General features: G+C 39.1%; 1 protein-coding gene, 1 long non-coding RNA gene and 1 pseudogene across 10 annotated transcripts; 1 reads left to right on the top strand and 2 right to left on the bottom strand.

Moving 5' to 3' along the window:
• Window positions 1-9,092: 9,092 nt before the first annotated feature.
• On the top strand, window positions 9,093-26,811 carry LOC113583848 (uncharacterized). Of its 8 annotated transcripts, XR_014123003.1 has the most exons (9): window positions 9,093-9,370; window positions 18,926-19,004; window positions 19,270-21,103; window positions 21,460-23,186; window positions 23,291-23,699; window positions 23,809-23,945; window positions 24,563-24,698; window positions 25,254-25,365; window positions 25,659-26,811. It is a non-coding gene; the product is annotated as an uncharacterized LOC113583848 (long non-coding RNA). The 8 variants fall into 8 exon arrangements; XR_014123001.1 differs by lacking the exon at window positions 23,809-23,945 and having other exon boundaries at window positions 9,097-9,370; window positions 21,531-23,186; window positions 24,558-24,698; XR_014123000.1 differs by lacking the exon at window positions 23,809-23,945 and having other exon boundaries at window positions 9,097-9,370; window positions 21,460-23,170; window positions 24,558-24,698.
• A 1,505-nt stretch (window positions 26,812-28,316) lies between these two features.
• LOC145657610 (immunoglobulin kappa constant pseudogene) lies at window positions 28,317-30,540 on the bottom strand (annotated as a pseudogene). Its single transcript, XR_014123490.1, has 3 exons — window positions 30,536-30,540; window positions 29,808-29,842; window positions 28,317-28,771 (listed from the first exon to the last, which is right to left on the bottom strand). The product of XR_014123490.1 is annotated as an immunoglobulin kappa constant pseudogene (transcript).
• Window positions 30,541-31,722: 1,182 nt separating this feature from the next.
• Window positions 31,723-59,186, bottom strand: LOC113583835 (uncharacterized). The gene is made up of 25 exons (XM_081711750.1): window positions 59,165-59,186; window positions 57,032-57,177; window positions 56,773-56,925; window positions 56,403-56,540; window positions 54,826-54,977; window positions 53,970-54,073; window positions 53,600-53,792; window positions 50,993-51,124; window positions 50,426-50,569; window positions 48,743-48,881; window positions 48,499-48,652; window positions 48,162-48,298; window positions 44,959-45,070; window positions 43,025-43,088; window positions 41,629-41,835; window positions 40,022-40,167; window positions 39,611-39,729; window positions 39,387-39,511; window positions 38,844-38,941; window positions 36,143-36,279; window positions 35,213-35,337; window positions 34,945-35,090; window positions 33,713-33,815; window positions 33,399-33,541; window positions 31,723-32,503 (listed from the first exon to the last, which is right to left on the bottom strand). The coding sequence occupies exons 2-25, from the start codon at window positions 57,165-57,167 to the stop codon at window positions 32,383-32,385; spliced, it is 3,228 nt and encodes a 1,075-aa protein (XP_081567876.1). The 5' UTR covers window positions 57,168-57,177; window positions 59,165-59,186; the 3' UTR covers window positions 31,723-32,382.
• Between the last annotated feature and the right edge of the window lie 10,654 nt (window positions 59,187-69,840).

Here is a 69,840-nt window from a genome sequence, read left to right as displayed (position 1 = left end):
GGACCAGATTGGGGTTGAGTGACATCAGGTATCCAGCCATCTTCAGCCATATCATTGCTCACATTGTATAGATCACGTGTGCGATACAGTAGGACTAGTGACAAGTTTGGGTTTTCTAGCTGGTCGTTTTTGTCTTAGTCTTTGGACCACTAATAGCGACTGGTGAATAGTCCTTGTCCATATCTGAACCAGATTGGGGTTGACTGACGTTGGGTATCCAGCCATCCTCAGCCAAAGGAAGTACCAAATCCTGAACGTCTGAATCTACCGGAACTAGTATTATTACTGGGATGGCCTCATTCTCTACACTATTTGCCCGCCTAGAGTTGTAAGAGACCAAATCTGTCAACACGGTTAAGTTGTTGTCCATCAATTGCAGCTGTGCAGACAGTCCCTCTGATGCATCCAAGCGTGTTAGTACTGCTTCTACCGAAGCGGACAATAAACCAGATCCATAGGCGTCAAATCTAGAACAACAATCTGCAGTTAAACACCTGCCCGGGGTGAGCTTGAGGAATATACTGATCGCTCTTCAGTCCCGTGCACTGCTTGTGGAACCACTGGTCACAGTGGTCACAATGCATGCCCCCTGATGTAACTAGGTAACTGTGATGTAACTAACTCGAGACATCCTGGCCTACTACACTTAATTAGGGTGCCAAATGAGGCTGCCTTCGATCAGTAATTATTGCTTCAGACTGCTTTGTAAACAAGGAATTGCCTCACTGGCTCTGAAAAGATCACCCTCTTTGGTTGCAATGACCCCTTGTAGCCTAGCTGCAGATTTGGGGTATTGTGAGATATGGAGTTTGAGGGTTACGGGTCTTGCTCAGCTGTGCAACGGTAGCATCTTGGTGGTGGTGCGGCTTGAACTGGCAACCTTGAGTAACTTGATTACTAGTCAAGGACCTTAACCACTGAGCTACCACTGTCTTTTTAATTAATAAATTAATTAATGAAGGTACACTTATGCAGTGCCTTTCTTATAACGAATAATATGATATTACTGCTATATTATACAGGATTGTATAATGAATAATACTATATTACTGCTGTATTATATAGGATTGTATAATGAATAATACTATATTACTGCTATATTATGTAGTATTATACACTGCCTGGCCAAAAAAGGTCACCACTTGGATTTAACTAAGCAAATAGGTAAGAGCTTCCCATTGGATAATTACTGCATGGGTGATTGTTTCAGCTGGCAACAAGTTATTTAATCCTAACTGATGCAGTGAGCAGCTTCTCATTTGTTAAACAACCATGTGGAAAGACACATCCTGTGGTCATGGAAAAGATGTTAATCTGTTTCAGAAGGGTCAAATTATTGGTATGCATCAAGCAGAGACATCTAAGGAGATTGAAGAAACTACTAAAATTGGGTTAAGAACTGTCCAACACATTATTAAAAAGTGGAAGGACAATGCGGAAACATCATCTTCGAGGAAGGAATGTGGTCGGAAAAGAATCTTGAATGATCGTGATCGGTGATCACTTAAACGTGTGGTGAAATCAAATCGTAGAAAAACAATAGTAGAACTCAGGGATATGTTTAATAGTGAAAGTAAGAGCATTTCCACACGCACAATGCAAAGGGAACTCAAGGGATTGGGACTAAACAGCTCTATAGCCTTAAGAAAACCACTTGTCAGTGAGGCTAACCTGCAAAAACGGCTTTAATTTGCTAGGGAGCATAAAGATTGGACTCTGGAGCAATGGAAGAAGGTCAAGTGGTCTGATGAGTCCAGATTTACCCTGTTCCAGAGTGATGGGCCCATCAGGGTAAGAAGAGAGGCGGCTGAAGTGATGTACCCGTCATGCTTAGTGCCTACCGTATAAGCCTGTGGGGGCAGTGCTATGATCTGGGGTTGCTGCAGTTGGTCAGGTGTAGGTTCAGCAACATTATGTACCCAAAGAATGAGGTCAGCTGACTACCTGAATATACTGAACGACCAGGTTATTCCATCAATGGAAACAATGCCACAGCGAATGCATGCCATAATCAAAGCTAAAGGCGGTCCAATGAAATATTAGTGTGTGTGACTTTTTTTTTTGGCCAGGCAGTGTATAATGAAAAATACTCATATAAGGATGTAAAAGTTATACACAATGCAGTGACATTTTAAATGCAGTTGCTTTCAGGAAAAGTTACCTACTGACAACTTGCATGTCTAACATAGAAACCAAGACAGGAAATGAAACCTCTTAAACCCACAGAGAACAAATACTACTGCACAGTGAACCAATTTCTGAGAAAAGCTTTCACAAAAACAAAAACATCCTGTTATAGCTGAAATCTGAAGTAAAGCGTTTGTAATCTAAAATGCAAAACATATTTTGCAAATCAACCATATAAAAGACACAGATGGAGACAACTGTCCCACAATGCAGTTCTGGGGTTTGAACCAGAAATTGACTGGTTGTTAATATGGGTGCTGAAACATCAAATCATGTTTCACCTACTGTCATAAACCAAAATTCAAAGTCCTGCTGTTCGTGTTTGGCCCAGGGACACAATACACCAAAATCCAGACACACATAACTTCAAACTGCAGTCTGATGGCACTCCTGAACTGCACGTGACCAGTCTGCTTTAGTTTCACAGAAAAAAAGACCCACATCCTTAGTCCTGACCCCAGTGATTATAAGGCTGGGTCTGGTGAGCTGGCTGTCTGCAGTCAGCGCCAGGCGGCTATCGTCTCTGTTAGAGTCTACAGGGAGGATTTTTCAAGTCTGCACTTCCTCTGCAGATATCAGAAGCGTCAGCTCATTTGAATGCAGATGATACCAGGCAACCTCGTACTTGCCTGTCGTGTTGCAGGTCAGTGTGACATTTTCTTTCAGTCTAACAGTGAGTGTCAAGGAGGAGGATGATGGTCTTATTCAGAGCAACTTACAAAAGTGGCATTTGTCATTTACACTTGTTTTAAACACATAGATATTTAATAAATAAATAAATATATGAAGATTCCAAAATGGAGATAACAATACTTCATCCATCATCTGTGCAAGCATACAGTGGTGTGAAAAAGTGTTTGCCCCCTTCCTGATATCTTATTTTTTTGCATGTTTGTCACACTTAAATGTTTCATATCATCAGACAAATTTAAATATTAGACAAAAATAACACAAATAAACACAAAATGCAGTTTTTAAATGAAAGTTTTTATTATTAAGGGAAAAAAAATCCAAAGCTACATGGCTCTGTGTGAAAAAGTGATCGCCCCCTAAACCTAATAACTGGTTGGGCCACCACTAGCAGCAACAACTGCAATCAAGTGTTTGCAATAGCTGGCAATGAGTCTTTTACAGCGCTGTGGAGGAATTTTGGCCCACTTATCTTTGCAGAATTGTAATTCGGCCACATTGGAGGGTTTTTGAGCATGAACCGCCCTTTTACGGTCATGCCACAGCATCTCAATCTGATTCAGGTCTAATATTATCTAATGTTTAAATTTGATTGATGAGCTGAAACATTTAAGTGTGACAAACATGCAAACAAATAAGATATCAGGAAGGGGGCAAACACTTTTTCACACCACTGTATATATACATACACTGTATGGAATTTATTTTTCAAATGTTATAGAAATCTTACATTGAAACTGATATTCATAATATAAACATTAACAAATTAGTAAAACACATACCAGTAGACAAAACTTGTGAATTTCCATACGACAGCATACTGAGTATCAGAAACAATGCCATGTTGTCTAATTGGTTTCTAGTTTTTGAAAAGTTATTTTTTTGATATTATGGATTGTTCAGGGTGAACAGTTCCTCATTCCATATTTATGGACTTATTCTTCTTCATTTAGAAGTGCAGTTCACTTTGAGACGTGTAAGCAAGTCCTGTGATCTACACACAGCCAACGTACTTCCTGAAGCAGTAGTGTGAACGTTTTTATGAACGGCTCTACCTGTGTATGTCAGGGATTCACAGTTGAGGAGCTTTCTTCTTGCGTTAAGGTACATGTAATATAAGTGGTCTGGAGGATATGAAAGTCACTTCAATCTCTGAGAACGTTTCATATTCTACCACTGTCTAACACTACATAACTGTTTCCAAGACAACCACTGCTGTGAGCTAAAGGTGTTAACCAGTTACTGAGAGCAACGTCTAGATTACCAGACACCTTTAACACAGATGCTCATTAGCTGGAGTCAACAGGCTGCTACATGGTGCGAACACTTGTTTGTTCTGGACCTTAACGATTTGCATGTTAACATGTAACGAGATTTATTGAATGATGTCAAAGCCCTAGTAACAAGTAAGATATATACAGGTCAGAACCAGTTAAGGGGAAGATGGCAACCACACATGGTCTCAAACGTGGCTCTTCCAGAACACACATACATAAACATTCAATGCAGCAACTGTTCTTTCCCCTAAGCAAGCAAGCATGCATGCACAGGGCAAAAGTTTTGAGACTAGCAAAAATTTTGGTTTTCATAAAGTTTGCTGTATACACGTGCTGTCATCATTGCATTGCATCAAAAGGGCTTCACAGGCGATGACATTGCTGCTTGTAAGATAGTACCTAAATCAACCATTTATTGAATCACCAAGAACTTCAAGGAGAGAGGTTCAATTGCAGTGAAGAAGGTTCAGGGCACCCAAGAAAGTGTAAAAGAATTTCAAAGAATAAATAGAATAGACAAAGTATTTGGAGGCTTAATGATAATTAAAATAAAGCCAATGTAACATACAATGACAATTGACCAAATAAACACAAAAGGCATAAAAACTTTATTGATCTCAATGGAAATTCTAGTATCACAATACTGTACAAATTGCACAAGAGAAGACATACATTAAATCAGAATAGGGAAAGATTGTAAAAGAGCAGTTTTACTCATCTTTATATATCTAAAGCTTACTATGAATAACAAGAAAAATAATGCAAGATACTGCCTGCAGTGTTCACAGGTTTCTTGCCAAAAAGACAAGCATACCTACTTTATGTAGCTTAAGGCATAAACACTGACAATTTACCGTGCCTTCCGTTATCTCACGGCACCTTGGCGAGCTTTTTTCATATGTCGTGATGCTTTTGAATGCCTGTGTAACGGAGGTTTGCTTGGCTGTCACGTTAGGAAATTGTGAAAAGGTGAGCATTCATGGCTGGACTTTAGGCGTGCACTCATCACAGAGATGCCTATTGTCTCTTAAATGTTGGCAGGTTGTGGTGTTGTTTCACAAGGTTAGCACCAATACTCGACATCTTGTGCAGTACGTTTTTGACAAATGTCCGTTTTCCTGAAATCAAAATACTCCCACAAGATGTTTTTCTTTGGGCCTCATTCGTTTGCTCAGAATTGCTTCCCTGACATCAAGTTGCAGTTCACACATTCATTTTTATTGGGTGGATTTTTCCCTTGTAAAACTTGCAGGCTATTGGCCAATTTACAGCTCCAGCAATTCAAAAATTACATCAATTCCAATTGCAATTTTGATTTTTAAAAATTTTTTAAAGTTACAAATAGTTAAATACTTACAAGTTAAACAGTTAATCGTTCAGCCCTAGCGCAGCGGGCAGTCAGTGACCGTCACTGCTCACTTCCTGGTTCTGGAGGAGTGCAGATCTAGTAGAGCAAGCAGGTTAGCATCAGTGAATTTCCTGCAGACCTGATGATCCACTGTACTATCCTGTTTGGTAACAGAAGTGAACCAGACTGTAATGGCGGTGGTGACAGAGAAGGGCAGTGGAAGCTCAGTGGTTAAGGTAGTAATCAGAAGGTTGCTGGTTCAAGCCCCACCATGTTGCCACTGTTGGGCCCCTGAGCAAGGGTGTCAAGTTGTACGTAGTCATACTTGTAAATCATTTTGGATAAAAACATCAGCTAAATACCATAAATGTAAACTATGATGACTGTGTAGAATTGAACCAGCAGCTCTTGAGGTTGCGGTTTCTTTATGCTGGACCTGATTTTGATGTCCCACCTCTGGTCCATGATGAATGTTGTTTTCGGGAACCTGAAGGACTCCATAGCGATTACAGAGTTGTCAAGTATAGATTTGAGCACAGATCGAGCAGCATGTGATGGGTCAGCAATGATCTTCACTGCTCACTTCCTACTAAGAGTTGTTAGGGGTGTGAGGTTATTTCTGAAGTCCAGTTATCTCCACAGTTTTGCTGAGTTTTACTGCTCCAGAGAACCAGCTGCTCAGCCACTCATCTGTAATCACTTGTTACTGCCTCTGATGAGACCAATGACCGCAATGTCATCTGCAAGGTCATCAGTGATTAAGAGTGATTATTGACTGCCTGGCTAACACCAGAGTTCAAGCCCACTTTTGTCGTCATAGAACTGGTAGACACAGCAACTTTCGAATTATCTAGTGGAATAAGATGGCCAAAAGCAGTGGGGGTGGAATTATTAGAGATCTCCTTCTTGCTCGTGTTGTCTAGATCACATGTGTGCAATATGGTAGGACTAGCGATGAATTTGGGTTTTCTAGCTGGTCTTTTCATCTTAGTCTTTGGACCGCTATTAACAACTGGTAGACAATCCTCGTCCATATCTGGACCAGATTGGGGTTGAGTGACATCAGGTATCCAGCCATCTTCAGCCATATCATTGCTCACATTGTATAGATCACGTGTGCGATACAGTAGGACTAGTGACAAGTTTGGGTTTTCTAGCTGGTCGTTTTTGTCTTAGTCTTTGGACCACTAATAGCGACTGGTGAATAGTCCTTGTCCATATCTGAACCAGATTGGGGTTGACTGACGTTGGGTATCCAGCCATCCTCAGCCAAAGGAAGTACCAAATCCTGAACGTCTGAATCTACCGGAACTAGTATTATTACTGGGATGGCCTCATTCTCTACACTATTTGCCCGCCTAGAGTTGTAAGAGACCAAATCTGTCAACACGGTTAAGTTGTTGTCCATCAATTGCAGCTGTGCAGACAGTCCCTCTGATGCATCCAAGCGTGTTAGTACTGCTTCTACCGAAGCGGACAATAAACCAGATCCATAGGCGTCAAATCTAGAACAACAATCTGCAGTTAAACACCTGCCCGGGGTGAGCTTGAGGAATATACTGATCGCTCTTCAGTCCCGTGCACTGCTTGTGGAACCACTGGTCACAGTGGTCACAATGCATGCCCCCTGATGTAACTAGGTAACTGTGATGTAACTAACTCGAGACATCCTGGCCTACTACACTTAATTAGGGTGCCAAATGAGGCTGCCTTCGATCAGTAATTATTGCTTCAGACTGCTTTGTAAACAAGGAATTGCCTCACTGGCTCTGAAAAGATCACCCTCTTTGGTTGCAATGACCCCTTGTAGCCTAGCTGCAGATTTGGGGTATTGTGAGATATGGAGTTTGAGGGTTACGGGTCTTGCTCAGCTGTGCAACGGTAGCATCTTGGTGGTGGTGCGGCTTGAACTGGCAACCTTGAGTAACTTGATTACTAGTCAAGGACCTTAACCACTGAGCTACCACTGTCTTTTTAATTAATAAATTAATTAATGAAGGTACACTTATGCAGTGCCTTTCTTATAACGAATAATATGATATTACTGCTATATTATACAGGATTGTATAATGAATAATACTATATTACTGCTGTATTATATAGGATTGTATAATGAATAATACTATATTACTGCTATATTATGTAGTATTATACACTGCCTGGCCAAAAAAGGTCACCACTTGGATTTAACTAAGCAAATAGGTAAGAGCTTCCCATTGGATAATTACTGCATGGGTGATTGTTTCAGCTGGCAACAAGTTATTTAATCCTAACTGATGCAGTGAGCAGCTTCTCATTTGTTAAACAACCATGTGGAAAGACACATCCTGTGGTCATGGAAAAGATGTTAATCTGTTTCAGAAGGGTCAGATTATTGGTATGCATCAAGCAGAGACATCTAAGGAGATTGAAGAAACTACTAAAATTGGGTTAAGAACTGTCCAACACATTATTAAAAAGTGGAAGGACAATGCGGAAACATCATCTTCGAGGAAGGAATGTGGTCGGAAAAGAATCTTGAATGATCGTGATCGGTGATCACTTAAACGTGTGGTGAAATCAAATCGTAGAAAAACAATAGTAGAACTCAGGGATATGTTTAATAGTGAAAGTAAGAGCATTTCCACACGCACAATGCAAAGGGAACTCAAGGGATTGGGACTAAACAGCTCTATAGCCTTAAGAAAACCACTTGTCAGTGAGGCTAACCTGCAAAAACGGCTTTAATTTGCTAGGGAGCATAAAGATTGGACTCTGGAGCAATGGAAGAAGGTCAAGTGGTCTGATGAGTCCAGATTTACCCTGTTCCAGAGTGATGGGCCCATCAGGGTAAGAAGAGAGGCGGCTGAAGTGATGTACCCGTCATGCTTAGTGCCTACCGTATAAGCCTGTGGGGGCAGTGCTATGATCTGGGGTTGCTGCAGTTGGTCAGGTGTAGGTTCAGCAACATTATGTACCCAAAGAATGAGGTCAGCTGACTACCTGAATATACTGAACGACCAGGTTATTCCATCAATGGAAACAATGCCACAGCGAATGCATGCCATAATCAAAGCTAAAGGCGGTCCAATGAAATATTAGTGTGTGTGACTTTTTTTTTTGGCCAGGCAGTGTATAATGAAAAATACTCATATAAGGATGTAAAAGTTATACACAATGCAGTGACATTTTAAATGCAGTTGCTTTCAGGAAAAGTTACCTACTGACAACTTGCATGTCTAACATAGAAACCAAGACAGGAAATGAAACCTCTTAAACCCACAGAGAACAAATACTACTGCACAGTGAACCAATTTCTGAGAAAAGCTTTCACAAAAACAAAAACATCCTGTTATAGCTGAAATCTGAAGTAAAGCGTTTGTAATCTAAAATGCAAAACATATTTTGCAAATCAACCATATAAAAGACACAGATGGAGACAACTGTCCCACAATGCAGTTCTGGGGTTTGAACCAGAAATTGACTGGTTGTTAATATGGGTGCTGAAACATCAAATCATGTTTCACCTACTGTCATAAACCAAAATTCAAAGTCCTGCTGTTCGTGTTTGGCCCAGGGACACAATACACCAAAATCCAGACACACATAACTTCAAACTGCAGTCTGATGGCACTCCTGAACTGCACGTGACCAGTCTGCTTTAGTTTCACAGAAAAAAAGACCCACATCCTTAGTCCTGACCCCAGTGATTATAAGGCTGGGTCTGGTGAGCTGGCTGTCTGCAGTCAGCGCCAGGCGGCTATCGTCTCTGTTAGAGTCTACAGGGAGGATTTTTCAAGTCTGCACTTCCTCTGCAGATATCAGAAGCGTCAGCTCATTTGAATGCAGATGATACCAGGCAACCTCGTACTTGCCTGTCGTGTTGCAGGTCAGTGTGACATTTTCTTTCAGTCTAACAGTGAGTGTCAAGGAGGAGGATGATGGTCTTATTCAGAGCGACTTACAAAAGTGGCATTTGTCATTTACACTTGTTTTAAACACATAGATATTTAATAAATAAATAAATATATGAAGATTCCAAAATGGAGATAACAATACTTCATCCATCATCTGTGCAAGCATACAGTGGTGTGAAAAAGTGTTTGCCCCCTTCCTGATATCTTATTTTTTTGCATGTTTGTCACACTTAAATGTTTCATATCATCAGACAAATTTAAATATTAGACAAAAATAACACAAATAAACACAAAATGCAGTTTTTAAATGAAAGTTTTTATTATTAAGGGAAAAAAAATCCAAAGCTACATGGCTCTGTGTGAAAAAGTGATCGCCCCCTAAACCTAATAACTGGTTGGGCCACCACTAGCAGCAACAACTGCAATCAAGTGTTTGCAATAGCTGGCAATGAGTCTTTTACAGCGCTGTGGAGGAATTTTGGCCCACTTATCTTTGCAGAATTGTAATTCGGCCACATTGGAGGGTTTTTGAGCATGAACCGCCCTTTTACGGTCATGCCACAGCATCTCAATCTGATTCAGGTCTAATATTATCTAATATTTAAATTTGATTGATGAGCTGAAACATTTAAGTGTGACAAACATGCAAACAAATAAGATATCAGGAAGGGGGCAAACACTTTTTCACACCACTGTATATATACATACACTGTATGGAATTTATTTTTCAAATGTTATAGAAATCTTACATTGAAACTGATATTCATAATATAAACATTAACAAATTAGTAAAACACATACCAGTAGACAAAACTTGTGAATTTCCATACGACAGCATACTGAGTATCAGAAACAATGCCATGTTGTCTAATTGGTTTCTAGTTTTTGAAAAGTTATTTTTTTGATATTATGGATTGTTCAGGGTGAACAGTTCCTCATTCCATATTTATGGACTTATTCTTCTTCATTTAGAAGTGCAGTTCACTTTGAGACGTGTAAGCAAGTCCTGTGATCTACACACAGCCAACGTACTTCCTGAAGCAGTAGTGTGAACGTTTTTATGAACGGCTCTACCTGTGTATGTCAGGGATTCACAGTTGAGGAGCTTTCTTCTTGCGTTAAGGTACATGTAATATAAGTGGTCTGGAGGATATGAAAGTCACTTCAATCTCTGAGAACGTTTCATATTCTACCACTGTCTAACACTACATAACTGTTTCCAAGACAACCACTGCTGTGAGCTAAAGGTGTTAACCAGTTACTGAGAGCAACGTCTAGATTACCAGACACCTTTAACACAGATGCTCATTAGCTGGAGTCAACAGGCTGCTACATGGTGCGAACACTTGTTTGTTCTGGACCTTAACGATTTGCATGTTAACATGTAACGAGATTTATTGAATGATGTCAAAGCCCTAGTAACAAGTAAGATATATACAGGTACATACATAAATACAACACACATACATAAACATTCAATGCAGCAACTGTTCTTTCCCCTAAGCAAGCAAGCATGCATGCACAGGGCAAAAGTTTTGAGACTAGCAAAAATTTTGGTTTTCATAAAGTTTGCTGTATACACGTGCTGTCATCATTGCATTGCATCAAAAGGGCTTCACAGGCGATGACATTGCTGCTTGTAAGATAGTACCTAAATCAACCATTTATTGAATCACCAAGAACTTCAAGGAGAGAGGTTCAATTGCAGTGAAGAAGGTTCAGGGCACCCAAGAAAGTGTAAAAGAATTTCAAAGAATAAATAGAATAGACAAAGTATTTGGAGGCTTAATGATAATTAAAATAAAGCCAATGTAACATACAATGACAATTGACCAAATAAACACAAAAGGCATAAAAACTTTATTGATCTCAATGGAAATTCTAGTATCACAATACTGTACAAATTGCACAAGAGAAGACATACATTAAATCAGAATAGGGAAAGATTGTAAAAGAGCAGTTTTACTCATCTTTATATATCTAAAGCTTACTATGAATAACAAGAAAAATAATGCAAGATACTGCCTGCAGTGTTCACAGGTTTCTTGCCAAAAAGACAAGCATACCTACTTTATGTAGCTTAAGGCATAAACACTGACAATTTACCGTGCCTTCCGTTATCTCACGGCACCTTGGCGAGCTTTTTTCATATGTCGTGATGCTTTTGAATGCCTGTGTAACGGAGGTTTGCTTGGCTGTCACGTTAGGAAATTGTGAAAAGGTGAGCATTCATGGCTGGACTTTAGGCGTGCACTCATCACAGAGATGCCTATTGTCTCTTAAATGTTGGCAGGTTGTGGTGTTGTTTCACAAGGTTAGCACCAATACTCGACATCTTGTGCAGTACGTTTTTGACAAATGTCCGTTTTCCTGAAATCAAAATACTCCCACAAGATGTTTTTCTTTGGGCCTCATTCGTTTGCTCAGAATTGCTTCCCTGACATCAAGTTGCAGTTCACACATTCATTTTTATTGGGTGGATTTTTCCCTTGTAAAACTTGCAGGCTATTGGCCAATTTACAGCTCCAGCAATTCAAAAATTACATCAATTCCAATTGCAATTTTGATTTTTAAAAAATTTTTAAAGTTACAAATAGTTAAACACTTACAAGTTAAACAGTTAATCGTTCAGCCCTAGCGCAGCGGGCAGTCAGTGACCGTCACTGCTCACTTCCTGGTTCTGGAGGAGTGCAGATCTAGTAGAGCAAGCAGGTTAGCATCAGTGAATTTCCTGCAGACCTGATGATCCACTGTACTATCCTGTTTGGTAACAGAAGTGAACCAGACTGTAATGGCGGTGGTGACAGAGAAGGGCAGTGGAAGCTCAGTGGTTAAGGTAGTAATCAGAAGGTTGCTGGTTCAAGCCCCACCATGTTGCCACTGTTGGGCCCCTGAGCAAGGGTGTCAAGTTGTACGTAGTCATACTTGTAAATCATTTTGGATAAAAACATCAGCTAAATACCATAAATGTAAACTATGATGACTGTGTAGAATTGAACCAGCAGCTCTTGAGGTTGCGGTTTCTTTATGCTGGACCTGATTTTGATGTCCCACCTCTGGTCCATGATGAATGTTGTTTTCGGGAACCTGAAGGACTCCATAGCGATTACAGAGTTGTCAAGTATAGATTTGAGCACAGATCGAGCAGCATGTGATGGGTCAGCAATGATCTTCACTGCTCACTTCCTACTAAGAGTTGTTAGGGGTGTGAGGTTATTTCTGAAGTCCAGTTATCTCCACAGTTTTGCTGAGTTTTACTGCTCCAGAGAACCAGCTGCTCAGCCACTCATCTGTAATCACTTGTTACTGCCTCTGATGAGACCAATGACCGCAATGTCATCTGCAAGGTCATCAGTGATTAAGAGTGATTATTGACTGCCTGGCTAACACCAGAGTTCAAGCCCACTTTTGTCGTCATAGAACTGGTAGACACAGCAACTTTCGAATTATCTAGTGGAATAAGATGGCCAAAAGCAGTGGGGGTGGAATTATTAGAGATCTCCTTCTTGCTCGTGTTGTCTAGATCACATGTGTGCAATATGGTAGGACTAGCGATGAATTTGGGTTTTCTAGCTGGTCTTTTCATCTTAGTCTTTGGACCGCTATTAACAACTGGTAGACAATCCTCGTCCATATCTGGACCAGATTGGGGTTGAGTGACATCAGGTATCCAGCCATCTTCAGCCATATCATTGCTCACATTGTATAGATCACGTGTGCGATACAGTAGGACTAGTGACAAGTTTGGGTTTTCTAGCTGGTCGTTTTTGTCTTAGTCTTTGGACCACTAATAGCGACTGGTGAATAGTCCTTGTCCATATCTGAACCAGATTGGGGTTGACTGACGTTGGGTATCCAGCCATCCTCAGCCAAAGGAAGTACCAAATCCTGAACGTCTGAATCTACCGGAACTAGTATTATTACTGGGATGGCCTCATTCTCTACACTATTTGCCCGCCTAGAGTTGTAAGAGACCAAATCTGTCAACACGGTTAAGTTGTTGTCCATCAATTGCAGCTGTGCAGACAGTCCCTCTGATGCATCCAAGCGTGTTAGTACTGCTTCTACCGAAGCGGACAATAAACCAGATCCATAGGCGTCAAATCTAGAACAACAATCTGCAGTTAAACACCTGCCCGGGGTGAGCTTGAGGAATATACTGATCGCTCTTCAGTCCCGTGCACTGCTTGTGGAACCACTGGTCACAGTGGTCACAATGCATGCCCCCTGATGTAACTAGGTAACTGTGATGTAACTAACTCGAGACATCCTGGCCTACTACACTTAATTAGGGTGCCAAATGAGGCTGCCTTCGATCAGTAGTGGAAGATGGCGCCGGTGAGGTCGGCTGCCGTCACGACTACTCCGTCCACACCTTGCACTTTTTTCACTTTTTTTGCAATTTTTCCGCTCTTTTTTGCTATGTCTGTTCCCTCTAAAAGCCTTCTTTCTACACCACAACGTACATCTCATACAGCAGAGATGCTCTTATTTCTCTTGATCTACATTCACCTCAAGCCGGCTCTAACCCCGGACCCAAGCTGGCCGATAGAGATCCCAAGAGAGAACAAAGGAAGCAATGCGAGGAAAAGGCCTCGAGGGAAGTGAGCCGGCATCAGGAACAGGCTGAGGCCTCGGGCACACCAAACTCCCTTACCCAGCATCCTGCTAGCCAATGTCCAGTCTCTGGACAGCAAGCTTGACAACCTCTGGGCCAGGATAAAGGTCCACAGGGACATTCGGGACTGCAACCTCCTCTGCTTCACCGAGTCATGGCTGAACACAGCGGTACTGAGCCAAGCTATCCAGCCGCCCAAGTTCTTCTCAGTTCATCGCATGGACAAGACGGTGAATTCAGGGAAGTTGAGAGGTGGTGGAGTGTGTGTGATGGTAAACAACAGCTGGTGCAACAATAGCAATGTTGTTACTCTCGTCTGCTCCTGCTCACCCAACCTGGAGCTGCTCACCATCAAGTTTTTTCCCTTCTACCTTCCTTGTGAGTTCACCTCGGTCATTGTCAACACTGTGTACATTCTACCTCAGGCCAACACGGACAGTGCACTGTGTGAATTTCATGAGGCTCTCACACAGTTTCAGGTACAACACCGGGATGCTGCACTTATCGTGGTTGGGGATTTCAACAGCGCTAACCTCAAGCGTGCAGTGCCCAACCTTTACCAGCATTTACCTTCACCACCAGGGGAAAGAGGACACTATACCACTGCTACACCCCATACAAGGACAGCTACAAGGCACGAGCTCAGCCACCGCTTGGTAAGTTGGACCATGCTGCCATCTTCCTTATACCAAAATATAAACAAAGGCTGAAACGGGAAACTCCAGTTCAGAGGGAGCTCGCACGCTGGACAGAGCAAATGGTGGCCACTCTGCAGGACGCTCTGGATGACGTGGACTGGGACATGTTTCAGCGCAGCACTGATGATGTCAGTGAGTATACGGAGGCAGTAGTAGAGTTTATTGGGAAACTGGATGATACGATCTCAAGATCCACCATCAAGACGTTTCCCAACCAGAAGCCATGGGTGGACAAAACCATCCACGAGGCTCTGAACTCTGAACTCTCGCACAGCTGTCTACAACGCGGGAATCATCAGCGGGAACATGGACGAGTACAAGTCTGCAGTATATGGAGTGGGAAGGGCAGTGAGAGAGGTGACGTGGTGCTACAGGAGGAAACTAGAGTCACAGTTCCAGCAGAGTGGCTCTAGAACCCTGTGGCAGGGACTTGGATTACAAGAGCCCACCCGCTGCACTGATGAGTGCGGATGAGGCTAACGAGCTAAATACATTCTTTGCTCGCTTTGAGGTTGCATCTAGCAACGCTAATACTAACAGCGCTAGCACTAACAGTGCAAATGGTGCTATCGGTGCAGCCAATGGTGCATGCGCCAACCCCACCATAGGCCAGCGCCCTCTCATCATCATAGAGAGTGATGTGAGGAGAGAGTTCAAAAGAGTAGAGTCCCCAAAGCCTGCGCAGACCAGCTAGCCCTGGTATTCACCGACATCTTCAACCTCTCCCTGACGCTTGGTATCGTCCCATCCTGCTTCAAGCTATCCACCATCATTCCTGTCCCAAAGAAACCTCAACCTTCCGGCCCCAACGACTACCGCCCTGTTGCCCTCACATTGATCATCATGAAGTGCTTTGAAAAGCTGGTCAGAGACTTCATCACCTCTTCACTGCCAGCCTCCATGGACCCACTGCAGTTTGCATACCACCACAACCGCTCCACTGACAATGCACATCTGCTCGAGACCACACAGACCCACCTAGACAAAGGGAGGGGTAATTCTGTTAAAATGCTGTTTGTTGACTACAGTTCAGCATTTAACACTATTATCCCCTCCAGACTCACTACCAAGTTGGAGGATCTGGGACTGCATCCATCCCTGTGTGAATGGATCTCCAACTTCCTAACAGACAGAACACAATCAGTACAAGTGGGCAACTGTTTCTCATTCACCCTCACCCTCAGTACTGGAGCTCCTCAGGGTTGTGTCCTAAGCTCCCTGCTCTACTCACTGTACACCTATGACTGCGTGGCCACTTCCAGCTCTACCATATTTGTCAAGTTCGCTGACGATACTGTCATCATAGGCCTGATCTCAGACAATGACGAAAGGGCCTACCTGGTGGAGATTAAACACCTGGAGAACTGGTACCAGGAAAATAATCTGCTTCAAAATGTCAGCAAGACAAAGGACCTGATTGTGGACTGCAGCAAGAAGCAGGAGCGGCATTACCATCCTGTGAGGATCAATGGAACCACAGCGGAGAGAGTAGACAGTTTCAGGTACCTTGGAGTTCACATCTCGCAGGACCTGCCCTGGTCCAGCCAACCACAAACTCCCTGGCAAAGAAGGCTCATTAGCGTCTTTACCACCTCAGATGCCTAAGAGACTTCAGACTGCCCTCCAAGGTGCTGTGGAACTTCTACACCTGTTCTCCTCATGGAGAACATCACAGCCCGGTTTGGGAACAGCACCAAGCAGGACAGACAAGCACTCAAGAGGGTGGTGTGTTCAGCAGAGCGCATCACTTCCTGAACTGCAGACCATCTATTACAAGTGTTGCCAGACCAAGACCAGGAGGATTGTGAAGGACCCCACCCATCCCACCAACAGACTCTTCTCTCTGTTGAGGTCAGGGAAGCGCTTTTGCTCCCTGAAGACCAACACAGAGAGACTGAAGAGGAGCTTTTTCCCACAGGCCATTCGAGCCCTGAATCAGAGCAACTGATGAACTGTGGGGACCACTCAGTGTACTGTGAATGATGTCAAGAATGACATCATAAAAAGACTGTAATAACTGCAAATTGTAAAAAAAAAAACCTGGAAATTGTACATTGTGTATATACATATTATACATATACTGTGTTCCCTGTATCTCTCCTCAGCTCGGATGGACAGAGCAGTTCCAAAAGCATTTCACTGCGAGTCAAGGCCATAATATAATATCAAGAGCTTTATAGTATAATATCAATAGCTAATATATAATATCAAGATATAATATCAAGAGCTAATAGCTAATAGCTAAGATGTAGTTAGAAAAGTTCCGCATATAATAAAAATAATAATGCACCTGTCTAAAATTATTTAGCCATAATTACATTTCTCAAAAGGAAAAACATGGAGCATATGTTATCCCCGTGTTTCTATAACTGTCTCCGGAGCAGAGCCTCTGTTTTGTTCAGATCACACTTCTCACTTTCTGCAGCTCTTTACGTCTAATTCCATGTTTTTGTGCTTTTATCCCACTTAAGTCTAAATTTTCTTACTTAATTTTACAAAATTGTATATAGGTACATATACTCTCTTAATTCCTGTCTTAACTTCACAATCATCCCGTTATACATTTTTTATGTTAACTTAGATTTAATTATGATTATTGATATTGCAATTTGCAATGAAGTTTCTAAGTAATGTTAATTCAGTTGTGTATTAAGCCTAAAATGCCATGCATGTCAAATATGATATATGACCTCTGGACCCGGCCCTTTCATCATCTAACGAAAAGTAATGATTAAAAAAAAAAACTTCTGAAAATTGTTTTGAATCTTCCTACTGGTCCATGAATGAAGGACAAGCATTTTCATGTGTTTACTACACCATTGCGCTATAGCTGCTAGCACTGCGACAACACAGGAGAAGATTTCTAGAAAACACTGACAGATTGAAGCAATTTAAGTGCTGCCTACTTTCACGTACATTGTTGAATTTTGCCAGATTTGTGCCTGAAATGTACCTGATTTGTGCCTTTGTTAATATATCTTCTTTGTGGTTGTGAGTATGCGAGAGTTTGTGTTTGATTCTGTTTTGTCCGTGTAATCCTCGAGAGTTGTAACGTGTGCTGGCCCGAGTGCCGAAGGGCGCGGAGCAGGACGCACAGACTCTTAACATGGACGAACATTTATTACAAATAATAAGACGGCACTCACATCTAACATGACCGACATATATGAATACATTTAACAAACAACGAGCACAGCGAACATGACCACTAACACGTTACGTCTACTAACATAGCCCTAATGACCAACACTCTGCACACTACAACAAGGGTTTATATAGACAGACGGGACAAGGTACAAGTGTGTGCAAGCGTGGCCATGAACAAATCCTCCCACTGCAAAGCGGCGGGCCAACCATGTGACTCGTGGGAGGCGAGAGATTCGTGACACACACACACACACACACACACACACAGACAGACACACACACACACACACACACACACATACATACACAGACACACACACAGACACAGACACACACACACACACACCCAGACACACACACAGACACACACACACACACACACACACACACACACACACACACAGACACACACACGCACACACACAGACGTACATGGGGAGGAGTCTAGGAGGAAGGGGGCTGTGCTGTGACAGACTTTACTTTAACCAGCTAACTCGAAAAATAATATTTGCATAAATTTAAAACTAACAAGAAACAATTATTAAATTCCATGCATGTATCCTTTACAAAGATTGAAATATCAAGCCTGTATAATTAAGAACATAATATAAATGGAGTCAATGTAACTACAAATCATGGGAGTGAAAGACTGATCTGATACTAGGTCTGATACTATTCTCAGACCTGTGCCACTGCTGACTGTGTTCACCCATGTGTACACTCAGTAGGACTGATACTGTTCTCAGACCTGTGCCACTGCTGACTGTGTTCACCCATGTGTACAATCAGCAGGACTGATACTGTTCTCAGACCTGTGCCACTGCTGACTGTGTTCACCCATGTGTACAATCAGCAGGATTGATACTGTTCTCAGAACTGTGCCACTGATGACTGTGTTCACCCATGTGTACAATCAGCAGGACTGATACTGTTCTCAGACCTGTGCCACTGCTGACTGTGTTCACCCATGTGTACAATCAGCAGGACTGATACTGTTCTCAGACCTGTGCTACTGCTGACTGTGTTCACCCTTTGTTTTTCTGCCTCTTGCTTCCTTCAACAAGACTCAACAGAACGAAGCTGTTCTACTGTGAGGCTCATAACTGTGTGGTGTCGCTACGTCAACATCACGTGAAGTAACAGGTCAGTGCTTTTTCACAGTGTAGTGCATTTTAATTTAAAAAGAAACCCTTTATTTGTGGTTATTAAGTAAACTATTCTGTTTATGTGGGAACTACCATTTCATTGTAAAAATGTTTCTATGTCCACGTTATAATACTTTGAGAAGTTTGTCATCTGTGCTCATCCGTGCAAGACTCCACCTTCCCCACAGTACAGAGTTATATCGCTTTCAGAACTGTGTGCTTTCATTTCTGGGATGGATTTCCAACGAATGTCGTGCTTTCAGGAGAACAGAATGGAAGCCATCCTTCGGGAGCACGTAAGTGTCATAGCGTCGTTTATTGGATGGATCATCGGAATCATATCCTGTGCTTTGCCCTGGTGGAAGGTAATCATCAATGGACAACCTCCGATAACCTTGGAAGGCATCTGGATGAGATGTGTGCAGGAGACTGACCAGGAGAAAAGATGTGTATACTATAAGTCCACACAGGAGATCAGCACTGACCTGCTGGCCGCCCGTTTCTGCTGCATCAGCTCCATTGTGCTGGGAATGCTGGGAGTCTTACTGTCTGTCGTAGGGTCCAAGTGCACTAACTGCACACAGAGCAGAGTCAAGGTGAAGAGCACTGCTGCAGTGATATTAATCTGTGCTGCAGTCTTACTGCTGATCCCCCTGGGCTGGTGTGCGTATACATTCATTGCCTGGCTCATACAGCCTGTGCCGGGGGCCGGGATACAGATGCCAGGAAAGTCTTTCTACCTCGGGGGGGCGTCTGCCCTCCTCCTGCTGGTAGGGGGAGCACTGAACTTTCCCTGTAAAAAACACCACGAAAAAGTCTTAGGATTGGCTCAGAGAGTTTGGTATACGACTAATATGAATAACATCTTTACATCTGAGTGGTAATCATGTAGAGTTTTTTCAGTCAAAAGAAAATGTATTCAGCATTACTGTACATGCTTAACCTCTACGTCTGCATTAACCTCTGCATTTATTTAGCAGATAATTGAAAGGCATGTATTGAAATGATCAGGTTAATTATAAGTATGTATCGTAATGGTAATAACAAAACATTTATATAAAAATAACAACATTCCCTATCAGAGAACAATTATTTCCGGAATGTTTTTTGTTTTTCTTTGTACTGTTTAAAATAAAGATTTTGAGGCTGGTGTTTTACTCATATCTCCCATGCCACCTTAAATGGTAGTACAAAAAGATTCAAGATGAAATTTGAAGAAATGTCCCTTAACATGGAACTACATCCTCTGTTTTGCTCAGAACTGATAAAGAGCTGACACATATCATTTCTATACATATACATATCTAATTAATACCAATAACAATGTGTTTTCTTTAATATTTGGTCACCAATGGAAGGTTTTCTGTGCATATGGTAGCTGTAGTACACGACCAACTGGCAGAAACACGCTAGCAGGAGCTGCAGAGGCAGTGGACATTTTCTGTTTTCACTTGTGCATTTTATTTCTGAATTCGACAAATATCTGAATCGTTGAAGGACAAAATATGCCCATAATGATTGTGCATTTGTGTTACACATCCAGCAGGAACAAGGCGAGAGGCAGAATACAAATGCAGGAAGCTCTTTATTGACAAAACCATGGGAGGCTAATAAACTGAGACACGGGGAAAACACTGAGGCAAAGTAACACATGAACTAATGAACAATAAAACAAGGGTGCTAACGACTCTACACATGGCTAAACGAACCAAAATAACCAACAAACAGAAATACAAGACACAGGGCTTAAATAACTGAAACTGATGACTACTAAAAAGACGCAGGTGAACCTAAAACAAAGACTGTAACCAAGGAATAGATGAGGGGCGAAGAAAACGAAACCAAGGAACAAAGAAGTAGTGGAAAACAGACACGACAGGGAAACCATGGAAACAAGGATGCCAGGAGGGTGGCCCATGGTGACAATTTGTTACACTCCACTTTATGTGTTTTGCTCCACTGCTGGGTTTGCTACGTGTTGGTATGTGCTGTGGGTTTGGTTCGTGTTGTCTGTTGTAATCGCAACCCAGACCCATAACTGTGTCCTGTCCATGTTTGGGCTCTTCCACCTGACCTGTCTCACCTGTGCCTTCAGGGGTGAGTGTGTGTTTCATTTTATAGCTTGTGTTCTTGTTTGGACCGACCTTCCGTATTCTGACTTTGGCTGTGTACCCGGTTCATGATTGTCGTTTACGCGCCATTTGGAATTGGTTGTCGATGTGAATAGTGTATATAGTGTGTTATACTAAACTCTGTAAATATACTATTAATCTATCATTATATGTTGGTCGTAGATGAGCAGTACGGGGTGATGCCATTTATTTTGGGCTTTATTTGTCTTTGTCTAGGCTTTTTTGTCTGTTATTTTCTCCATTAGGGAAGTTATCTACTCTGTTTTCGTTCTAGGACAGTATGTTTATTATTATGGCTTGTGTTGTCTGTTGTAATCGTAGCCCAGACCCAGAACTGTGTCCTGTCTGTGTTTGGGCTCTTCCACCTGACCCGTCTCACCTGTGTCTTCCAGTGATGATGTCGTCGTCCTGTGTCATCACCCGCAAAGCCCTGCAGCTATCAAAGAGTCTATGAAGATGCTCTTCTGCCCAGCCTAGAGCGCACTTGTGCTTGCTTTATTTGCTTGCCTTTTAGCTGATTGTTTTGTGTTATGATTACTCTTGCCAGTGTACATATGCATGCATGTATATATGTGTAGATAGGTCTGCGTAAATAGCTTTGAGTATTTCTGTAGGCCTCTTCATTTGTGTACTCTGTTGTACATATCGCACTAGCTGCAGGGTTGGCCTCTGTTCCTGTGGTGTTTTCTGCCCACACGCAGCCAATCATTTCCTAACGAGTCACCCACATCAAAGGACATTAAAGCATCATTCCTCAAAAGCACAGCCTCAGACTGAAACTTGTCCCAGACGTTGTGCCTCTCTAACGCAGCTGAGAGTTGTTTGGACACAGATTTCTACATCCTGTAGACAATGAAGAATTATTCATAGGCAATATTGATTGGTCAATAACAGGTAAAGTGTAAAAAAATGTAAAAATAAAGGTGACGTGATGAACGTCGGGGGCGGGGGCGGGGGGTTAAAGGAGGAACAGGATGCAGGTAAGATTCTCCACACAGCAAACAGCCACAAACGGTAAGAGAGGCGATCGTGCTACACAGTGCAGATATTGTAGGAACAGTACCCAACAATGTGGTACACAACAAAGTGGTTTAAATACACACAGTAAAGATGTAACGAGAGGTGAGGAGGCCTGGCTTTAAAACAAGAGGAATGTCAACAAAAGCACATAGTGAAATGTCAAACACAAATCATAACAATTACAAATCCACGTGGCTAAACCACGTGGGATAGAGAAGAGGGGAGCAGGATGTTACAATACAGAGGATGGTATTACATCCAAGGAGCTAGAAGATGACTTCATTCTTCTAATCGAAAATCATCAGATCTTCTAGGCTAATAGATAGGAAATAGTCCAGATCTATAGGAGGTTAACGGGGGAAAATATTGGATAAACAGTTTACAGGCTAAATATTGGACCTAATACATGACAGCCCTTTATACAAGGTATCACTTGGAAACACTGAGAGAAAACAACACATCCTACACTGAAATGTGCTGCACTTAGTAAATGACTTACCTGTACGCTTACCTTTAATCCCCAAAACACCCCATCAGATGTCAAAAGAACAGCCCTTGCACAATGAGGAGGTGATGAAGAAATATCTATGCACTGGTTGAGAGTGAGGAGGGACGAAGAACACTCACCTGTGACAAAGCAATCATGTACCTACCTACGCTCAGCGGTACATACCTGTATTCCAGCTAGAAGTTCTGTTTGTGACAAACCTATGAGAGGAATCGAGAGCACTGAGGATCCTGGTAGAGAGAGTGAAGCAGGATAATCCCAGGACCCAGGACTGATAGATGATGAGAGCAAGCCTGAACCAGAGGGTCACCATGCACTTGTGCATAGTTTTCCCAGGCTTACTCTGACCCCTAATACTGACAATCAGTCTCAGACTGCTAGGAGATCTACGAGAGATAGGAGGCTAACACAGAGGATCACCTACCCCACACAGGATCACCTACCACATACAGGATCACCTATTCCACAGAAGTTCACCTACCCCACACAGGATCACCTACCTCAGTACAACACCCTCAAAGTTTGGTCACATTTGTATTTCTATGTTTATCTTTTTATTTCCATTCACCATTTGAATTTGCTTGTCAGTACACTTGCTAATGGAATGCCGTGTGTTTCCTGTAGCTATACCGTGTGTTTCCTGTAGCTACCAGTAGGAGGCAGTGTAACACTGGCCGTGATGATTACCTACCGTATTCTCTGAATTTCCTCTCGGACCAGAGGGGCTTTTGTGAAAGCAAACCAGGTCTTCTGTCTCATCATTCTGATCAGTTGGTGTAGTGGGTAACAACGCTGCCTCTTCGGTGGAGGATGGGGTTCAAACGTCCATCTGAGCAAGTGCGCTATGCTACAACAATAAGAGTCCTTGGGAAAGACTCCTAACGCTAAGATCACATACCTCTGACCCTACTTTGAAGTTGGGAGCAACACAACCTGTTTTAGATGTGATATCCCTGGCCAATGTACTAAATTTGGAACATTATTCAGTTTTGGAGCGACGTGTCAGCAAAGCACTTCGCATTGAAGTTTTACAGTAAGTAGATAATTTTAACCCATGCTGTGAGAGTTATTTGAAATATTGCTGAATGTCTGTAACCTTGGATACTATATGCATTGTATGACATTAGTGTGATTTTGTTTAGACTCTAGTTTATAATCTAGAACTTCCTTGAGGGCCAAGAGCTACAAGTGGCAATGTAATTTACTGACCACAATCGCCAAATTACAAAATGGGAGAGCTGACCAGCTGTAGTCCATAGATTTTATGTCTGGCATAAAGGTAAACATCATTTCATATTGTCACGGACTGCTCCGCCCCCATTAGTCATGTGGTACGGCCGCCGCGTGGAGGGGGATCCACATGTACTGTGTTTATTTTGTAACCACGCCCCTGGGATTGCACACACGTGCGCAGGGTTTAATGTTAATGTCCGTGTGTGCTCCCTTTGTTGGTCATTGTCGGTACGTCTGTGTTAATCCTGATTATTGTAGCCGTAACATTGTTTTGTGTAGTCTGTTATTAATGTATAGGTGTTCTATGTTTAACGTTAAGTGTACAGTCATGTTTTCCGTCAGTGTTATGTGTGAGTGCCACCCTTTTTGTATATGTTTAATGTCATTAAATGTTTCACAACATCAAGGGTGTCTGTGCGTCCTGCCCTGCGGCACTCGGGCCAGCAGCAACATTGTACATATTTCATATACTGTTAAATATCTGATTAATAACATATCGAAGGAAGTCAAGTTTCCCTTTGTAATTTGTGTAAAACCTGCCTAAAATTAAATGTCATCGGCGCTACATTTAGCAGGTTTTTAGAGTTGTGTGCTGAAAACGTTTTACCTGATTTTTATTGTATAATAAGACAAGATACAACTTAGGCTATCCTCTCAGAAAAGGTGGGAGAATTGCTGACTACTGATGCTTACGGAGATGTGGTTGAACATCAACATTGCCGACTCGACTACTGATCTAGCAGGCTGCACGTCTTCCGTGTCAACAGAACAGCGGATTCCGGCAAAATCCAGGGAGGAGGTTTGAGTATTTATGTAACCATTTCATGGTGCAATAACAGAAGGTCATTGAAAGGCATTGTTCTGCTGATCCTGAACTGCTCATGGTACAGTGTAGGACTTTCTATCTACCTAGAGAGTTCACGGCTATTAGCACCACTGCAGCATACATACCCCCACATGCTACTGCTAACGTCGCACTCAAGCAACTACAATGTGCCGTTAGTGTGACGTTTGGAGGCGTAGCATGATGCGGGGACGAGCCGTGTCTAACACAACAACAACATTTTTATTTTACGCATAGACGACAACTTGGTTAGCAAGCTAACCCGGGTAAAACAACGACAAAGGACTTATATACATGCGCACTAACGACACAATAAGGAGCAGGTGTGAAACACAAGGAGTGCGTGGTCATGCAGAAGAACACACACACACGGAGACGTTTGGGGAGAGGGGCCGTAACGTGACAGTTGGTAAACAACAGACAGAGGACCTGGACAATGCCTTTATCATAGGCCGTCATTATAATCGCATTATCTCAGGACTGGTTTACCAACATTTCTCTTTTTAACAGAGGTATCCTTTCTGGACTGCACTACAATGATAACTGGTTGCATTGATTCCTGGTTGCAGTGGTCCATCTGCTATCCAAAACTCAGAAAAGGAGACTACTCAGTCAAGACAAGGTGAGTAATAATACCTGGGGAAAATTAAGAGTTTTTTTCTTGCATATGGGCAGGTATATATCTGTAATTGGTTTGTGTAATTGTTCATGTGGAAGCTTTAACCCTGATTATTATCAGGAATTATCATTGTAATGAATGTGTTTCCATTTGTTAATGTGTAAACACTCAACATATATCAGATAAATGTCAGAATACACAGAGGAGTTGATGGAGAAGGTACTTCTCAACAATATACATACATTGTTATATATTTTTGTATATATTTCCTTATACACCCCTGTTTCTTTCCTCAGTTTGGACAGAACACTCACAAAACCATTTCACTGCGAGTTATACCGTGTATGTCTGTGTACGTGACAAATAAACCAAACTTGAACTTTAACTTGAACTTCTTGTTCAAGAACAGAAATGCTTCTGCAGTGTACAGAGTTGACCAGGTATACAGTCACCCCCACCACCGTCTGCTGCTATGGCCCGTGGTTGATTTACTGTTGTGTCTTCCTGGGTATCCCCAGGTCCAACGGATTAATTGTCTGTAAGCAATGTATCTAGATTTTCTGGAATGATAAAAAATGATGTCAAATATTACTTAGAAACAATAAAAAAAATCATACTCTTTGTCTATGTTACTGTGGCATGTAACCTGGGTTGTGAATGCAGTTGTTTTTGTTTCATCTATTAATTATGTAGTTTTGTCTATTAGCACAGAGGGCTGTTTTTAGTACATGTACACCCAGACATACTGCAGTGAATCCAGGATACATGTTCATGTACACATACATCCACACAGAACGTGGTGAATGCAGGATGCATGTTAAAGCACACGTACATACAGACAGAACGTGGCAAATCCAGGATGCCCAGTAATACACTAAGCATTAGCTTCCTCAGAAAGGACACAAACATAGTTGCTGCAGCAGACACTTTTGTCAAGTGTTACCATGGAACAAAAGGGTTTATTTGGGCTTATACTGCTTGCTCTATTTCATGCTGATTGTTTTGTGTTGCTTTTTTATATTCCTGGTTGAATGTTGGCTGATCCCGAGTTTTCTTTTAATATATTGTTGGGTTGTTTGACTGCTGTTTGCTGACACCTTCATTTTACTTGAAACAATTAGTCCTGTTTGATTTGTACAATATAACACCAATATGTCACATTGCCTGTGAAAATGTTTTGAATCAGAATAGGAATCAGGCATTATTGGTCAAGTGTGTTTGTACATGCAAGGAATTTGTGCAAAGTCTCACAGTGGCTCACAGTACACAGTATAAACTACACAAAATACAACATGTATTACACAGTATACAATATACAGTATACAGTACTGCAGGAAAGGGGAAAAATGTGCAGTAAGGTACAGAATGTTTAGTCGATAGATAGATAGATAGATAGATAGATAGAGAACACATTTAACAAAACTATATATAGAGATACTGAAGATAGAAGTACACAGTTTATATATATATATATATATATATATATATATATATATATATATATATATATATATATATATATATATATATATATATATAAACCTTGTGTAGTTCACTACAAACACTACAGACTGAACCTCTAAATCACACACCCTACACCCGCTAGTGACTCCAAACACAGAAGATGAAACTCAGATTTACATGAACAAGGCTGAGTGGTTCTTTCTCCCAGAATAGAGCAGCAGATGTTTAACTTCTACAGCCAAACTCACTCATCCACAACAAAACTGTACTAAATCTACAACTAAAGAAACTCTCATAATACTGACAATCGCAATTAACTATAATAAAACAATGTCCAAAATTAAGCTTTATTTCACTACAACAAAAACAAAGGTATATCAGCAGGAAACTGAATAGAGGAAATGTAATCTAAGATTATGTAAAATTAAACTCCATTTTAGATGTTTGTGTAAGCAGATCTAGTTAAATTCTATCTTGGATCTGCTAGATTTCACAGTGGCTCTTTCAGAATGTGATTGGATGATTGTCGTTGTCATGGGAGACCGTACAGCCAAACCCCTCCCCCTTTTCCCAGAGTGCATTAACACACACATTAACTGCACAATGAATGAACATACACTTCACAGTCAAATTGAATAATGTAACTGTACTTACTGTTCAGAGGTGTTTACTCCTCACCCAGTGTTTCCCAAAGTTAAACTAGTAGATCACCTCATTTAACCTCTACTGCATACAGCCTGCACACCATAATAAAATATAACCTCATATTCAGAGGAAACATGAGACCCATCAACAGACCTAAACCAGAAGAACAAATGAAAGTGTAGCTCAGCTGGCCCAGACTGTACTGTGTGTGTGAGTCAGATTTACATGGACAGGGTGTCCTCCACACTCCCAGAATAGAGCAGCACTGTGTCCAGATGTCCAGTCTCCCCGGGGATCCAGAGTGAGCTTAGAGTCCCATTACTTTAGTTTCAACATAAGCATGGAGACCCATCCTGCCTCATACTAGCATTATGGGACTCAGCTACAGAGGGACTGGAGGCAGTAGGAACACACCAAGTGTGCATTAACACTTTCTCTTAATGCTCACACTGGTCTCACATCTTTCTCAGATGGGATGCACTTGTTTCACTCCTTCACTTTAAACTCTTTCAAATGTTTTGCTCAGTACATTTCAGCTGGAGTGGAAAATCTCTTAGAATGACTAAATCATGTTTATGTTACAATTTGTGTGTGCTTTTTGCTTTATAAGCTTTTCTACTAGTTGAAGTGTGTTAAATTGTTTTATTGATGTTAAAATTCAGCACACATTTATAAGATTGCATGTTAAATTTGTTTGTGTGAAATTGTTTTCTTTTAATTAAATTAATTCAAAGTATTTATAAAATGTACTGTTTTTTTGTAAATCTTTTTCTCATTTTAATGTAAAAACTGTTCACATTTCAAACTAGAATTTCAACTGGAAAGAATAAATATAAAGAAAGTAATTTTAGAGTCTAAGGATTTTATTGAAATGACAAAGTGGAAGAGAATTTTATGAGTGAAGCCCAAATTTGTGTTGTAAAGTCCCAGTGAAGCAGAAGAGAGTGTGTAGAGTAAAGCAGAGGATGGTAGGAGCTTCACTCCTCAGGACACTGCTCTCTACTCAATGTCTGTGTGACAGGAGACTGGGAGTCCTTGGTGGCCTCACAGGTCACTGTCTTCTTCAGCCACTCCTCCTTCTGGAGGGTCAGGGTGCTGCTCCAGCTGTAGAGGCCGTCCTTCTGCAGAAGCCCGGAGCTCTGGCTCACCCCCGAGCTGGAAGGTGGCTTACCAGCCACCCTCCAGCTCAGCTTCCAGTCTGAGGGGAAGCCCTTGTTGGCCAGACACACGAGTGTGACCTTCTCCTGCTGCAGCTGTACACTGGAGGGGGGCAGGACCGTGAGGGTGGGTGTGGCGTCACCTAGGAGACACAACACAGTCTACAGCTCACATAGGCAGGGACACCTGTCAATCATTACAGAGACTGTGGAGTCAACAGATATTTATTTGTGTGTGTGTGTGTGTGTGTGTGTGTGTGTGTGTGTGTGTTCACAGTTTCATTTCCCTTATTTCTTATAGAGCAGAATGATGTTCAGTGATGCATTAGAAACTCATCACATTCTATTTTAACCTACTTCAGTTTTTTTTTAAGACATTTTAGTTTTGACTCAATGATAATTATTAATTAACGCTAACAGTGGATTATTAAAATATTGTGATGTCTCATTCAGAAATATCTGTCGGAGTACAACTGCATCGGACATCTGATATGGCTTCAAAAATGTAATCTATATCTGATAACGTTAACACCCTTAATTATAACCTGTAACACAGACTGTGTGTGTATATCACGCAGTCTTCACCCAACATTGACTGTACCTCAAAGATTTGCGACGGATTTGATATAAATGTGACCATCCAGAATAATCGCCAGATTTTCATTTATCATTCTGTTTTTATCTTTTCAATAAATAGTTACTGAAGATTTCAAACGGTAATCTTTGGAAAATAAATGGAAAAAAAACTTGGGATTTCATTCTATACAAAGTACAAGTATATTCGTTCTTCAAATGTAGGATATAACGGCTAAGATCATTTAAACTAGTAATAATATCCTAAAATAACTTGCAGCTTCTGTTTTCTAGTTCTGAAGCTGCGTTATTGAATATTGCTAAATGCATTGAACAATCTTATTTTTAGTTTATCTTTTAGTGTCCTATATATTTGTACACATTTGGGGTTTTTTGGTTTTTTTTAGATGAAAATTCGTTTCAGAAACAAGTACTCGTGGTAAAGCCTAAAGCTCCTCGCGTACTGCTGTTCGATCAAGATATAATTCAAAGTGAAAAAAATGACATGATTATTTATAATGAAGATCAAGTACAAATAATTACTGAACATTTTCAGAAACATTTTTAATCAAATTACTTTCGAATAAATAGTAAAAAGTTACTTACGTCCAACTGACAGTTTCGTCCCTCCACCAAAAGTCCTCCACAGTGATACAAACTCGTTCAGTGGTCATACAAAATCCTCCTGTTGGAAACACGCCGCTCTTTCAGCGCTTCACACCGCGCTAGTTCTAACCAATAGTCCAATATTAATGGATCTCAATCATTTACTCACGATAATAAGCGCCCAAACTCAGCCTGTATTTTATTAACAAGCTTTAAAGCAGTATATTTAAACTGATGCCATGTTTGGGTGTTTAAGATATTACTAAAACATGTTTAGTCTGTATTAATTTTGACACGTTTTATCAGGTTTCACATTTTTATCATAAAATGAACATTAGAGTTAGAATTAGAACATTAGAATAAGCTGCATGGTAATAACCAAACTTGTTGAATAATGTACAACCTACCGAGAAAATGCATCTGACTCAGAGTGAACATTTGATAATGTAATTAAAAGCTCTCTCAGCGCTGCACACCGCGCTAGTTCTAACCAATAGTCCAATATTAATGGACCTCACTCTAATGAGTGCTAATAAACGCCCAAGCTCAGCGTGTATTTTTAACAAGCTTTATATTTAAAACAGTAACATATCTAAACTGATGCCGTGCTCGGGTCTTTAAGATATTAATTAAATATGTTTTGTTTGTATTAATTTAACATATTTTGCCAGATCTCAGTCCTGTAATCCTGATACAGACAGACTGGCCTACAGTAACCTGCAGAATACCTCATACTGAAGGTACGGAGAGTTAGAACGGTTTACAAATACCGCCCTCTGCTGGTCAATGAAGGAACTATTCACTTAAGCTTGACTTTAAATGAGACAGATATGACGTTTGCTAAAATGAAGACACGTAACAGACATGGGCGCGACTAGGGACTTTGGGCCCCATCAAAAGACACACTGTGCCCCAACTTAACCACCACTACAGTTTGTTAGAGCCCCTGTCAGTCAAGGGCCCTAAGAATCGTCTTTACACTTAGTTTGTCTTTAATCATATTTCAGGGTGTCTCCCTCCCTGTGTGTGTGAGTTCTTTTCTATTACTGATTATCAGTATGATATTAACTATTCTGCTGAATAAACAATGAGTTGTTTGTTTTGAAAATCCAGCCATTATTCTTCCAAGGTTCACCTACCCCTGATGTCATGATGTTACTGAGCCTCAACCCATCTCAGCTGCCATGGCTCCTCCCACCACCCCCTGATATCCCTTTGCTGTAGCCCACCACACCACCACCCCAAACAACTGCTTGTCTGATGCCCTTGATGGATGTTCTCGAGCTTGATGGGCGCACCATCTGGACCAGACTAGGACCTCTAGAAAACTGGAGTAGACATTAATAGCTTTTTTTTTTTTTTTTTTGGCCATTATTTATTTATTTTTCTCTCTCACTACTTATTCTGTTCCTTATTGTTTAAATTTTTACTATTGTGGTGGACATTGTCAGCCAGAGGAGGATGGACCCTCCTTTGAGTCTTGGTTCCTCTCAAGGTTTCTTCCTCGTGCTCTAGGGAGTGTGTTATATGTTCATAGAGATGCACAGATAGAGAATTCTGCTCCTTCTCCTTCTTCATTATAGCCTGTGTGCTGTCAAGCAGCAATTCTAATCCAAAATGTTTATAGTTGAACAGACTTCATATTGTGGGATTTCCACATATTGGTTTCCACATACAAACAAATTTTTATCATTAACTATGTAACATACAGACTGATGGCTGACAGAAGAATTATACCCAGACTGATGGATCAGAAGATGAATTATGCCCAGACTGATGGATCAGAAGATGAATTATACCCAGACTGATGGATCAGAGGATAATTACACAGTTGAGGACATTATGGAGGACCAACCAGGACCCCAAATAGAAGAAGTTGAAGGGGATGTTTGTATGGTCAGTAAATCTACGGAAATCTACTTTTCCCTCACACTTTAATTTAATGATTACATCCAAAAATGACAATTAATTAAACAATACTTTCAAAGATATAAAACATCTCATCTGACTATTAAAAACTGCACAGTGAAAAGCATTAAAATATGTGTAAATTATTGCTATATATTTGCATTATAAATTTGCATCAAACTTACATCAGTCAGTATACAAGCATATAGAAACTACTCTGAGTAGAAGTCAGAGCAGATCAGGTTTGCAGGTTTTCATGTGTCTTGTGTGTCACAGCAAACAAAACATTACCAGACAGCATCGTTACTTCCATTTATAATAATCCCATATTATATATATATGTATATATATATAGCAGAAACTAATCACTCTTGATTGGCAGAGATTTCACGCATTAGTTACAAGAGTATGTATGAGCTGTGTTACCATAGAGACTGCTTAACTATATGCAACTATTCATTTAATAATTTTAGTATCATTTGTTAATGGGAAAGGCATGTCACCAAAACACTACTTAACTGTCTTCAAATTTGTGTAAAATCTTATTGCTCAAATGATCCTTACACAAAGTGTTAGAAATTTAAAAAAAAAAAGAAAACATTTGATAAAAGACAAAAATATTGTTCTCTGAATAGGCAGCTACAAAACCTGCACCACCAACTGTGTTTTATACAGCAGTCTCCTGAATCTGGGTTCTCCGAAACTTCTTAACAGCCTTTAATATTTCTTTGTCTGGTTTCAAGTCTGTTCTCCTTAGAAGTTTATTTGTCTGTGGATCTGTCCTGTAGCTGAAATTTACATCAAAGTCATAGTTAACAAATTGCTAATTGGTATTTTCCTACTTTCCTACTGCACCAGTAAAAGTCGTTTTCCACAAAAACATATATATGTGCACATTCAATCTCAATGACAGAGCAGAAGCCATTTTAAATGTATAATATGCTATTGTAAGACATTATAAATAGAGAAAAAAACAATTTATCAGCAGCATCCACCTTGAGCAAATTTATTCTGTATGAAAGAGAAGGGACAATCTACACACTCTTTATTTCTTTGCCTTGTGTTGCAGTGTGGGCAGCAGCTCCTCCGACAGCTTTATGACCCAACATATCTGCTACCGTGACACATATCCCTTAGACTAGGGATCACTGGACTAGAAAATATGTAAACACTGCTGTCATGGGTCTGCTCCTGGCAGGTCTTCTCTTGTTATATGCTATTATTGTAACTAGTTCAGATCTTTGTGTATTTGTCATGAAGCTGTTACAACTCGAATGAGTGTATGTGTGGGCTGGCGTTGTATCATGTTTTGTGTCTGTTTTACTACTGGAAAACATGAGCCTGTGCATCGACCAGACCAACACACACGAGCCCGCCCACCAACCAGACCAACACTAGGATTCCTATGTTGTCATAATGTAACTTGAGATGGAACTTGAGATACTGTTGAGTAAACCATTCTTAGAAATGTGCTGCTTGAACTGAAATTTAATAAAAATAATTCAAGCTTTAATAAAATTATTCAAGATTAAAAAGAATTTAATAAATAAAAGATTATTGGCCCACCACTTGTACTGCTTGTGGGTTTGGTTTGCGGTAATCGTGGTATGATATACTAAGACTAAACACAAAAAAACAGCAATTTAACTGGAAAACATTAAAAAAATATATACCTCAACATACCTTTTAAGATGTTTTTCAATAGCTTTACGCTCATAAGTGAATCCATCTTTGGTTTTCACTGGATCAACAAACAATTTTGTGGTCAGATAGCATACCAGATTAGGAGGTAGAGTTATCTTGGACAGTTCTGGACCCACATATTTCTGAAACATGTTAAACACCAAACATAATTAAAAAAAGTCATTGTTTTCTGTTTATAAACAGAAATATAGCCTTGCAGTGTAATGTTTTACTGTGAGCCGACTGCTGACGCAGGTTTAAAAAGTTTAAGCACTGGTGATGATCTGGGGATGTATTGACACAAATTGTATTACCTTTTCTATGTCATCCATGGATGGACCTGCATTGGTCTGTGTGTTTTTCCTAGCCTCCTCTTCATATTTTTCTTTGCTGCACATAAATTCTTCTGCCAGGACACTTAGTTGAAAAAGATCAATTAATATCCACAATTATTTCTTTCTTTTAGGTGAAGATCTACATTCCTAGTTTTTGCATCTGCCTTAAAGACAATAAGCTTAAACCACATTATAGAATTTATAAGTTTATAATTGATCTTGCTTATTGCATAAAGCTATATTAATAAAAACAATATTTCAGCACCTGTCTTGTTAAGCATGGTGAGAAGTTTCATTTTATGGAGTTGAAAGAAAGCAAGGATGAATTTGAGCAATGTCATAATGTGTGGTTCAATATGTGGCTCAAAGATAACACCTAATTTGAAAATTACCAAAAAAGGTTTAACAGACACCCCATCTATACCAAGTTTCATATTGGAAATTCAGTTACTATGGATTTTCCACCAATAGGTATAGCTTAATTTTTACTGGGGTTTAGTTTCAAAAAGTTGAAAGGATTCCACTGTGTAATATCCTGAATACAGGTTATCATTGAAGGGGGTTACAGCGTGGTTTTTATTATTATTAGTCACATTTATATAGCACCATTCTCAACAGATGCTTTGATCATTCTTAAAGGATTCTTTGCAGACAGAAATCAGCTTTTACAATCAGTCATACATCAGAAAGAATTAGCAGCCAATTTGCATACAGCATACTCACCAACCATCACTGGACACACACAAACAGAGCACCAACCATCACTGGACACACACACACACACAGAGCACCAACCATCACTGGACATACATACACAGAGCACCAACCATCACTGGACACACATACACAGAGCACCAACCATCACTGGACATACATACATAGAGCACCAACCATCATTAGATATGCATACACAGAGCACCAACCATCAGTGGATATACACACAGAGCAGTGATGATGTCCAGTGATGGTTGGTGCTCTGTGTATGCATGTCCAGTGATGGTTGGTGCTCTGTGTGTGTATGTATGTCCAGTGATGGGTGGTGCTGTGTGTGTGTGTGTGTGTATCCAGTGATGGTTGTTGTTCTGTGTATGTAAACCCAGTGTGTGAGTGATTGTAAAAGCTGATTTCTGTCTATAAAGTGCCTTAGCTTTGAGAAAGGCACTAATAATAATAATAATAATAATAATAATAATAATAATAATAATGTTCACCTGTCCAAAGGGTCCTCTGGTTCAGGAACTATAAGAAGCCCATATATAGCATCCAGAATCTCTCTCATGGTTATTTGGGCTGAGTAGTTACGATCAAATATATTGTGACAAATTCTGCCCACGCTGTTCACATTGCAGTGATAAATCTTTATCAAAATTGAGGATTGTTACAATGATGAAGAACTTGAGGAAGAAAACATGAGTTTGTTATACCAGCAAAACAGGACTGAAACAAAAAGTGAAAATAAATATTCAAACAAAAGGATACAGGTGTGAAGAATTTCACAGCTGGTGGCTTGACTGGGTAGTCCTGGCCAAACTGACAATACAGCTCAAACACCCCATTCTCGTATGGTGTATCGGGAGGACCTTGCATCAAAATCTTCCAGAACGCTAAAACAAGTAATGCGAAGAATTTGCCTTGAAAATTATTTGCATCCACTGTGAGTTGTGAACCATATTGGCACACTGATGTAGCAGAGGTAGGATTATATAGTTATGTTATTAAAATGTGTATTTTTCACCAAAATTAACCTGCTGTTGTTTTTAAAGAGTGCATTTAAAGCATTGAAAACATGGAGCCTGTTATTTTTTTATGCAATATTTATATATATATATATATATATATATATATATATATATATATATATATATATATATATATATATATATAATGTACCATTTTAATGTACCATTATACCATATTGTTGACGTCATGTAATGTTGAACTATCGTCTTTCATTTGTTGTAATTTACATATGCAAAAATGCTTTCTGTCTATAGTTCTGGAGCATTTAAAATCTACACATTTATCTAATCTAAAGCAAATCTATATGATCACATGTGTGCTGCCAGAAGACATTTCACATCCAGAGCAGATGGCTGAGAGCTCTGAATGAGGTCAGGTGTGAGGTCTGCAATTGTCTATTATGAGAGAAACTTTATGCGTTATATATTTTGTTGTAGAATAAACAGAACAGAAAGTGAGTTACTCCATCTTACTGGGTCTGCATGTTTTTGCTTTCAAAATAGAAAGATGTTTCAGCATCTACACAACAAGAAAATGACTTGTATAATTTGGCAGAAATACATTTTACACTAATTCTGCATATGCTTTTTGAGGTAAACAGTGCTTTCTGCTTTTAACTCTTAATCTGGTCAGTGTGAAAGTTTATCCTTATTATCTGTTAATACTCACTGATATCTGATTCAGAAGGAAGAACTGTGCAGAATGGATGGGGGTCACAGTGAAGACTCTTGAGTTCCTCCAAAATCCGTTTGTCTTTGTCCAAAAAGCGGTTTGACTTTGATTCTTGGATCTTCTTTTTCAGTGCACTGTAAATTAAGATGAATGGAGAGAATTTCATATTTACAAAAACTGCAGCTACAACCAAATGAAGAAAAAGTGTATAAGCCTTCATATTGAAAGACATATTGCAAAAACACAAAGAACACACTAAGGTTTCATCAATTTTATTTTAAAATCACAACACAAACAGTGTTGCCTTGCTGGCAAACTCATTGCACTAAAAAGTAATTCTGGCAGTATTATAATATGATATGGATATTTGCCACAAACATACATGAATACATGAACACCTAGACTGCCATATAACATACCTGGGGGATAACTACAAATTCCTGCAGATTCTTGAATCTCACAGAAACCAGAAGTATAGCAACACCCAAGTACCTTCACAGGATATAACAGGTCCCCAAGAGCCAGCCAAATGACCGTAATAATGTCAAAGCCATAAATATGTATGACCAGCCAGTCATCAGTTAACCAGCAGGTACACTAACCTGGAAGATGCATATATCAAATCCAGAAAACTCTTAATGCCCAAAAGTCCTATATATGCCCAAAGTCTTACATGTAAACGCTGTACACCAGTGGGAAGGAGGGGTGTAACCCACTCTCCAGGGTGAGACACAAACATCCATGAATACACTCAAGCACTGGCCCCCAAAGATGAGCTGATGAGTGAGGGCCTCAAACAGAGAGATGACAAGGATACCAAGGATACAGATGAGATTCCATAGAAGGCTAAGTTCTTACATGGAATGTACCGTTGACAAATAGCAGAGGCAGCTGACATAAGAATCCTGTCAATGCCTAGAAAAGGCAGGACTGAAGGACAGCACCAATCGTGGCTGCACAAGAACCTGAATTCAGCACATCAATCAAAGCACACTGTAAGACCCAAGGTACAGAGTGCGTAAAGAGGTCCCTGAGACCATCCTGCCCCTGGTAGCCGGATACAAGATGCTGGCATGGCCACTGAGAGACACAACAAAGTGGCTTGGATCATATACAGGAACATATACAAGACATATGAGCTGGACACCCCCAAATCCAAATGGGAGGAACCACAGAGTGGTGGTGAACAACAAGACTGTGATCCTGTGGGATGTCCAGATCCAGATGGATAAAGTAACTGAAAGGTAATGGCAGATTTGGAATTTGATGTGCGTGTGCAGTCACACTTTCCTTCAGTGTCTGACTAAACGGGCTGCACGCCAAATGTCATCTATCTGCAGGTCACATGAGTCATCCACAGTATTCATTTCCTATGTTGTATGTCCACAAAACACCTAAGGGCTGCATAAAACCAGTTGTTACTGAGCCATGCATCTGCAGTCTGATACAATTTTCGTGTGAAAATCCTGTGCTGTTATCGTGAAATGCCAGCATATATATAATTTAAATGACTGATTAAGATTATACATGTACAAGTACTCTAGCATGCCAGTAATAAAAGTAGTACACTTTTAAGGTGTCACACTCATGGACTGGAGCATCCCCTGTTTCACTAGCTACCTAACCACGTAGTGTTTTCCCACTATTGTCTGTTTCCATGGTTCACTGTCTCCTCCCTGTTAGCCCCAGTTGTTCCTCGTTTGTCCTTCGTTAGTGTTCCTATTTAAACCTTCTTCCTTTGTCTTGTGTTTGCTGGTCATTGTCTATGTCATCATCTATGTCATCATCTGTCTCGAGCTTCTCGTTCCCCACTATGCGTATTCTCTGTACTCCAGGTTAAGTTGCCCTCTCTGTCTGTGTTGCCTTCCCAGTTGATGTTCACTGATTCTAGTCTGTTCTCCTCTCCAATGTACTCTCTCTCTCTCTGCTCTCTGTTTATGTTGTTTTTCCTGTTCATGTTCATTAAGTTTATCCTGTTCTCCCATCTATTGTACTTTCCCTCTATGCTTTTGACTGCGTTGCTTTCGCTATTCATATTCACCAGTCTTAGTCTGTTCTCATTTCTTGTCAGGTGTTCTCCTATCGATTTGTTACTGTTTAGGTTTCTTTTCCCATGTTCATATATGCTAATGTTGTCTGGTTTTCCTTTTAGTTCTGTTCCCTGTGTTTGTTTCTGTTATCGTTTGTCTAGCTATAGTAACCCGGTTATATGTACTCCCCTTCCTTATTGTTTTTCTTCCCTGCTTTTCTTAGTTTTATGCTTCATTGTTTTCCTGTTTGTCTTTCCTTAGTATTTAGTTCCCTTATTTACCTAGTATTCATCCTCACCCTGATTAATACTAGTCTTCTGTTTGTTTCCTTTGTTCCATTCTGTATTTTGTGTTTCTCTAGTTAGTTTCTTATATTAAACTTGTGGTTCACCAATCCTTTCTGTTCTCATTATGGCTTCCCTAGTCTATGATTCTGCTCATTCTCACATACGAGATGATGGTACTACACATGTGTGTTCGCCCTCAACCTTCCCCACATTACATAAGAAATGAATGAAGTATTACAATGAATGAATGAATGAATGAATGAATGAATGAATGAATGAATGAATGAATAACAGGATTAATTGTTTCCATGAACTCTTTTGAATTATGGCAAAACCATACAATTTGTAGTTGTAAATTCCTGTTGACATGATATTACTTACTTCTGTGTCATAGTCACTTTATTGTTTATTTGTGGTGGTAGTTTCGTTTCAGGTTTGTCATCATAACCATGCCTCTTAAAAATATTTTTCAGATCTTCCTGTAATAAAATGTAAAATCTTAGAGTAAAAACCTCCTTGATTAATATGACAAACAACCGATGTACAACTTTTATGAACACAGCAAGTAAAATAATCTAAAATGTATTAAAATTATTGCATCTAAAACATTAAGGTAACTGTCTCCAGTTAGTGTTGTTTACATTTTTGATTTTACATTTATGACATATTTATGACATTTAGACAATGTTCTTATCTAGAGTGACATAAAAAAGTGCTTAGGTGTCTAGACAGAAGCCTAGACAACATCCTTAGCTTGTACAAACAGGTTAAAGTCCAAAAATATCCTTAAAACTCTAAGAGTCATTTCCATGCATAGTAATTGTTACTGCAAATTATTCTTGAATAGTAATAGTAAGATATGGACTAGCAATGAATGATAAAATCTTTCTTTTCAATAATTATAGAAAATAAATGGCCATATACCTCACTTTGCAGGGACGATACATCAAACCTGTTTTTGTTTTTCCTCTGCTCTAATGACAGGACCGTTTCCATTTCAAAAAGTTGCACAGCTTCTTTACTTGTGTTAGGTTTAAAACAGCATCCTCCTACAACACATGATGACATTGTGTCTGGGAGCTTTATATGCAGCAGAAAAGCTTTAGCCAATCGTAAAAATAAAGAAAGATAAAGACTGGCAAATAAACCTGTGACGTTGCTGATTCCATGGAGCACGGTGTTATCTACCTTACCAACAAGCACAGAATCCACAATAATGTTTGATGTAATCAGTGTTTTTGCAACATCAACTGGCTTGATTGTTGATCTGAGATTTGTTAGAGGAAAACAGTTATTTCACCAGGAGTCTTACTTTGGTTAATTAAAGATCATTTAAATACACAGCTACATGTGTATCTTTTTATAAATAAAACCATGAGTTATAGTCTCTGACCAAAGGTGACTACAATGTTATAGTTCCAATGTCAGACAATGCCTACCAAGGCTACTAGCAAGGTCCAAGCCTCCAAGGTAGCAGATAAGTACAAAAAACTTGATCAAAATTTGATTTATATTTCTTGTCATTTTGTGAATTGAACCAGTTATCAAGAAGAACTTACCCAACATCATTGCCATCTGTCAAACACAAAATGCGGCATCTGCAGTCAGTAAATCTTTCTCTTACTTTATTAAGTTCTTTAACTCCGTGGTTTAAAGCATCATACAATTTAGTCTTTCCAGATGCCTGAAGACTGTGAACATATTCCTGAAAAAAGGAGAGCAATGATATATTAAACAGTAGGTTTTCCAGAAGGTAAATCAAGATGTACCAACAATAACCATAGGAAAGATCCAATAACCACATGAAAGAAAGCTGAAAATGGACAAAATCAACTTTTTTGACACTTGTTGGAATAAGCTTTTATTTTTTATTGACACTCTATCCTCTTCTGCATTTCTAAGTCAGATCAGAGACGGTTGCTTGGTTTATTTTTACTGAACAATACTGTTTTGCTCTCTGTGTTCATGCAGCGTTAATGTTACCCAGCCCAAAGGACACACCCACTGCCATAGGCATGTGTTAACACACACACACACACACACACACACACACACACACACACACACACACACACACACACACACACACACACCACCTTGCCCACTCCCAATGCTGTAATTATTTATTGCCTGATGTGTTATAGATGCCTGTTTAACTGCCAGGCTATTCACTCTGATGTGTTATCGATGCCTGTTTAACTGCCAGGTTACTCACTCTGATGTGTTATAAATGCCTGTTTCACTGCCAGGCTACTCACTCTGATGTGTTATCGATGCCTGTTTAACTGCCAGGCTACTCACTCTGTTGTAGATGCCTGTTTAACTGCCAGGCTACTCACTCTGTTGTAGATGCTTGTTTAACTGCCAGGCTACTCACTCTGATGTGTTATAGATGCCTGTTTTAACTACCAGGCTACTCAGTCTGCTGTGTCTCTATGCTTCCAAGCTCTTTGCTGTTTTTCTGTTCTGTTTGCTTTCGCCAGCTTGCTAATGTGCTCTTTTGTTTACTTTTATTGTGTCATGGACTTTCTGTTGTTCCAGTGGAGAATAAAGACACACCAAACATGCACTAATGTCTTGCTCTCTCCCTGCACTGGTCACACTACAAGAATGTTAGAAATGGCTCATTTTATTCTTCAGACTAAACTTAAATTGCTTTATGGTGCTGACAGACCAACACCTGTCATAACCTTTTAGCTCAAAATCTTGAATTCCATAATTCTATAAACACTGTGAAATATCAATAGTTTTTTATAATTTATAAAATAGGAAAGATAGTTATGGAGGTATTGGATTAGCACACCTAACAGCCACCTAACTTTGTAGCTATTGACCAAACTCTTACAAAGTGGAGGTAGAGAAGTTAGCAAATCCTGACCAAGCTATCAGCAGGTGGAGGTGGTGAAGTAAATCCTGGTGTTTATTTAAGTGGGGTGGCTTATCTCAGTGTGATGTCACATTAAGCAGCAAGTGAGAAACCAGGAAAAGGGACATTTGTCATAACACACTACACATTTCACAATTTCTCACCTTCTAAATACAATGACAAACATGGACTGGCAGGGAAAGCTCACTTGTTTGCAATGCCTCCTTTAAGCAAAATTAATGGGGAAAACCATTAGAAAAGGGATTCAGAAAGTTTATGAAAGTTTCATTCAAAAATTACCTTAAAGGTTTCCAAATTTTCAGTGAAGGTATGAAGAGTTTTCACTTTAGAGTCAAATTTCACAAGGCAGATCACATGGTCGAAATCATAAGCCATGCATCGGTTTGAAAAGCTGTCAAAAACTTGTTTTATAGCATCAATTCGTTTCATCTGGCACTCTGCATCAAAGCATTCCTCATGCATTGAAGAACTTGAATCAAAGAGCACCTAAAATGAAATGTATTTAAAGGTAAAACAAGATTGACATCAAAGCAACAATCAAGAGTACTTTTATCTTCGTATGTGTCAAACATCTGGTGATATTCTAGATACTGTAGATGCTCCAACTGTTGCAGAGCCAAAAACGTACTCTTGATTCATTATAATTAGAGTAATTAACTCATTCAAAATGTGTATAAAAATGATACAATCCATTATTAATCATGATTAGTATAACATAAATTAATATTTTAATACAAGTTGCATAGTTAAAGAATAGTGAAACTGGTTTAGGAAAGAAAATGTTTCTATTTTTATGCATTTTGAAAGTCACTGTGTGTATGGCAAACATTTTATATATATATATATATATATATATATATATTTTTTTTTTTTTTTTTTGGAAAGTCACTGTGTGTATGGCAAACATGAGGTTAAATAAACTATATCCCTTATACACACACACATTATATATATATTTGAAAGTCACTGTGTGTATGGCAAACATGAGGTTAAATAAACTATATCCCTTATACACACACACATTATATATATATTTGAAAGTCACTGTGTGTATGGCAAACATGAGGTTAAATAAACTATATCCCTTATACACACACACATTATATATATATATATATATATATATATATATATATATATATATATATATATATATATATATATATATATATATAGAGTGACTTTCAAAACGCATAAAAATAGAAACATTTTCTTTCCTAAACCAGTTTCACCATTCTTTAACTATGCAACTTGTATTAAAAGTGGCAGGGATCATAATCAAAAATATATGCAAGACATATGAGCTAGAAATCCCAAGTCTAAAGGAGCCAAAGAACATGATCAAAAACAACAAATCTAAGGCCCTGTGGGACTTCCAAATCCAGACAGGCAGACAAGCAACTAATGGTAACCCAACAAGACTTCGTAATAGTAGATTAGATGCAGAAAGCTACAGTTGAAATAGAGGTGGAAATCCCAAGTGATGTAAACATCCAAAAGAAGCAATATGAATAGATGGTGAAATACCAGGGACTGAAGGAGAAAATAGAGAAAATGTGAAATGAGTGGCTCCAAAGTGACTCCTAAACTGGAGGAGTAGCCTCAACATATCCCAGGAAAGACAACTTTTGCTCTTTGATTTTAAATAATCATTAGAGGAGTTTCTATAACATACCACTATTGCTTCTTTTGGTGTTTTTGTCACTGTGAAAGTTAGGTCAGCTCTTGCATCTCTCAGTCTAGGGGAAATAAAAAAGAAATCAGATATATATATTTACCTTCACAGCAAGGGTCACTCTAGCATTCTTTAGTCATTCTAGTGTTAAAGTATGCTCAGTGCCACCAGTTCCATGCAAATCTATCATTCTATACATGAAAATGACAAGACACAACAATCCATTCACCTCCTAGTCCTCGACATGCCCAAAACACTGAACACCTTAACCATTCCACACTTAACTAGCCTGTGCTCTCCTCATCCTCATACTAGCTATGCCTTTCAGCTACTTCTGATAACTCTTTCACATATTCCCTTATCTTACAACTTCTAAAAACAAATTCCACAAGCAAAGATGTGGCAGACGTAGCTAAAAATCCCATAGCACCTAATCTACTGGCCTTATATATACCCGGAACAAACGTTCTCTCACCTCTCTCTTAGCAGCTATCTCTACTGGTGTAACATCTATCTCTACTGGTCTATCACCCATCTCTACTGGTCTATTCCCCATCTCTACTGGTCTTTTATGTGTCTGCAATATGTTCTCTCACCTCAGCCACCAAGTCTGTATACTTCAGCTTCTTCCTTTTGAATGTTTCCTCTACTGCATGCTTGAATAGATTTGTTAAAATCCACATACTATCCACTTACTTACAGAGTACATGGCAAACCATCAGTTCAATAAGTGAAACAAACACGTGGTCAAAACAAGCATCAAGGTAATATGCTTCAGCATCCCAGTCATTGCACATATGTTTACAACTAGGATCTACACCACTCCACTATCCAGGGTTTTGCTGGTAGGAAAGACACCCTAAGTCAGTTGACGCAAAAATTTAATGTGACTCACATCACCCATCACCCACAACACTCGCCAGGGGATTCTCCACTTCTCTAGATTCTCCCAACAAAGCCATAGTCCCTGTTTTCCCTGTGAAGCTGCTGTTGTGTGCCGTGCTTCCTCTTCCTGTTTAAGAAAAAACTACTAACCATTCGCCTTCTCTCTGGAGATGTGGCCTTATTAAAATCTTTCCATGAAACACCTGACCCAAGACCTGCTCTTTATTTATCCGAACTGCAGCTAATTGTACTGACAGTACAGATTCTACTTCCTCCCTACTTTTGCGACTGGTGCTGACATCATTGCATGCTTGGACCCTATCACCTCATGAAAATCATCTCACAACTCACCTTTGACCCTAACAAAATCAAGATAGTACACTAAGCACCTGATTATACACTAACAAAATCATTTTATGAGCCACCTTAGCACCTTTAAATTCCTCAACCAAGCTTGCCAGTGGTAACTCCAGCACTCCTCTCCCATGCCACGCTGTAATACTTAACCACTAATACCCTACCCACTTCCTTACAGTCTTATTCAGAATGCTCTCCAGCCTCTCTACTTCTGTAATCTCTGCTTCTGTAATCTAATACGAGGCAGCATGCCAAACTGGAGGCACCACAGTTTCACGACTTGCACTTTCTCATTGAATGCTGCATAATTTTTGCTCAGAGAGTATTGGATGGGGCTTGTGAATGAAATGGATGTAATTCCTATACTTTTCACCCTATTTGAATGTAAATACACACAAATTAAAGCTGTAAATCTACCCTTTGAGCTCAAATGTATTTTTAAATTTTAACTTCAATATGCTATTGTAGATATCTTAATTACCAATAATAGTTGAACCAATTTGCAGAGTTTGGACTGAAATACTGCCAGCTGTCCACATATGAATGAGCAGAGGCCTTCTTTCATCTTGATAAAATATCACATAGCAGTACACACTTTGCCATTGGCACTATGAATAATAATGTGACTTTCCCAATGTCAGTGAAAATGTGGCTTCAGTTATTGAGAATAATAGAGGAGGTAAAATCCTTACTTATTGGCCAGCTCTTCAACATTCACGGTGACCTCTTTCCCAGCAAGACAGTCAAACACCTTAATGTTTTGAGGTGTGAGTTTGTCTTTACTAGTGTAAATGGCAAGATTTTCTGTAAAGGTAAAAAAGCAATACATATTGATCAGGATAATCAGGATAAATTATAATATGGGTTTTACACAGGTGATATTGTGGTGTGGAATATTATATCTAAAGAAAATGTAAAGATGTGTCAGAAGCTGTTATAGATGCAGTGTCATCTCATAGGTGCAATTATGATTATTCAGCATAGTTGTGTAACAGCTGAGGAAAGCGAGGCCACTTTAAAGGAATAGGTTTACCCTGTTGTCAAACACTGATCCCTAATGAGTGTGAACTAGAATTCTGAAAGCTTCAATCGAATGGCTGGAGGTTCTTCTTGAAGAATGGCCCAAATCAGACTATAGGTAGGTAAGAACTGCTCAACACAAGTACTGTATTTAGTATTAGTTACACTTACAGTCATATAAAAAACAAAGAACACCCTCTATGAATTCTGTTTTTACCTATCAGGACATAATAAATAAAATGGTCCATAGCAGGTCTTAAGATTAGGTAAATAAAACCTCAGATGAACACCCTGCACCCCATGAATCAATAACTTGTAGAGCATTTACAGCATTTAGCAGATGCATTTATCTAAAGCAACTTATAATTGTGACTAACTACTATTTGAACAACTGACATTGTAGGCCATGCTCAGGGGCCCAACAGTGCTAACTTGGCAATGATGGGACTTAAACTAGCAATTTTCTAATTAGTAGGCCAAAACCTTTACTACTGTACTAGCCCTGCACCACCTTTAGTAGCAATAAGTCTCTATGACTTTATCAGTGTCTCACATTGTTCTGGAGGAGTATTGGCCCACTCTTCTTTAGTGTTGCTTCAGTTCACTGAGGTTGTTGATCATTTGTTTATTCACATCTTTCTTAAGGTCCCATCAGAGCGGTTCAGTTGGGTTGAGGTCTGGATTTTGACTGGGCCATTGTAACACCTTGATTCTTTCTTTTTTTTTTTACCATTCTGTTGTAGATTTGCTGGTGTGACTAGGATCATTGTCCTGTTGCATGACCCAGTTTTGTCCAAGCTTTAGCTGTTGGATAGATGGCCTCACAGTTAATTTTACAATATATTGGTATACACAAGAGTTCATGGTGGACTCAGTGAAGGGAAGATGCCCAGGTGCTGTGGTTGCAAAATAAGCCACCATCACCCCTTCACCACTGTTGGTATGAGGTGTTTGTGCTGATATACTGTGTTTGCTTTTACCCAAACATGGTGCTGTGAATTATGGCCAAACATCTCTTCTTTGGTCTCATCTGTCCAAAGGACATTGTTTCAGAGGTCTTGTGGTTTGTTCAGATACAACTTAAGCCATGCTTTTATGTTCTTTTTAGACAGAACAGGCTTTTTCCAAACAAGCCACACTTGTTCATTTCTGCTTTTATAGAGGTGATCTTGTGTATCTTTTTTTATAGAGGTGATCTTGTGTATCTTTTATAGAGGTGATCTTGTGAGCTTGTCTTGTGTATTTTAGTTCCATTCCGTAGTTTCGTTTTCTCCGCCCTCATTTGATTTTCCACATCTGTCCATCGTTTCTAGTCTTGTTAAGTTCGTGTATTTAAACCCTGTCTTGAGGCCTGTGTGTTTGCTGTTCATTGCATGTGTATTTGAATGTTAGGTTCATTTGTGTTTATGAGTTTGATTGGTTTAATGTCTGTTTTTGAAAGCCTGTCTCTGTATACCTGTAAGTTTGTACTCCGTGTATCCTAGCCTTCATGTTTCTTAGCCCTGAGTTTTCCATAGTCTCTGTTATAGACTGATTCCCCAGTTTGTCTTTGTGTGTTTTTGTTTTGTCATGTATTTTCGTGATCTCTGTGTTGGCTCTATGACCCTGGATTGCTACAACGACTCTGATTTTGGATTTGCCCATAATAAATCTTGCTCTTCTCTGCGCATGTTTCCACCTCCTTACCTTTCAACGTAACAGTATTATTATTAGTTATATTTATACAGCACCTTTCTCAGACTCTAGGATGCTTTACAGACAGACATCAGCTTTTACAGTTAGCTTTTACAATTACTTACACACAGATAAGGTAGCCAAAAACATTGCCTGGGGGTGTTGAATTGGAACAAATAAGCTATTTGCTGTTTCTAGACATGAACTACAGGTCCAACTACTCTTCCATGATGCATCATCCAGATATTCACTGATCAGATGCAAGATTTGAACACATCCTTAGCACATTAGCCTTAACCCTTTATAAACTCAAACCCATTGTAGAGTCAAATGTTCAAAAACGCCAACACCTCATAGAAGCCATGAAAAACTGAGGTTGTTCTGAGAGCATATGTGGATCCTACCCAGTATACTGTTCTTAATTAAGTAACCAGTGATTCTAAATAAACATCTAATAAGCATTTATATGAGGACCTGCATCAGCATGTAAATTAGGTGATGAAGATCTACAACGGAAATGTTTGTCACAACATAGGTGTGCATTTTATAGGATTTTGAGTGTTTATCATATTTTTAAATTATGTTTCTGCCCAGCACATTCCATGTTCAAAGGAAGAAGTCTGACATTTTTCAGTAGTACTGTTCACAACACTATTAAGGCTCAGTACTAATCTTTGTAAACTGAGTGTCACAGTTGCCTCTCCCCACCATGGCATTGTGGTTCCAATGGCAATAGCGCCATGTGCTTTTGCTGTTGTTACATTTTGTCTCTGCCCTGTCTTGTGCTCTGTTCTCCACATCCTTCATTATCTGAACCTATTAATCTTTTGTATTTATACCCCATGTTTTCCTGCCTTCGTTGAGTGGTTATTGTTTGTATGCATCTTAGCTTGTTCACTCACTAGTCTCAAATATTTATGTTGCACTCTGCCCATATTTTTGTTTTCTGGTTTTATGTCTGTATCTTCCATCTAATTGACCTTGGACTGGAATTGCACTTGTAGTTTTGGAATTGTCCTTAATTACACTGTGATTACTACTTGATCTTAAAAAAAAAAAAAAAAAGATGTTTACATTGACTGACTTTACTTCTTTTCACACACATTTACACATAGTTTGATCCTGTGTGTAAATAATACATAAATGACCACTCTCAAATATATATTAGCAAACATCAAAGGAAAACCAGTGGATGCATTACCTTCACTGATAAACACCAAGCGTGGTCCTTCAACTCCCAGAGGCTTCAGCTGTAATGGTGGAGTTATTCTGAGGTGCTCATACTTTGCAAGGTCCTGATTCATCTGGGCATATGTTTTCCCTGTACTGATTTCAAAACTAAATAACATAATTGACATAATGAATTTCATGACTATAACATTTTATAATAACTAACAACTAAATTAATAAATCTTATAAATGTTCTTTGAAAATATAGTTATTGTGTGCAATCATGGGGAAAGTTTGACTGGCCAATTATGAGGTCATTCAATGATTAATTTCATAATGTGTCATTACTACAAGTGAGAATGACATACTTGGAAGCAGGTTGTGTAGGAGCATATGAAATCCAGAGTGGAAAAGCATCCATGAATGGTGGGACACTGAGCAAAATTCTCTCAACATCAGTTTCTCTTTGAATTGATGTCTCTTTAAGGTTCTCCATGGTGCAATTTGGGATTTTTTCACCATCTTAAGGAATTATAGTTATTAAACAGTCTGCTTTAAATAAATCTAAATTCTGGTCATAAAACAGTTATGAAAAGTGAAGAAAATTCTTACCTTTTATTTTTTCTAGAACATATTCCCTGTCAAATATTTCAGGCACTCCTGGTACTTTTACAGGTTCAGAGAAACGTTGGCCTGTTGACTGTGCTTTCAGGGATATCCGAGCATAATTTTCATGCTCCAAGCTCTCGTTCTAAAGGGACAAATGCTCCTGAGTGTTAGAAAGGTTCTGCCTGGCTTGCAACATTTTACAAACAATAAACAAATAAACAAAGTGTGACAGTTATGAAAAATAAAAGGTTGACTTTTACTTTGCTCATCTCTTACTACCTATGCTACCCACAAACATCAAACAAGGGTCAAGTGTTTCAAGTTCCCCATAATGGATTCCTTTGTAGATGAGGCACATGCTGTAGGCACTATCAATGATCCTCCTTAAATCCTTTCAGACCACAATAAATATTGTTCTGGGGTATAAAGTTCACATCAGATGTTATCTAGATGTAGATAGAAGGAGGAAGGAAATTTTTCTTACATGAAGGTTAAAGCATGATTGTTTATTGGTTAGTTTCACACAGATTGACACACAAATTCATCAATCACACATGGTGAATAGATGGGTAAGACCTGATTGACACACGAACATGTGACTCACATAACATACTGTATATCTTAACCTATAATCTAACCTCTCATAGACTCTTTTTCAAAGATTCAGGAAACGCTAGAACCATATTTTGATGCTGTCTTATTGCAAAGATATTAATAAACACATTGCAATACATCGATGCCGACGGGCTAGCGCATGTGCTGAGCACCAGGGGTTAAAAGGTTTTATAAGAAATTTCCAAAGGTCTACAACTTCCCTCATTTCATTTCACATCTGCTCCTTCATTCACACCTGTCATTGTGGTCATGAACCCCAACTCCCACAATCCTCCTGCTAATATTGTCAGATCTGATTCCCTTGTTTATTGACTGCACCTGTTCCCCATTTACCATCGTTACCTTGTGTATATAAGTCTCCCCTTTAACTATGTCTTTGTGAAGTCTCACATAAGTTTTCTTTTGTATTTCTGACCTTGTTTTGTTGCCTGTTACAGTTACAGACCACTGCCTGTTTGTTTTTTGCCTCTGGATTATTCTGTTTTTGTTTGCTCTGCTTCCCATTAAACTTGCATTTGCTCCTGCCCACCAGCCAGACAAACCGTAAATCCATTATTATGTCAGAGTTGAATGCAGGTAAAAGGTTTTAATGATGTAGAGGGGCAATTCAGAGGCATAGACAGATAACAAGCAGAGGTGATATCCAGCAAACAGGTGAATAGCAAACAAATCCTATAGGGACCAGGCAAAAGAGCAAATAAGGTTTATTGGCAAAAAGAGAGCTGTAACCATGAAAGCGATAATAAATACTAATGCTTGGAATTGTAAGGCAGGCAGGTGAGACTTTGCAATGACTGACTGGAAAAAAGGAAGATTATATAAATGAGATATTGAGTGATAACTAGTAACAGGTGGACCTAGTAGTCAGGTGATCTGAACCGAACTAGGGGCTTGTGGGTAGTGTAGTGAGTGTTGTGCTGAGTCAGAGTACAAGATGTGACATCCACCAGCCAAACAAACTGTAAATCCATTATTAATCCACCAATCAGACAACCAGACAACTGCTGGCAACAGATGCAGGATTTACAATCACCAAAATGCCAAAGAACCAGAGAATAACCACTTGTATACCTCTCCGTGTGATAGAAGGTAGGCCCAGCAAACAGGTGCATGTTCAAAAACCTCCCAATCTTCAATGATCTTGTCCCCAGTTCTTTTAGTAGGGCTTGGTAACAATTCCCTGAAGAGAAAGTAAAGCCCTTCAACAACTGCAACCTGGAAAGTAAAAAAGAAGAATTATAAGACTAGTCACTTCAGAGACGTTCTTCAAAGTCCCTCATTGCTTGACATTTCTGTCAAAACATTCTGTCATTAATGGAAGTGTGGCATGAAAGCATAACATTGAACTAAACTGTGTTGAGTTGGCAATGTATCATATCTGTGGTAGGTCTTTGCAGCACTGTTACATGTAAGACCATCTGCTAAATGCCAAAATGTAAATGTTAATGTCACTACAAGAATTGCTGAGTTATTCAAGTTTTTATTATTAGATTCTGAAATCTATGTGACTTAATTATAACATCTGAATCAAGATCTGAATCAATATTTCAAGTCTTCACATCTGAATCACATTTATATCTTTTTCATTCCTCCAACATATTCTTTTACTCTTAGAGAAGTTTTAAATGACTGCATTACCTTCTGGATTCTTGTAATATTCACAGTTTTACATATGAGTTGGTACAAGCTCTGAGCCAGAGGATTGCACCCACTTAGTTTTCGAATGTATGCAATCACTTTCTTGAAGTCCTCTCCACTATGTCTCATTGTCTGTAAAATGAAAACACAAATTTGGTTAAGCCAAACAGTAAAAACCCATGTGCTGAGACGTGTACATCTTTAGAAACATTTGATATCACAAGGCTCATGTGACTTGTCTCAGTGTAACAATAAGTTACATATGTTGAATTTTTAAATCTTCCACATGTATACCATTTTCTTCTTAGTTTAGATTGGGTGACCGTCACAACTTCTGTGGTTGGTTGTAGTCTGTCTGTATTGAATGTACCAGGTATAATGGGAGTACTCTGTGACTCTTCGAAGCCCATGTTATAGCCACTGTCTAGAGTGCTTTTTTCACCTGCACATAACTGCACATTTCTGCCCCTTGCTGAATATGAGATGCAAAACCCTGCTCCATGCTGTCCTAATGTCCTATTCTGGTAATCACTGAAATTCTCTTTTCAGTTATTAATGAAAGCATGCATTTTTTTTCAGTATATTCATAATTCTGCTAATAGAATTCTAACTCATTGTAAAATTCTATCTTATTTTAAAAATTCTGTTTACAATCCTATTCCAGATATACTGACTATCTGTCCTTTGTGCATCAAGTTTAAACTACTTTTTAACATACAGATGGCCTAGAATCCCTTTTTTATGTTTCTTGTCCACATTTCCCTGTTGAGACCTTCTTTACTATCAGGTCTTCTGCTGAGGACTTCTTTCCTACATCTGGACTAGTAATCAGTAGGGGCAGATCTTTTAGTATCATGGCCCCTAGACTTTTAAACACTATCACAGTCCTTACTCCTCTGCTTTTGTCAACCTAAAGTCAAGACAAAACACTGTTTTCTTGATGCTTTCTCTATTTTATCACTATTGATATTGTTTTTGCTTATGTTGTACAATGGTTTTGTTCTGTAGTTGTGTATGGTACATAATAAGGTTCCTAATTAAAGAACTATAGATCTGTTCATATTTTCGGTAACACCATTGTGAGTAGTACTTTATAGATAATTAATAAACATAACAGAATATCTGTAACATTGTTATGAATGAATCAGAAGAGAGTATGGATACAATCGCAGTCAAGTTTACTCACAATTGGAATATTTCAAGGGTCAGACACCAGTGAGCAGAGCTCAGATCCTCCCAACTAACCTTAACCTAACACCTAATCCCTTAACCCAAAACCTAATCCTAACCCTCATCATAATCCTAACCATAAGCAAAAACCTAATTCTAACCCTCATCCCTGCGCTAATCCTTACCCTAACCATAATCCAGTTAAATTTCAGTTACAGAATGTTGTCAACAGCACGTCTATAGCAGCTTGTTGAGTATGCTGTGATGGTATGTATTATACCTGTTACATGTTCAGTGTCGTCTCAGGTTAACATCTACAGATATTAGACACTCCAAATAAAGTGAGAAACAACTGAATTTATTAGATTATAAAAAATAATATTTACAGTTATTTAAAATTCTCTTGATTTGAACTACTGAATGTATTCAGATGCCTCACTAATGCTACTTCACTGATATGTGACTGAGTCTGTTGAGTGTTTATTTAATCTAAAAAGAGCCACTCAAAGTGTCACAATATTTTTCTTCAGTTTAATTCTTTCTTCCCTTATTCTATTAATTCTCAGTGTGTGAGTTTAATCTTAGTTATGTAGTAATAGTTGTTGTCATTTTGTACTTTCCTTCTGTCAAGTGACATGGCCATAAAAAGCTTATAAAAATATGCAGAGTTATTACATTCAGACCTTAGACAGTGTTAGAGTTATTGAGGATTTAAAAGCACAAGTTATGGATGCCTCATCTGAAGTTAACGAGCCCTCAATTAATGAGCATCAGAGCCCTGGCAGCATGGATGACATCATGGAGAAATACCTGAGCTTTGGCTCACTGGAGCACAATATTCCTCACATTTATGTGTCTGATGAGACACCTGTTGAATGAGCTCAATTAACAGGAGACTCCATTCTGTCACACATAAAATTAGCTAGACCTTTAGGGACACCAGCAGCAGTAGTGAGCTGTATACCAGGGGCCAGGGCGCTGCACACTGCAGGTAATCTTAAAGTTTTAGGCAACATAGGTTCTCTAAGATAGTCATTCACAGAGGAGCTAACGATATATGCCTTCACTACTCAGAGATTACTAGAAGTGATACTGTAGAGGTGTGTCAATTAGTGAAGGCGATGTCCAATGCTGTACTATAATCTCATCCTATTATAGAAAAACTGGACCATCTGTTTATCACATATAGATTGGACTGCTGTCATGCCTTTCTATCTAATGTACCAATTAACAAATTCCAATGAGTTCATAATGCTGATCACATTACTTCTGTTTTAGATACATTGCAGTGGCTCCAAGTAAAATGGCATCTTGATTATAAAATACTTCTAATGACCTACAAAACAGTGAATAGTCTTGCCCCACAGTACCAAAACTGTAACAAAATTATTTTAAAGAGTCAGAAAAAATCTTACATACTAAGTAATGGCAACTTACAATGGCTCGCAGAGTTGAGTAGAAAACACTTAGGCCTTTTTGTGACTGTTGTACCATGGGTTTGACATCACTGATGAACATGTCATTGAAAGAGGGTACTAGATCATGAAATGAGGACAGGGTGAAGTATACTGGTTCCTCTTCAGTGACCCCGAGGTCATACAGTGTCTCACTGACACTGTAATTCTCATCTCTGTTGAAAAGAATTATTAAGACAAAGTTACAGTAGCCTAGTTTTCTCCGCAGAGGACCATTACCTTGTCATTTAAAATTTCATTATCAGTGTTACGAATCTCTAGTTGGCATTCAACATAACTATTTACTGTATCTACAGGTATAATTATACATATAGAAATAAATGAATAATTACTTGGGGTGCAACACATGTGCAGGTATACCGCTTTCAAGTGAAAGTCTTCCCCTCAAGTCAACTATTGTGCTTTGCTCCAGATCCACATGGATTTCATGAATCCCCTATAAAAAGAATGAATGCAATAACTGGTTATTTACATGTGGACATCTAAACTATATATGGACATCTAAACTACACGTGGACATATAAACTACATATTGTCACGGACCGCTCCTCCCACATGAGTCACGTGGTATGGCCCGCCACGTGCAGGGGGATCCACATATGTACTGTGTTTGTCTGTTTTGTAACCACACCCCCCAGGATTGCCCACACGTGTACAGGGTTTGTCCTTAAGTGTCATTGTGTCTATTTAAACCCCTATCCGTGTGTGCTCCCTTTGTTGGTCATTGTCGCTATGTGTGTGTTCAACTAGATCTGTGTAGCTGTAACGTTGGTTTGTGCAGTTTCCGGTAAATGTGTATACATCTTTGTTTAATGTTAAATGTAAAGTTATGTTTATTGTAAATGTTGTATGTGTGTGCCACCTCTGTCTCACGTGTTTAGTGTTAGTAAATGTTCTGTACGAAGGAGGAAGTTGGTGTCCTGCCCCGCACCCTGTGGCACTCAGGCCACAAATGTTACACATATGGACATCTAAACTACATGTGGACATCTAAACTACATGTGGACACCTAAAACTGTGTTTTATGAAAGTGTACTATTTCAGTGTACTATGAATGTTTGGCAAATTAACATGAGTGAAACATAAAACAGTTGAACAGTTGTTAGTAAAACATTCTTTTGGTGTGGACTAAATCAAGATTTATGAATTCACTGTGCACTATTTTGAGCAAATCTCTGTACACTGTACCTTCAGCATGACGTGACAGCGGACAGTATTTGGTCCTTCATTTGTTATGTTAGCTTGGCTTGGACATTGAGGAGATTCTTTCAAGTTTTCCTTTGGTGTAAATATGGCATATAATTTTCTCTCATTTTCAATATGCCTGTCTTTCAGAGACCCTACAAGCAAAGCATGTTATTTGTACAGCTCATTCAATACATAAAGTTAATTAAAAGTGCTTTATATAAACAAAAATAAAAGCATACAGAGCACAAAAAAAATACAATGAATAAATTGGAGGTAAAAAGAGAATTGTTTTTGCCACGCACAAATTCATGGCCATGTAACATTAGGTGTATCCCAAACTCAAACCAGAAGACAGGGTAGACTGTATTTCTCTGCTGCTATGTCACTGAAGGCTGTTCCATTCTTAAGCACATTTGGAACACAGCACAGAATGGCTGCCTACGTTCTAGGAATACACAACACCTTCCTGCTTCAGTCACTCACAGTCCTCTGCAGACATTCATTTGTGTAAGCAATGCTATGAATGCAAAATGTGTTATGCTAACTTCCATATAACATGTGTGTGCAGCCTGGTGTATAACACATTAGCTGTAGCTGCAGCACTCAATATAGCATTATTTCCCTGCTAGAATTCATGACATGAAACACTAGATATTGTTTTTAAGAAAATAAGCCCCACAAACCACATCATCCACCCAACTACCTAACCAACTCTACAACATTTACTCTCACTTCTGAAAGTTAAAAGTCAGCCATCCTTGATTCTAGTCAAGGGTTCCCACTTTGCCTCTTTCTCCTTCACCTAATCGAATCAGGTCAGGTTGCTTTATTACCTGTAGTTATGAAAAAACCCCAATACAGTTTACCTTCACAACATACTGTAGTAATGCAGTCCACCTGAGACTACACTGGCCTCAATCATCTGGACACTCCAGGCTACACTGCCAGAGTTATATTTGCAGTCCTCAGATCTGCTTTTGCCAGAATGGCTCCATGAAAAATGAATAGAACCAAAGGTGGTTCATGTCTCAGTTTCCTGTCAGGAAGGCGACAGCTTGTGCTGTTGGAGAACCTATGCATCAGCACTGGTGATCCCCAAGGCTGTGTTCTCTTATCCCTTCTCTACCTAGTGCTTCTCCAGAAAACCCTTCCATGAAGCTGATAGAATCTGCAGACAACAGAACCTTAGTAGGCCTCACTAGCATCAACATATTGATGACACCAACTGAACATCTCACAGTTCTGCACACAGTAGAAAGACTGACTGGTCTGCAGCAGTTTTCATGACATCAGTGCCAGGAACAGAGCTGAAATAATCAACATGGGTCCTACACAGCCAGGGAGCTCAGAAACTCTTCTCACCGATCCATCAAAACCAGTGGCTTTCAACCTTTCCAACCAACCACCCAAACCAAATAAACAGGCATTCCCTTAACGCATGATACTGTATGTGATTTACATATTGTATTGCATAGTTTTCACTGCACTAGGTTTACACATTTACAAACATGTTCTTGCATATATGGATTGAACTGGTCTGCCTCATCTGGTGACTAAAGTGATTCTGACTGACTCACAAGTGTTGAAAAAGGGATCATCTGTCAAGGGCAGTCCATCAGTTGTGAATAAACACACAGATGTCATGTCATCCATGTTCTTCTGATGGCAAATCCTGAGCATAAGATCTTCCATGGTGTTTTGGGAAGGGTCCATTCCTGTGCATGAGCAAAACAGAAATTCATAAAGATTCATACACAAATTAACAAAAAAGGGATTCATAAATATTCATAAACAAATGAACAAAAGAGGAATTCATGGATTAGTCCATTTCCAGCAGGTAGATTTATCTGATATAACACTAATTCACACTCAAAATCTCTTAATAAACTGTAAGTTTTTAAAACTGAAAGTCCATATTTACTTTTTGCTTCTGATATTTATGTTTACCTGTGATTTCATTATGCGCTTGACATTTTGGGAATGCAAAATACAGGTTGTATGATTCAAGTGATTTCTTCACTTCAAATTCTTTTGCTGTGCCAAGTCTTTGAATATGTTCTGTCAATTTACTGAACCGGTTCTTCTCAGCTACACTGAACCCTTTTGGAAATAAAACAAACCAAAGAAAAAAAGTCCAGTTTAACATTACACATATAACACACAGCATTACACATATTACACATAAATCATTTTAACCCAGCCATACCCATGTCATCCAAGTTCTTGTCAGTGATGCTGTCCAAAAAATCCTGTTCACTTTCAATCCCCAGCTCAAGGAATTTGTTGTAGTATTTATCCAATCTCTGAGTTTTAAGTAGGTTGAATATTTTCTGCTTTTCCATCACTGCGAATCTTTTACATGGAAATTATAAATGCAAAACAGATGCTGAGGATACATAAAAGGAATCAGGACTATTATCAACACAGATGAATTACATACAAAGAAAAAAATAAATGTAGACAAATCTGTAAAATAATCAGCAATAATTATAAGACTTCACTGATCCCGTAGGGGAAAAAATGTGTTTGATTATTTAACATTCCCCTTCAATAAAATCTTTAGTAAGAGGCAAAAGATTTACACATGAATGAAGAGAAACCAAAGCTATGATTCATATTAAAGCTTTTCTATTACTTTACATGATAATCAATCAAGTGAGCAAAAAATAAACCTCACTAATCAATTAACTAATTTTCAGAATATTGAGTCATTCATAATCCAAAATATCAGTCTCAGTTCACTCTGTTAACAGTAGGCCTATTCTTTGTTTAGATTACTCATTCCGGAAATATGTCTGTAATTTTATAAGACCACTATAATGTTTAGAGCCAATTTGCACTGAATAGGAGTTCAAATAACAATAAAAATTACAGTGATGGGAGTGACTATTCACATCGCCATCACACGAAAAATCCATATATAGTACATATGTTTTCTTTTGTCACAACTACAAAATATTATCACTGAATGAAATGTGAATTAGACATTATCTATCTATGGCTATTATGGACCAGGAGACTTGGATTCCTCACTCACTTGTCTGTAATCCTGCACAGATCTTCTATGCAAATTTTTCAAATTTAATTTAAAAAAGCCAAGCAATTTTTTACTCTGGCCATAGCTCGAATTCTGTCATTCTCCCTTTTCATCTTTCTTCAGCACTATGTTTCTTTGATCTGAGCACAGGTGAAGCCACAGAGGAAGACTGGGTTTGCCCTTCTGATGTCTCTGTATTCAGATCTCTCTTCAGTGCTGTACAGATCAGCACTGTAAGACACGCCCCCATTAACCTGTCCAGGTAACAAACCCATCGAGCCTGACCTTTTTTTTCAGACTACATCTCAGCACATATTTTTACTCTAGAATACAGCATTAAAAAAATCTTCCATTCCATTCCATTTAATAGTATTATATTCTTCTTACATTGTTGTACTGGCTGCTATCTCAGTGTCTGCTGTTTATACAGTTGTGTTCATAAGTTTACATACCCTGGCAGAATTTGTGATTTTAAAATATTTTTTTCAGAAAATAATAATGATAATACAACAACTTTTCTTTTATTCATGTTTAGTGGTTGAGTCAAGCCATTTATTATCAAACAATTGTTTTTGCCCTTTTTAAAATCATAATGACAACAGAAACCACCCAAATGACCCTGATCAAAGGTTTACATACCCTGTAAGTTTTGGCATGATAACATGGCTATCGCTTAAAAATTAAGGGAGATCTAAAATCAATAGCTGCTAGTAGACAGACCAAATGAGTGCAATCAGTATGAAATACAGCTTGGTGCGTCTGGTGTTGAGTGTTTTTACCAAGTGTGATGAGCCAACAAAGAGTCAGTGTGGATGTTTGAGCTCGCTAACAGCTGTGCTTTGTAATACGGAGAAAAAAAGACTCTCCTGAATTGCGCTGCCGTCACAATTATTACATTACCTCCCCATGTAAAACGAATAAGGATGTACATATTTTGGGTACTTATCAGATATTGTCAACACCCTTTCTGTTTCAATTTAAATACTTTTTTAAAAGCCAGCGATTCGGCTGCAGCAAACAAATAAATAATAAATAGCATGTCATACGTTAAAATAACATTGCCTCAGTAAATGACCTAGTTGCAACAGAAAATTTAGTTTCCTTTCATTGCACTGCTAAGTTTCTGTTTCTCTGAAAAGGCGTAGCTACAGTACAAAATGGAACATTGCCCCGAGTTTGACATAGGGCTCTGACTACATTTAAGTCTTGTTTGAAATGTAATACAAACTATGTTGTCATAGAAGAAAAGCAATTAAGTGATTAGCGTTTAGTTCTGAGGCATTGAAATGCAGTGTAACATACCGCAGGTCCAACTTTATTGCGGTACGACGCAGATTTCTTCTCAATTCGCGATTGCATTCAAAACATGACAGAGAAATGTGACGAACGTTTGCTTTTCCGGGTGGCACGTTTGAAAAATATTAATGAAAAATAATGTGTATTCTACGTTTTTCCACTGTCACGCTTGCTTTCAAATTTGGCACAGAATCTGAACCTTAAAAGTCTACTTTAATTTTCCTTTACATATAGTAAATTATTTAGAAACAGGCGACTCATACATTTGTCTATATATTAACCCGTAGAATTAATATCACTATTTTACAAACTGTATTGCTACGGTTGAGTAGATTCTGTATTCATGAATAAAACAAATTGAATAAATAGCTTTTTTTTTTTACTTACTTTTGTCCAGAAACTTCACCTTGACAGAATGGTATTAACTGCGCTGATCTACTTGAATTTTGAAAGTATTGGTTTTTTTTCTATGAAAGGCGGAAGCAAGACAATTAGCCAATAATATTAAGAGATTACAACACAGAGGGCAGTATCTGAGTATCAGATGTCAGGTCAGCTGACGGGTGCCCTAGAGCTCTATAAACGGTCCTAGTAGGCATGATGTGGCAGTGTGGACTTCCATGGCGTTCATTAGGCCGTGTGCCTTGTGATGATTTGCAAAATTCTTTTTCTTTGAATATGTTGGTGTATGTCACTTACTTTTTATTTGGGTAAGTGTTAGGATTTCCTACAATGTGACTCACTTTTCTGTACAGTACAGTCTTTTCCTTTAAGCCGTGTATTAAAGATCAATCTGTCATGTTATCATGTCTATTCCTAGATCGGTGAAAGGCATGTGTCAAATATGGTCTGAGCTAGTGACAAACAGTCTAATTTTTGATACTGCATATTATGTCATGTCTGAACATGTTGCGCTTGCTATGCCATTTATTTCCTCTTACTCATATACTTTGGCATCTATATACACTCACATATCTCTGAATAAACCATCTATATACACTCACATATCTCTGAATAAACCATCTATATACACTCACATATCTCTGAATAAACCATCTATATACACTCACGTATCTCTGAATAAACCATCTATATACACTCACGTATCTCTGAATAAACCATCTATATACACTCACGTATCTCTGAATAAACCATCTATATACACTCACGTATCTCTGAATAAACCATCTATATACACTCACGTATCTCTGAATAAACCATCTATATACACTCACGTATCTCTGAATAAACCATCTATATACACTCACGTATCTCTGAATAAACCATCTATATACACTCACGTATCTCTGAATAAACCATCTATATACACTCACATATCTCTGAATAAACCATCTATATACACTCACATATCTCTGAATAAACCATCTATATACACTCACATATCTCTGAATAAACCATCTATATACACTCACATATCTCTGAATAAACCATCTATATATACTCACATATCTCTGAATAAACCATCTATATACACTCACGTATCTCTGAATAAACCATCTATATACACTCACATATCTCTGAATAAACCATCTATATACACTCACATATCTCTGAATAAACCATCTATATACATTCACATATCTCTGAATAAACCATCTATATACACTCACATATCTCTGAATAAACCATCTATATACATTCACATATCTCTGAATAAACCATCTATATATACTCACGTAACTCTGAATAAACCATCTATATACATTCACATATCTCTGAATAAACCATCTATATACACTCACATATCTCTGAATAAACCATCTATATACATTCACATATCTCTGAATAAACCATCTATATACACTCACATATCTCTGAATAAACCATCTATATACACTCACATATCTCTGAATAAACCATCTATATATACTCACATATCTCTGAATAAACCATCTATATACACTCACATATCTCTGAATAAACCATCTATATACACTCACATATCTCTGAATAAACCATCTATATACACTCACATATCTCTGAATAAACCATCTATATATACTCATGTAACTCTGAATAAACCATCTATATATACTCATGTAACTCTGAATAAACCATCTATATATACTCATGTAACTCTGAATAAACCATCTATATACACTCACATATCTCTGAATAAACCATCTATATACACTCACATATCTCTGAATAAACCATCTATATACATTCACATATCTCTGAATAAACCATCTATATACACTCACATATCTCTGAATAAACCATCTATATACACTCACATATCTCTGAATAAACCATCTATATATACTCATGTAACTCTGAATAAACCATCTATATATACTCACATATCTCTGAATAAACCATCTATATATACTCACATATCTCTGAATAAACCATCTATATATACTCATGTAACTCTGAATAAACCATCTATATACACTCACATATCTCTGAATAAACCATCTATATATACTCATGTAACTCTGAATAAACCATCTATATACATTCACATATCTCTGAATAAACCATCTATATATACTCATGTAACTCTGAATAAACCATCTATATACATTCACATATCTCTGAATAAACCATCTATATATACTCATGTAACTCTGAATAAACCATCTATATATACTCATGTAACTCTGAATAAACCATCTATATATACTCATGTAACTCTGAATAAACCATCTATATACACTCACATATCTCGGAATAAACCATCTATATATACTCATGTAACTCTGAATAAACCATCTATATACATTCACATATCTCGGAATAAACCATCTATATATACTCATGTAACTCTGAATAAACCATCTATATACATTCACATATCTCGGAATAAACCATCTATATATACTCATGTAACTCTGAATAAACCATCTATATACATTCACATATCTCGGAATAAACCATCTATATATACTCATGTAACTCTGAATAAACCATCTATATACATTCACATATCTCTGAATAAACCATCTATATATACTCATGTAACTCTGAATAAACCATCTATATACATTCACATATCTCGGAATAAACCATCTATATATACTCATGTAACTCTGAATAAACCATCTATATACACTCACATATCTCTGAATAAACCATCTATATACACTCACATATCTCTGAATAAACCATCTATATACATTCACATATCTCTGAATAAACCATCTATATATACTCATGTAACTCTGAATAAACCATCTATATACATTCACATATCTCGGAATAAACCATCTATATATACTCATGTAACTCTGAATAAAGCATCTGTATATACTGATGCAACTCTGAATAAACCATCTGTATATACTCATGTAACTGTAACGGTGAGCATTAAGGAGGCGTACACAAGTGCGGAGAAGAGCGAGATTTATTAAGGGCAAATACAAAATCAGAGTCGTTGTAGTAGTCCAGGGTCATAGAGTCAACACATAGATCATGAAAATACATGAGAAAACAAACACACAAAGGCAAACAGGGGAATCAGGCTATAACAAAAGATGCTAGAAAAACTCAGAGCTAAGATACACAGAGTACAAACCAACATTCACTACAACCAAACATAATGGACCTAACACACATTCAAATAAACACATAAACGCAATGAAGTAAACAATGAACAGCCAACACACAGGGCTTAAAACAGGGTTTAAATACATGAACTTAACAAAACTAGAAACGAAGCACAGGTGTGGAAAATAAAACGAGGGGCAGAGAAAACGAAATTACAGCATGGAACTAAACTACACAAGACAGGGAAAACATGGAACATGGAAGATGGGAGGGACTAATCATGGCAGTAACTCTGAATAAACCTTCTATGTATACTCATGTAACTCTGAATAAATCATCTATATATTCTCATGTATCTCTGAATAAAGTGTGTGTCCTTCTCAGGGTCTCTGACTCTCTGTGTCACTCATTCTGAGAAATGTGTCCCAGGGCCCTGAGGAAGATCAACCAGACCCAGGCGAGGCAGACGGTGGGTGCAATGCTTAGAAATACAGCACGTCCTCAAAATCCCATAAAAATGTGCTAGGCTTAGCAGCAATAAGGGCTCAGCTTTAGTCAACAGTAATGTAATGCGCAGAGATTCACACTGTGGGGTTTAAATAGGGAGAGGGGCGATTAGAAATATGTGACCATGACTATCAATAAGTGGATCAATTGGAAGAGTGGTTGTGGAAGCTCAATGGTGTGTGTGTGTGTGCATGTGTGCGTTTGGTGTGTCTGTGTTCCAAGATGGGTGCTGACTTAGTGCCCCCACTCCCCCAAAGGGCTCACCAAAGACGGTGTGAGGCTGATTCAGTAGTGAGGTGTGGACCTGGAAGGATGAGCTCCGTGGAAAGCTGTTAACCTGAACCCTCTAGTCCCACCGTCTGCCATTCCTGGTCTAGTTGTCCTTCCTCAAAGCCCTGGGGCATGTTTCTCAGAATGAGTGACAGAGTCAGAGATGCTGAGAAGCACACATGGTTTATTCAGAGTTACATGAGTATATATAGATATCAAAACAAACGACTAAGTGAAAATATGTAAATGATATAGCAGGTGCAAAATGTTCAGACATGATAGGATACACAGTAAAACAGCTGCCTGTACAGCTGCATAGAAAATATTTATTTACTTGAAAAGAATTCTTCTTGTATTTTACGTCACACAACAGATCACCTACTGACTGTCACTTCTTTACAGTTTACTTTTTTCTTTCAGTTAGCTAGTAGGAAGTTAGTAGGCTAACATCATGTTACTCAGCAGCAAGCTAACTACTTAACTAAAAAAACTTCTGATGGCTACAGTTTTTCACGATCAGTGGTGGAATTGATAAGGAGGAGATGGGGGTGTCCTCAGACATTAAACACAGTGGTGTGTAAGGCAAACGTCCAATATTGCTAAAACTAAAACTCAAGCCAAAAGTGCTAAACTAGTCAAAAATGGTTCACACCATGCTCAGACATGCCAATCCAAGAGTAGTATTGTACTGTTTGAATGTAGATCAGTGTCAATGAGATGCTGCTCTATGGTTCAAATATCCACTCTGCAAATATCACTGTAGTTCTTTTATTGAGGCTAGTAGAAGGATTTGGCTGATCACATTTCAGTGAATATTCACATTTCAGTTAGCTGCATCAAAGACTGTAATTTCCTGAACTTATTTGGAACAAAAGGTCTCATGGAATGTGTGAACAGTCAGTCTATGCTTGAACTTGGGTGTAAATAGTTCATTCCATCAACTTACTTTCACTTTTACTTTTTCACATTTAGTTTTCAGACTGTGTCAAGCTCCATTCAGTGTCTGGAACAATTCAATGATGAACTGGAGCTTCTATGGGTATTCAAGGCTGAGAGCATAGATCAATCCCAGCAACAGCATACATGCCTTTGTTCAGTTTCTACACCCACTCAGCGCTTGGTTGCTCTCTATCACAGTAGAGAGATCCACTGGCTCATCCTTGGTTGTTGGATTATGGAGCACAAGCACTTTCATTGTTTGGTCCACGTGACCCTTGCATTCATCCCCCATGTTAAAATGAAAGAAACAAACTTGACAACAGTTAGTTGAAACTGAGTGGGTAAATCAAATATTTATACCTTACCCTTGCAAATGGTTAGAGATAAATGGACAGTGAGTCTTAGAGTAACCTTATGCAACGGACTAGAGGTGTTTTGTGCGAATATCTTCGAGAACCCTGAATTGGGGTTTTTACGCTGAGGGGATTAGCAGGCTAGCTACTACCATTGTGAATGGCCACAGACTCAGAAAACAGTCAGCTTCTACAGCCAGCTGTGCCAGTTCCAGTGGACTAATGTATTGATAAGGCCAGATACACTCTATTCGTCTGAAGCCACTGTGGACAATGCAGAGGACTTCGTCTGCTCCGACTACTGTGCAGACCCACGCGTGAGCTGTGAGGACTGGCCTTTGTTCACGTGACTTGGTTTTACCCTGAGAGGAGAAGCAGCAATTTTGTGTAAGGTTGCAACCATAATTTTTGGGTAGCCTTTTTTGCTTCTTTCTTTTGGTTATTTTATTATAAGAATTGCCATCCTTAGAAAAATGGAAACTATTAAATGAACTGAGCTAAAAGATGTGTATGTTTTCCTACTTTGATTTCCTACTTTAACCTATGATGTGTGTGTGAAACTGAAAGGGTAAATAAGTCAATCGTTATTGTGCTTAAATTTATGTTTTGGTGGTATTGCCCATTTTATGGTATTACGTATGGTAAGTATTTGCAGGTAAGTAGAACCTTGATTGGGGATAAACAGTTACCTGCATCGATCCTTAAACTAATTTAAGGGAAAGAATTCAGGGAGCGCTTTCAAAACATAGCTACGGAGGCTAGGGAGCACTACATTTATCTCAGTATTCCTTTATGAAGCATTTATTAATCTAACTGATTGGTTGGTAACCTGATGGGCAGTGGTGTCTCAGTGGTTAAAGTACATGATTTGTAATCAGAAAGTTGCTGGTTCATGCCCCACCACCCCCAAGTTGCCACTGTTGGGCCTCTTAACCCTAAATTGTTTGTTATACTCAGTCATAATTGTAAGTTTCTTTGCATAAAAGCATCAGCTAAATGTAAAAAATAGAATGAAGACATGTCATAAGACCACCTGACTACAGCAGGGAACCATGCAGATTTTCATAATAATGCCCCATCTGTCTCTTGATGTACTTCTTGCATGTATTATAGGCCAAAACAATAAACCATCAATATCAAACTTATCAATGCTCTCCATCAAACATTACTGTTTTTCCATGTTTTAACACATTTCCAGAAACAATGTTCCAATTTCTCTAAACATAATCTGAAAAGAGTTAACTACTTTGTGAAAACTCCACTAACCACTTGCAGAATGAAACACAACACTCAAAACCATGTTCTCTCTTCTCCACCCTACACTACTGACGGCAGCAGGGAGGGAGTGAGACGCGAGTACATTGAAGGAGATGTGAGTGCATTGAAGGAGCATCTTTATTCTCCTCTGTAACAACATATGTAATGCACTTCGGGGGATTGTGGAGGAGGTTCAGTCATTATTGATTACATAGTCCACCAAAGTTGCATGGATTTCATTGGAAATATTGGCTTGCCTTTGCCCTTGCCTTGCTCCTCCTCTTCCTCCTCGTTCTTGATGACCTCTGAAACCTGCTAGGTCTCCTCTTCCTCCTCCTCTTCCTCCTCCTCTTCCCCTTCCTGTGTGTACTTGCTGCTCCAGCTTCTTGTCTAACACATGCATATGTCACCTGAGGCCTCTTTATACTCTGAAAAGTGATTGAGGTGTTCTTATAACTGAATGAGAGATGGATAATCAGGGTGTTGCACATTGAAAGCCGGTGCCTAGAGATTTGCAAAACTCTGATATAGAATGTTATTTAATGAGAACAAATGGACTTCTTCTTAGAGTTTGGAGACATGTTGTTGGTACATGAGCATCAAGCTTTCAGGAGTCCAGGCTGAAGATGTAGGTACTTACTACTGTCAGCAGAGTTACAACACTCAATTCACACAGTGTTAGAATGACATATGGAACTTCCTTCAGCTGTAGAGGAACTGACTCAGAAACACAGATTGATCTGAGATCAGCTGCAGAGCTGTACAAGCTACAGTTAGGTAAACTCTTAAACACTGCAAGAATAAATGTTTTTCTTTCTTCCAAGAGTTTTCCTCACTGTGGAAGAAGTATTTTCATTAGTAGATGGACTATAACTGTAATGGCCTGAGTGCCTCAGGGTAAGGAGCAGGACGCAGAGACTCTCTCAGCCTGGACAGATGTTTATTAACAACACAAACATAACATAACGGCACTCACATGAACATAACGTAAACATAACGGCACTCACATATAACATGCAGGGCGAATGTGTGCGTGACTAGAGACATGACATTACGTGACACATAACAAAGACCGAAAAAAAAGGCACAATTCCATAGCGGGGATCCCATACAGACAATACAATAGTAAATCATGTGCAGCTGTCTACAAACAACATAGGCATGGTTACAAATGAGACAGTCCTATAGCACTGACCTTGTAATTGTAGAATGTACATTATAGCTACATTATAGCTACATATATATGTATATATGCACGAATCTGTTTATTTAAATACTGTAGAATGGAGAATTTGCAGTGTTAATTTCAGCACTCTGTTCTCAGCACTACATTTCCACCTGCTGGTATCCAGTTCAGTCCTCTGGTATGTAATGATGTACAGACCGGTGAGAGACTCAACAATCACTTTCCCAGCTGATCACTGTGATAGGATGGAACCTGCCATTATGACATCATAAATGATTCAGTTTAGATCACTAACAGTTCACATTAGTGTCTTTGATTCCACACAGGTGTTTAGATCTATAAACACCACAAACAAAGCTGGACGATGACATCACTAGTGTACCACACTGACTCCATTACCAGGCCTACACTCGGGCAGTGTTTGAGTTAGTTTGTGGTCTAAAGAAAATTACTTGTATTTGAATAGGATTACTAACAAGACATTTAGCTGACATTGATAACAAAATGAAGGTGTTATCCTATACCATGAAACATGTTTAGGAATAGAATAAAACCATACTGTACAAATGAGACAGGAAGTATCTCTGTTAAACCCATTCTGATTGGCTGTTGCTCTTCCATGAAGAGTTCTGTTCCTGCACCCCCAAGCATACTATATCCCACGTGGAGACAGAAGCTTATTAGCGGATGTCAGGAGACACTAGCTGCAGGATATTAGGATACTGAACAGCCTTTAGTCAATTCTCACTATAACACCTGTCACTTGGCCACTATACAGTCTGGTGTGCAGTTCTACATCTACTGTCATTGCATCACCTTACAAACACTGCTACTATGTATTCTGTTTATTCACACTATAGCAGTACTGCATAAATGAGATCTGCACCCTTGTTTACTATATACATGTGATTACCATATACTGGACCTTCTTGGGAAATACTAGTGCTATATCTAATTTATATTGTTGATTAATATTTCTGTAGTCTTCCCCTCTAGCCCTCAGTTGAGGTGAGTTGGATTTTCTGTATTTCATACTTGTGCCATAGACTGTCACTGAGGAAAGTTAAATGGGGTGTTGTGGTCAGAGGTCACATTTTCCTCCTGTCAGACCTGAGTTTGAATCCTGAGTAGGTTGGCTACCTTCAGCCTTGGTTGCAATGCTCTTTCTGCATGTTATGCTGTATGAAGTAAATTATCTGAACCACAAGTATTTAATATGGTCTTGTCATAATGTACACAAACAACCAGTTTTAAACCAGTAAACATGTCAGGAGAGAGCGAAAGAGAGAGAGAGAAAGAGAGAGAGAGAGCGAGAGAGAGAGGGAATTGTGGTGAAACTCAGATTTGCATTACCAGGGCTGAGTGATTCTCTATCTCCCAGAATAGAGCAGCACATTCACCAGATGTTCAACTTCCTACAGCCAAACTCAGTCAAGCAGGACACACAGCACTGCAATTAATCTAGAGCTGTAACAGCTATATGACAAATAATTAGAATTAAAGACCAGAAATGTCAAATATTAAGATGAACAGAGTAAATACAAAATTGTTAGCCTGTTGTGGAATTTAAACTCCATTTTAGATGTCAGTGTAAGCAGCTCTATGTTAAATTCTATCTTGGAGCTGCTAGATTTCACAGTGGCTCTTTCAGAATGTGACCGTATGATTGTTGTTGTGATGGGAGATCGTACAGCCAAACTCCTCCCCATTTTCCCAGAGTGCTTTGCTGAGGGTCAGGGTGCTGCTGTGGCTGTAATGGCCGTTCTTCTCTTCTTCTACACTGGTCAGACCCCCTCCTTCACCTCTGAGACATCCACTGTCCAGCTCACCAGCGCCCCCAGTGGAGAGTAGACAGACAGCAGGCAGAGCAGCGAGGCCGATCCCTCAGACAGCTGCAGAGAGGAGGGAGGGAGCAGAGACATGGAGGGCTTCACCGTCTGGAGAGGAGACACACCAGACAGATACGATTACACATACACACACACACACACACACACACACACACACACACACACACACACACGTTATCATGTAAGCTAAGAGAGGTGGTATTAGAGTTATTTCCATAAAGAGAGGTCACTTTGCATGTGCAGCACCTGCTTCAGTGCTCTGGGAGTGTTTATAGTCCTGTGAGTTTAACACTTCATGACTGAGAGCTGCCTGTCCCAGCAACTTCACCCACAGCAACCATGACTTTGATTCCCATCTTCATCTGCACACTGGTCCTCTGGACTCACTGCTTTATATTGAACAACTGATCCAGGTAATGTCAGTCTGTGGCCATTTATGTAAAATATCACATCACCATATCTGAGTAATAAATGAATCTGAATTAAATCACCTTGATGTTTTGGTCTATTATTGTCAGGTACTAGGGGTCAGGTGACTGTGACTCAGACTCCTGCAGTGAAATCTGCTCTTCCAGGAGACACAGTGACCATCAGGTGTAGGACCAGCATTGCAGTGTATCGCTGGAGTGTGTATGACTATTTATACTGGTACCTGCAGAAACCTGGAGAAGCTCCTGAACTCCTGATCCACGACGCTACTAACTTTCAGTCAGCAACTCCAGGTCATTTCAGTAGTAGTGGATCTAGATCTGACTTCACTCTGACCATCAGTGGAGTCCAGACTGAAGATGCAGGAGATTACTACTG

This window comes from Electrophorus electricus, chromosome 4 (assembly GCF_041902795.1).
Source record: "Electrophorus electricus isolate QZ-2024a chromosome 4, ASM4190279v1, whole genome shotgun sequence".
NCBI lineage: Eukaryota > Metazoa > Chordata > Actinopteri > Gymnotiformes > Gymnotidae > Electrophorus > Electrophorus electricus.
Note: the sequence above shows the minus strand (reverse complement) of the source record. Positions and strands in the feature narration are given on the sequence as shown.

What these genes read in the sequence shown, in the direction of transcription:
- LOC113583835 (XM_081711750.1), bottom strand. Translation starts at nt 57,167, where the DNA reads ATGGAAAAGCAGAAAATATTCAACCTACTTAAAACTCAGAGATTGGAT. An exon ending in CAAGAACTTGGATGACATGG is followed by an intron (nt 56,926 to 57,031) that starts GTATGGCTGGGT and finishes TATTTCCAAAAG; the next exon opens with GGTTCAGTGTAGCTGAGAAG. An exon ending in TGATCCCTTTTTCAACACTT is followed by an intron (nt 54,978 to 56,402) that starts GTGAGTCAGTCA and finishes CTTTGCTTGTAG; the next exon opens with GGTCTCTGAAAGACAGGCAT.